We start from the raw sequence: 71388 nt of genomic DNA on the forward strand, positions 1-71388 counted from the left end.
CTCTACACATGGCTGGCTCATTCTCATTCTTCACGGTGTGGCTCAAACATTACCTCCTTGATTACTGTCTAAAGTGGGCCTCTCAGGCTTCCCTGGTGGCACAGTGGTTAAGGATCTGCCTGCCAGTGCAGGGGACACGGGTTCGAGCCCTGGTCCGGGAAGATCCCACACGCCCCGGAGCAACTAAGCCCATGCACCACAACTGCTGAGCCTGAACTCTAGAGCCTGCGAGCCACAACTACTGAGCCTGTGTGCCACAACTACTGAAGCCTGCGTGCCTAAGAGCCCATGCTTTGCAACAACAGAAGCCACCACAGCGAGAAGCCTGTGCACCGCAGTGAAGAGTAGCCCCTGCTCGCCTCAACTAGAGAAAGCGCGCGTGCAGCAGTGAAGACCCAACGCAGCCAAAAAAAAAAAAAAAAAAAAAAAAAAAAAAAAAAAAAAAAAAAAAAAAAAGGGGGCCCAGGCCTCTCCAAGTTACTCTCCATCATGGGATCTGCAAACCCAGTTGCCTATAAGAGTCAGGCAGATAATGTTTATGAGTAAAACAACTAAGAAACCTGTCCCATCTAAAGGGGCAGCTGCTACTTTGCTCTGGCCAGTTGTGGTCGTGTGGGAATTTAGGGCCAGTGTGGCCAGTTCTAATTTTTAACAGAAGTCAGAAATGTGGATTTTACATAGAATCTCCTGATTTTTAGATGTGGGTCCAAATTTTTTAAGCAATCACTCTGCAGGCTAAGTCCGGCCCTCTGGCCAGCAGTTTATAACTTCTGATCCATTGCATCAACTCTCCCACCCTATATCCTTCCCAGTACTTGTTATATTCTGTGAATATCTTGTTTGTTTATTTACCTGTTTATTGTCTGTGTTAGTCACTGTTGTATTCCTCGTGCCTAACACAGTGCCTGGCACAATCAGTTCCCAATAAATAATTATCTGATGTTGGATGAGAAGGGGAGTCTGGATTGGTGCCTTACTTGGGAGGTTTCTCTGTATTCTGAAATTATATATATAAATTATAAATATGAATATATGTATGTATGTGTGTGTTTATATAGAGGTGTGTGTATATATGTATATACGTAAATATATGTGTATATACACACACACACACACACAAACACCTGTATATGGCAAATATTTTCTCTTAGTCTCTCTTTTATTTATTTATTTATTTTGGCCGTGCCGCACGGCTTGTGGAATCTTAGTTCCCAGACCAGGGATCAAACCCGGGTCCTTGGCAATGATGGCACAGAGTCCTAACCCCTGGACTGCCAGGGAATTCGCCTCTTAAGTCTCTTTCTTGCCTTTTAACTTTATGATGTCTTTCGATACAGAATTATAACTTTTATTTAGGAAAAATTGTCAATCTTTTCTCTTAGGCTTCTGGGGCTATGTCCTATGAGGAAAGTTTTCCAAATTAATTTACAAAGTGTTTTCTTGTTTTTTAAATTTTATTTTTGGTTGCATTGGGGCTTCGTTGCTGTGTGTGGGCTTTCTCTAGTTGTGGCAAGCGGGTGCTACTGTTTGTTGAGGTGCGTGGGCTTCTCATTGCACTGGCTTCTCTTGTTGCGGAGCACGGGCTCTAGGGTGCACGGGCTTCAGCAGTTGTGGTGTACGGGTTTAGTTGCTCTGCAGCATGTGGGATCTTCCCGGACCAGAGATTGAACCCGTGTCCCCTGCATTGGCAGGAGGATTCTTAACCCCTGTGCCACAAGGGAAGTCCCTATACTTATTTATTTTAAATCTGCCTTGTAATCCAAACATTTACCAAAAAATCCTCTTTTCACTTACTTGATAGTGAATTTTTTTTTTTTTTTTTTTTTTTTTTTCCCGGTATGCGGGCCTCTCACCGTTGTGGCCTCTCCCGTTGCAGAGCACAGGCTCCGGACGCGCAGGCTCAGCGGCCATGGCTCACGGGTCCAGCCGCTCCGCGGCATGTGGGATCTTCCCGGAGCGGGGCACGAACCCGTGTTCCCTGCATCGGCAGGCGGACTCTCAACCACGGCGCCACCAGGGAAGCCCGATAGTGAACTTTGAAGCACAAAAGTTTTAAATTTTGATGAAATCCAATTTATCTGTCTTTCCTTCTGTCACTTATGCTTTTGTTGGCTTTTCTTAGAAACCACTGCCTAATCCCAAGATCATGAAGATTTTTCTCCTAAGAGTTTTAAAGTTTTAGCTCTTACATTTATGTCTATGGTCCATTTTGAGTAAATTTTTGTATATGGTGTGAGGTGGGGTCCAATTTCATTCTTTTGCATGTGATTATCCAGTTTTTGCCACACAATTTGTTGAAACGACTATTCTCTCCCATTGAATTGTCTTGGCATTCTTGTTGAAAATCAATTGACCATAAATTAAGGGTTTATTTCTGGACTCTCAATTCTATTTCACTGATCTATATGGCAATTCTTAAGCCAACATAACACGGTCTTGATTATAGCAGCTTTGTAGAAGATATGAAATTGGGAAGTATGTCCTCCAACATTGTTATTCTTCAAGATTGCTTTGGTTATTCTGGGTCCCATATATTTCCATATGAATTTTAGGATATCTTGTCAATTTCTACCAGATATCATTATCTTTGGGAGATATTTCTTTCTCAAAAAAAATTGATATATAGTTTACATAAAATATTATGTTAGTTTCATTTGGGTGATATTTCACTACAAGGAATTCTAAGCATCTAAAATGTGTCTGGAAAGGGATCTCACATTTATTCCCCCCCTGCATCCTAACTCACATACTGAATTTGGCAAATATTCAGGAATCTCCAACTTGGTCCAGGACACTTATCTATGTTTTTATCAGTAATCCTTTAAGGTACCCTAGTTTCTTTTTGTTTTTTTGGCCATACCGTGCAGCATGCGGGATCCTAGTTCCCCCACCAGGGATCAAACCCGTGCCCCCTGCGTTGGGAACGCTGAGTGTTAACCACTGGACCACCAGGGAAGTCCAAGGTGCCCTAGTTTCTTGATGTATTTTTTAGACTGTTAAGTGTGAATAGCTCAATATTATATATATAGTAGAAGCTCTTCTAAAGAAGCTCCATTGAGGGTACTTCCCTGGTGGTCCAGTGGGTAAGATTCTGGGCTCCCAATGCAGGGGACCCAGGTTCAATCCCTGGTTGGGGAACTAGATCCCACATGCATGCTGCAACTAAGAGCCTGCATGCCGCAATGAAGATCCCTCATGCCACAGTGAAGATCCTGCATGTTTGCAACTAAAGATCCCGCATGCCGCAAATAACATCCAGCGCAGCCTAAATAAGTAAATAAATAATAAATAAATAACTAATAAATATTAAATAAAAGAAACTCCATTGAATAGACTTGCTAGATTAATTAATGTTCTCCATTTCCTCTGAAACACATATTAAAAACTGCCTGCAACACTCCAGTTGCAGCCAAGAGCTGCTCTAGAGTATACCTGCACACTTATGCTCCCACTTGAGTTGCGTGCACACCAAGAGTCAGCTGTGGTTCTTCTCCCCATACAATTTATGCCAGGTTTATTCTGTAATTGCAATATTGCAGTTTAATGATATATTATTTCAACTAATAGAATATGGATTTTTAAAAAAAGAGCAGTGAGTGCCTCCATGAGATTTACCAGGGGCACCCAACGCAAACACTCCCAACCTTTCTACATAAAATGTAACAAGCAAGCATTAAATAAATTTATGAGATATTAAAAAAAAGAGCAGTGGTTTGTATAAAAATGAAATTGAATGCTTTGGAAAAACTCAAACTTCAAAAAATTACACTTTGAATTAAAATGGATGTGATTTAGAAAAGTATCATTTTGCAACTATCACAGAAATAATTGAACCATCACTATATACTAAAACTAGTAAGCGAAAGTTTGATGAAGAATAGGGTATTTACATTTTTTTTTTTTTTAATTAATTTAATTTTTGGCTTCATCGGGTCTTTGTTGCTGTGCGTGGGTTTTCTCTAGTTGCTGAGAGCGGGGGCTACTCTTTGTTGCGGAGCACAGGCTCTAGGCGTGCGGGTTTCAGTAGTTGCGGCACGTGGACTCAGTAGTTGTGGCGCGCGTGCTCTAGAGCACAGGCTCAGTAGTTGTGGCGCACGGGCTCAGTTGCTCCGCGGCATGTGGGATCTCCCCGGACCAGGGCTCGAACCCGTGCCCCCTGCATTGGCAGGCAGATTCTTAACCACTGTGCCACCAGGGAAGCCCAGGGTATTTACATTTTTTCAAAGTATCTTCCTGGAAATTATTACTAATTACAAAACAAAGATAGTAACTTGACAGTGGAGAAAACTGGAAAACACGACCTTAATCAAATGGTCAAAGTTAACATCACCAATAATGGGACAAAATGACATCACAAGCCTCCTGATGTGATGTATTGAAGACATGATATTGCTTAGTCCTGCCAAAAATATTTAAACCTAATCTAATCTTGAGAAACATCAGACAAACCCAAATTAAGAAAAATGCTATAAGATATCTTGCCTGTACTGTTAAAATTGTCAATGTCATGAAACAAAGCATCAGAGGAATTGTTCCGGATTAAAGGAGACTAAAGAGACCTGCCAACTAAATGCAATCCTTATTGGATTGATTGATTTATCAATAATTAATTAATCAATTTAATTGGTTAATTAACCAATCAAATAATTGATTAACCAATTCTTTCTATTTCTATGATCAGTCTTATCCTTAATGGTATCCTAGAAGGAAAAATTTTGTTCTAAAGGACATTAATGGGACGATTGGCAAAATTGGAATATAGACTATAGATAATTAAATAGTATTGTATTGGTGTTAAAATTGCTGAGTTTGATACCTATACTGTGGGTTGTTATCTAAGAAAATGTTCTTATTCTTAGGAAATACAAACTGAAATATTTGAGAGTAAAGGATATAATATGAGCAGCTTATTCTCAACTAGCTGAGAAAAAAATAGATGTTTATATATAGATATGTAAATATATAAATTATATATATATATGGAGAGAGAGAGAGCAAGCAAATATGGCCAAATATTAACAATTGACTAATTTGGGTAAAGGGTATACGGAATTTCTTTTGTACCAGTCTTACAACTTTTCTATAATTAAAAAAAATTAATTAATTTATTTTTGGCTGCATTGGGTCTTTCTCTAGTTGCCGTGGCTTCTCTTGTTGCAAAGCATGAGCTATAGGTGCATGGGCTTCAACAGTTGTGGCGGGCAAGCTCTAGAGCACAGGCTCAGTAGTTGTGGTGCACAGGCTTTGTTGCTCCGTGGCATGTGGGATCTTCCCGGACCAGGGCTCGAACCTATGTCCCCTGCAGTGGCAGGCGGATTCTCAACCACTGCACCACCAGGAAAGCCCTCTATAATTTTGAAATTATATCATGAAAATACATTATTTATTTATTTATTTTTGGCTGCGTTGGCTCTTCGTTGCTGCACGCGGGGTTTGTCTAGTTGCCTTGAGCAGGGGCTACTCTTCGTTGTGGTGTGCAGGCTTCTCATTGCAGTGGCTTCTCTTGTTGTGGATCACGGGCTTCAGGCTCATGGGCTTCAGTAGTTGTGGCTCGTGGGCTCTAGGGTGCAGACTCAGCAGTTGTGGCACACAGGCTTAGTTGCTCCGCAGCATGTGGGATCTTCCTGGACCGGGGCCCAAACCCCTGTCCCCCACATTGAAAGGCGGATTCTCAATGACTGCGCCATCAGGGAAGCACTCTATAATTTTGAAATTATATCATGAAAATACATGTTAAAGATGGTTAATTAACCGTAAAGTTTGTTTCCTTTCCCTCCTAAATTTGCTAAAATCACATCAAAATAACAACAACAATAATGGCATTAACCTTCAAGGTCAAAGAGAGAGCAAGGATACAATAGCAAGATGATATATTTCAGTGGAAATATCTTTTGAAAAATGGAAAGTAGAGAGAGGGGTAGTAACAAATTTATCAGAATAGGAAAAGTTTTAACTTAAGTTTCTGCAGTGAAGGATACATGTAGAATTGAGCTAATTCATTTGGGAGGCTCAAACCTTAGAACGTAGCAGGTACCACAGAAGGTAGAGGTAAAGACTAGGTCCGAGAACAGGAAGGTGGTCACTGAAACTCTGTCTACAGAGCATGTGGCACAACCAGGCCAACCACCACGCCCCAACAGGGAGATAGAAGATTTTCGGTCCAGCAATCCCACTTCTGGCTATATATCCAAAGGAAGTGAAAACAGGATCTTGAAGAGGTATTTCCACTCTGATGTTCATTGCAGCATTACTCACAATAGCCAAGATATGGAAACCTAAGTGTCTGTCAGTGGATGAATGGATAAAGAAGATGTGATGTATATATATATGTATATATGTGTATATATATATATATATGCCATGAAATATTATTCAGTCATGAGAAAGACGGAAATCCGGTCATTTGCAACAACATGGATGAACCTTGAGGGCATTATGCTAAGTAAGGTAAGTCAGACAGAAGAAGACAAATACTGTATGATCTCACTTAGACGTGCAATCTAAAAAAGCGGAACTCAGAAACAGAGTAGAATGGTGGTTGGGGGGTGAGGGGATGAGACGTTGGCCAAAGGGTATAAACTTCCAGTTATAAGATGAATAAGTTCTGGGGATCTGATGTACAGCATGGTGATTATAGGTAATTATACTGCATTATATACTTGAAAGGTACTGAGAGAGTAGACCTTGAATGTTCTTACCACAAAAAAGAAATGGCAATTACGTGACGTGATGGAGGTATTAGAGCTAATACTTTGGTAGTTATCATCTTGCAATATATTTTAAGCGTATCAAATCAACATATTGTACACCTTAAACTTACACAATGTTATACGTCAATTATATCTCAGTAAAACTGGGGAAAAAGAGAAAGATTTCTCTGGAGGAACTGAATCTTGGAGGCACTGCACTCCTGCACAAGATTTACTGTGAGGGACGGTATATGGTGCAAGACTAAAAATACGATGATTAAGTGAAAATCGAGATCGTCAAAGGTGAGACTCAGTGCCCCCTTCACCTGTCTTGATCCCAGTATGCTAGCAGACAAACATGTAACCAATCCCCAGAGAAGCAATTATAATGTTCTTCCCTGGAGAAAATGTAGAGATCCAGAGGAAAGCTCCCCGTGAAGCCCACAGTGGATAACTACCCCTGCGCTCCAGGCTTCTAGTCAGCTTTTTAGTTCCTCACTCTTAACTTATAATGGAGAGCCAAGGATCACCAGTTATTTGACAATAGTTATCAATGAGGAAGATAGAGATCAAAATAAACTCATAGGAAAAAGGGCGCAGAGGAAACAGAGCTAATGCAGAGAACAGAAGAGAATTTCAAATAAAGTATAATATCCCTAAAGAAAAAAGAAGATATGGAAAAGGAAAACCAGAGGACCAAAAACAGCCCTTGGAAATTAAAAATATAGTAACCAAAATAAAATGTTATTATACAAAGGTATGGTGATTTTCCTGTAGGTCCACAACTTCTATATTACCCGTCCCCTTGAGTGTGGGCTAGATTTAGTAATTCTCTTCTAACAAACAGAATAAGGTGGAAGTCACAGTCACTTCTGGGACTGTCATAAAAAGGCATTGCGGCTTCCTTCCTCCTCCCACTCTCTCTCACTCTCTGATCACCTGCTCTGAGGAAAGTTAGCTGCCAAGTGAGAACAGTCAGGCAGCTTATTGGAAGGCCCACGTGGTGAGAAACTGAGGTGTCTTGTCAATAGCCAGAGAGGAACTGAGGCCTCCAGCTATGAGATGACTGCAGCCCCTGCTGACATCCTGTCTGCAACCACAAGAGAAACCCTGAGCCAGAACCAACCAGCTAAACTGCTCCTGGATGCCTGATTCACAGAAACTATAAGGTAATAAATGTTCGTTGCTTTAAGCCTCTATGTTTTAGGGTAATTTGTTACACAGAAATAGATAATTAACACAGAAGGTTGGAAGATAAAAGTGAGGAACCTCCCAAAGAGTAAATGTTTTAAAACCCAAGGGAAGCATAGAGAAAGATTAATTAAGTTACAGGACCAGTTCAGGAGGTTTTAGAGCTGACAAATGGAAGTTCCAAAAAGAGAGGAGAGAAAATAGAGAATAAATTAATGAAGAAATAATAAAGGAAAATTTGTCAGAAATAGAGTGCACAAATTTCCAGATTGAAAAAGCTCAGGGAATGTCTATCACAGTGAAGGAAAAAAGATCTACAGCAAATTCCAACATTATGAAATTTCAGAACACTAGGGAACAAAAAGAAAATCAAAAGCTTCTGGAGACAAATACATCATACACAAAAGAATCCAACTGGAAGTTAGAGGACAATAAAGGTATAACTTCAAAATTCTCAGAAAATGATTTTCGACCTAGAATTCCATATCTGGAAAAACTGACAATCAAGTGTGAGGGTAGGGCTTCCCTGGTGGCACGGTGCTTATGAATCCTCCTGCCAATGCAGGGGACACGGGTTTGAGCCCTGGTCCAGGAAGATCCCACATGCCACGGAGCAACTAAGCCCGTGGCCACAACTACTGAGCCTGCGCTCTAGAGCCCGCATGCCACAACTACTGAAGCCTGTGCGCCTGAAGCCCGTGATCCGCAACAAGAGAAGCCACTGCAATAAGAAGCCCGCACACCGCAACTGGGGAAAGCGCACGCACAGCAACGGAGACCTGACGCAGCCAAAAATAAATAAATAAATAAATTCATTTAAAAAAATGTGTGAGGGTAGAATAAAATCATTCTTCACTCAAAAATATACCTCTTACACATTCTTAGAAAACTATTCAAGGATATATTCCAGGAAAGGGAGAGAGTAAACCAAGAAAGAAAACATGGGATCCAGGAAATAGGGAATAAAACTTTGGAGAGAGGCAAAAGCAAGTTTCAGGACAAGAGCTACGCGCCAGGAGTAGGAGACGGCAGAGTATAGGAGTAGGAGAGAGAAAGTTTGGGGAAAAAGGAATTGGTAGATTATTTGTTGTGTTTTGGTAGATTATTTGTTGTGTTTTGAGTGATTGGAAAAAATATCATCGGGCATTTAATAGAGCTGTTGAAGTAATTTGTGGAAAAAAGTAACAGTAGTTACCTGGAGAGCTAAGCGAGTGAAAAAATGGTGGCAATTCTTAACTCTAGGGATGAACAAAAAATTGAACAAAAAAGGAAAAGTTATTATAGTGACATTATTTGGCTTAGCAGTGAACAATTTTTACATATTTGTAAGACTACAAGACTATAGATTTAAACTTGTATGTTCTATTGTTACATCCCAAATCATCAAATTTAGTGGCTTAAAACAACATCCACAGGCTTCCCTGGTGGCGCAGTGGTTAAGAATCTGCCTGCCAATGCAGGGGACGTGGGTTCGGGCCCTGGTCCAGGAAGATCACATATGCCATGAAGCAGCTAAGCCTGTGCGCCACAACTACTGAGCCACAACTACTGAGCCCGCGAGCCACAGCTACTGAAGCCCGCATGCCTAGAGCCCGTGCTCTGCAACAAGAGAAGCCACTGCAATGAGAAGCCTGCGCACCGCAACAAAGAGTAGCCCCCGCTCGCCACAACTAGAGAAAGGCCGCGCGCAGCAACGAAGACCCAACGCGGCCAAAAATAGTAAAAAAAAAAAAACCCAAAAAACAAAAAAACAACATCCACTTACTATCTCACAGTTCTGTAAGTCTGGTAGTCTCTGCTTAGTCTCACAAGGCTGAAATCAAGGTGTTGGCTGGGCTGGGGTCTTAAGTGGAGACTCTAGGGAAGAATCCATTTTCAGGTTCATTCAGGTTATTGGCAGAATTCAGGTTTTTCTGGTTATAGGACTGATGTCTTGCTGACTGTCAGCTGGGACACTCTCAGCTCCTAACTGCCACCCACATTGGCATGGAGGCCCCCTGCATCTTCAAACCTGCACATGCTTCCAATCTCTGAATTCCTCTTTTGCTGTTAACTGGAAAAAACCACTCTGCTTTTAAAAGGCTTGTGTGATCAGATTAGGCCCACTCACATAATCTCCTTTTTTCCATGTAAAGTAACAATCACCAGAGTGTTATCCATCATATTCTGAGGTTCTGCCCACATTCAAAGGGGAGGGGATTATATAAGGGCAAAGTTCATTGAGGGTCATTCTTAGAATTTTGCTTACCACAAACCTAAAACTGTGACATAACTATACTGGAAAAACTAGGATGAGAGAGGGGAAGCACACAGTATAGTATAAGAAAGCTAAATTTTCAACTCTCGTAACAGGAGGGCAGTATGTAATAACCCAAAATGGAAGAAGGGAAATTTGTGGGCTAGGCCAAGTGTGTTTCTCTGAGAGAGGGTGAAGAACTCCTAATTTGGAGACAATAGCATCCCCGTGGCATAATGCCGGGACCCAGCTGGGTGGGGGCAAGCAGGGGAGGGCTGGTGTAGGGCTATTAAGGGATTCCTAGCGTCCATTAGTGGGAATGTGTGAAACAGAGCTGAATATGTGAAACAGAGCTTCTCTGATGGAATTAGAAAGAGAACACAGTGTGCCCAATGGAGGCCTGTACAAGATCAGTCCTTCTCAATCTTTTTTTTTTTTTTTTTTTTTTTTTTTTTTGAAAAATTCAAAAGAATGTTTTTCTCAATTTTTTTTTTTTTTTTTTTTTTTTTTTTTGCGGTACGCGGGCCTCTCACTGTTGTGGCCTCTCCCATTGCAGAGCACAGGCTCCGGACGCTCAGGCTCAGCGGCCATGGCTCACGGGCACAGCCGCTCCGCGGCATGTGGAATCCTCCCGGACCGGGTCATGAACCCGTGTCCCCTGCATCAGCAGGCAGACTCCCAACCACTGCGCCACCAGGGAAGCCCCAGTCCTTCTCAATCTTAACGTTGTACTTTATTTTTTCCCAGTTATCCCCTCCCTTTACCCCAACGCAACTTTTGCTTTAGTACCGGCCCACGCTTAGTTTCCTTCACATGGGTTCTCCATTCTGCCAGGAATACCCTTTCTCCTTCATTTCTGTGCTTTCAAGCAATTCATCTTTTAAGACCTTAATCTTGTCACATTTCCTGTAAACCCTCCCTTTAGAATTAGTTTAGTCACTCAGTATCACTTATTCATTCACTCACCCTACAAATATATTTGTCAAACCTCTATTATGTGAGGTACTGCTAGGTATTGTGGATATAATACAGGTCTGATATATACTCACTGCCTACTAAAACTCCTTCAGTGGTTCCCTATAAAGTTAAAAGGTTTAGCATGGCTAACTGTATACTCAGTTATCTGGCCCCTGCCTAGCTTTCGAGGCCTGCTTCTCACCCCCTGTCTATGCTTTATCTGTACCCAAGGACTTGGAGTTCACTTAATAAGGTTCTCTCAATTCTCTGTTCCTTTGTCTGTGCTGTATTCCCTTGTCTTCTACTTGGTTAACTCCGATCATCCTTTAATACTCAGTCCTGGAAGCATTTCCTGTGTGAGGTCTTCTCTAAAGGATCCCCCTATTCTCATTTCAAATCCAGTAGCATCAGGTACTTCCTCTTTTGTGGTTCCATAGCGTTCCATATTTAATTGAATCATACACCATATTGCAAATTTTTTTGTTTGCATGCTTATCTTCATCTGATGGTCAGCTACTTTATGGCAGAGAGAGGTCTAATCCTATCCATCTTTGTAACGCTAGTCACCAACATAAAGCCTGACACATAGTTGGTGCTTAATAAATGTTGACTAAATGAGCAAATGAATAAGAATACACTTATTCGGTTGAACAAATCTGGTGTCTTAATAAGGATATTAAATGACAGGAGAGGGAATGGATAGCTTCCGTATTCCATAATTTTAACTAGTATAATTGTTAATCTTGGGGGATAAAACTCTAACCCAAAGTAGGAAAAGAAATGGCTAAGAAGTGGCCCTTCTAACCCTCTATTCTATGTTCCCCTTACATGTTTCTTCAGTTGTGTCCCTTTTCTTGTTCCGAAAGGAATTTTGATATCCTAATAGATATAAGTTGAAGAAGGCCATCTTGGGTCCTCCCTGTCCTCTTCTGGAATGTGCAGGCGGGAGCACTGGAGTCTGTTTGGTAACCATGGTAATGTCCTGAAGAATCACTATGACTGACACTCCCTTTGTCTGAGGAGGCACAGGATTTATGAGTTCACAGTGGGGCTTGAGTGGCACAGAAAACAAGGGCCAGTTACCCTTTTGCTTGCCCTAGTCTTTTTTTATTTTTTAAAAAATTTATCTATTTATTTATTTATGGCTGTGTTGGGTCTTCGTTTCTGTGCAAGGGCTTTCTCTAGTTGTGGCAAGCGGGGGCCACTCTTCATCGCGGCGCGCGGGCCTCTCACTATTGCGGCCTCTCCTGTTGCGGAGCACAGGCTTCAGACGCGCAGGCTCAGCAGTTGTGGCTCACGGGCCCAGTTGCTCCGCAGCATGTGGGATCCTCCCAGACCAGGGCTCGAACCCGTGTCCCCTACATTGGCAGGCAGATTCTCAACCACTGCGCCACCAGGGAAGCCCTGCCCTAGTCTTATTTGCAGAAAGCAGTGAGTAGAAAGAGCAATGACCTGGGCTTAAATCTTAGTTTTGCCATACTCTAGGTGTCTGACTTTGAATTGATTAAACTTCAGTTTTTTAATTTAAAAAAAAGGGCTATGATATCTAGTTCATAGAGTTACGAGAATTAAATGAGATAATGTATGCAAATTTCCTCAGCACAGTGTTCTGCATATAATGGAAACTTATATATGTATATAATGCATATAATAAATCTGAATATGGTACTTTCAAAGTTATTTCAAACAGCAGGGTGCTGAGCCAGTTCATACTGACTTTTGAGAGCTACTTGCTAAATTTTCAGGCATTTTGCAAGCCGGTTGTTAAGCCATTATTATTATTATTTCAGATAATTTGTCTAAACTTACAATTGAATAAAATATATTTATTAAAAATAAAGGTAGTGAATACTAAAAACTCATCTTTTCCTAATTATTTTATTACATTTTACTATTATCTATGTTCATGAGGTTACTTACATCTTTGTATCTAGATATTCTGTTCTGCTGTATTCATTATTTTTCCTCTTTGCTTTTCAGTTTGGGAAGTTTCTATCGACATATCTTCAACCTCACTGATTCTTTCCTTCATCGTGTCCAGGGTACTGATAAGCCTGTCAGAGGCATTTTTCATTTCTGTTACAGTGTTTTTGATTTCTAGCCTTTCCTTTTGCTTCTTATTGAGTTTTTATCCCTCTGCTTACATCACTCATTTATTCTTGCATGTTATCCACTTTTTCCATTTGAGTCCTTAGCATATTAATTATAGTTTAATTCCTAGTTTTATAATCCCTAAGTTTTTGCCACATATGAGTCTGGTTCTAATGCTTACTTTGTCTCTTTAGACTGTGTTTTTTGCCTTTTAGCATGCCTTGTAATTTTTTTATAGAAAGTGAGACATGATATATTGGGTCAAAGGAACTGAGGTTCTATGTTTATCTGGCTGGGAGTTAAGCTGTGTTTCCTGTTTGTTATAGCTGTAGGTGTCAGAGGCTAAAATTTCCTCTGATGTCCTTGTCTTTGTCTTCCCTGTTGTCTTTGGGTTTCCCAAGAAACTCCTTCTTTTTTTTAAAAAAAATTAATTATATTTTTGGCTGCATTGGGTCTTCGTTGCTGCACGTGGGCTCTCTCTAGTTGCATCAAGTGGAGGCCACTCTTCGTTGTGGTGTGCAGTCTTCTCATTGCGGTGGCTTCTCTTGTTGCGGAGCACGGGCTCTAGGTGCGTGGGCTTCAGTAGTTGTAGCACGTGGGCTCAGTAGTTGTGGCATGCGGGCCCTAGAGTGCAGGCTCAGTAGTTGTGGTGCATGGGCTTAGTTGCTCCTCGGCATGTGGGATCTTCCCAGACCAGGGCTCAAACCTGTGTCCCTGCATTGGCAGGTGGATTCTCAACCACTGCACCACCAGGGAAACCCTAGAAACCCTTTTTTTTTTTTTTTTTTGTCTCTCACCATTTTTATTCAACATTGTATGGGTGATTCTACTCAGGGCGATTAGGTAAGAAAGAGAAAATTTTAAATTAGTGGTTGCTTAGGGTTTGGGGAGTGGGGGTAGGAGGGTGATAGCTAAAGTAGAAACTCCTTCTTAAATAGGGTCTGAGTTTATAGTTCTTTCATATGTAGTTACCTGTTACAGCAGCCCAACTGATGTGTTGGTGAAGTGCAGGGGAGGGGAAGTGTCCTATAATTCTATTCGGTCTGGGTCTTTTAGTGAACTTGTGTCCCTGGTCTGTGACCTTCACAGGTGCTTCTTGTCTTTTTTCCCTCTTAGATGAAACAAGACAGCTATAGGAAGCTGGAGTTGGTTATTTTCCTTCTCCCACGTTGGTTAGGCTCTGTTAAATAGTTTCCCTTGAGGGAAGGTCTTTGTTAAGGAGAATGGAATGCTGTGGTATATTTCAAAATGGCTACTTTTTCCCTCTCCCGGCTGGAAGGATGAAGGGATTTTTCTCCAATCTTCATAGTAAGACCTGTGGGGCTCCTAGAGGTAAAACTCATGAAAATGTGGGCAACCCGTTAGGCTGGGCCTCCAGGAGTTTTTAAAAAAATCTTTCAATCTAGTTCAGTCTCCACCAATTAGTCAATTGCCCTTTAAGTATTCCTGTCAGTTGCTGGTTCCAGTAGTAGTTTTTGCTCCTAGTAAGCCATGATTCTGTGTTCTGCCTGTTCTGATCTTGCCTGTCTCTCTAGTTTTTGTGGTGGAGATTTGCCCTGTCACTTCAATTCTCTGATGGATCTAAGAAGGGTTATTGATTTTCAGTTTGTTCAGTTTTTTTGTTGTTGTGAAAACAGGAGTGATAATTTCCAAGCTCTTTACATGTCAGATGGGAAACCAGCAGTCCCTGTCTATTGCACCTGTATGGAGGAAATACTATGTGATGGTATGTTCCTTCATCTCTTCCCAATTTCATGATCAGTGATGTCACATTGGTAGTTTGAAATTGACCATGGTGGGAGAGTTTACACTATAGAAATTGGCAAATACTACAAACAAGGTCTTAATTTGTTTTGTTGATTGTCAAGAAAGTGATCAAGAAAATGTTAATAATGTAGGTTAAGTTTAAAAGTGTATCATATCTGTAGCCATTACATTGTCAAAAGCACAAAAAATTGAAATATTTTTGCAGTATTCAAAAACTATTATCCAGTTCAGCAAAGATGTTGCTCAAGTCATTAACAAATAAGTGAAGTTCCAACATAAGTCTCATTGTTTCACTTTCATCTTATTAATGCAAATGAAAATGTCAACCAGAAATCAAAGCTATACAGGCATCCCTCATTTTACTGCACTTTGCCTTACTGCACTTTGCAGATACTATGCTTTTTACAAATTGAAGGTTTGTGACAACACTGCATTGAGCAAGTCTACTGGCTCAGACTTTTTTTCCAACAGCATTTGCTCACTTTGTGTTTCTGTGTCACGTTTTGGTAATTCTCGCAATATTTCTTTTTCATTATTATTATATTTGTTATAGAGATCTGTGGTCAGTGATGCTACTATTGCAAAAAGATTACAACTCACTGAAGGCTCAGATGGTGGTTAGCATTTTTTAGCAACAAAAAAATATATATATATATTTTAATGAAATCCTTTATTTATTTATTTTTGCTGTGTTGGGTCTCCGTTTCTGTGCAAGGGCTTTCTCTAGCTGCGGCAAGCGGGGGCCACTCTTCATCGCAGTGCACAGGCCTCTCCCTATCGCGGCCTCTCTCGTCGCGGAGCACAGGCTCCAGACGCGCAGGATCAGTAGCTGTGGCTCACAGGCCCAGTTGCTCCGCGGCATGTGGGATCCTCCCAGACCAGGGCTTGAACCCGTGTCCCCTGCACTAGCAGGCAGACCCTCAACCACTGTGCCACCAGGGAAGCCCCCAAAATATTTTTTAATTAAGATGGTAGTTAGCATTTTTTAGCAACAAACTATTTTTTAATTAAGGTATGTATATTGTTTTCTAGACATAATGCTATTGCACACTTAATAGACTACAGTATAGTGTAAACATAACTTTTATATGCACTGGGAAACCAAAAAAATTTCTGTGACTTGCTTTATTGCGATGTTCACTTTACTGTGGTGGTCTGGAACTGAACCCACAATATCTTCAAGGTATGCCTGTATTCATTTGTCAAATGCCATCATAGGTTGGTTCTTGATTCAAGAGTTTGGCAAAAGTCAATGAAAGCATTCTGTGAGAATCAGTTGGCTATGAGAAATTTACGATAAAGAATATTGTATATTGTAATTTTTGTAAATTGCATGCTATACATCCTTTCAATCAGTAGATTTTACAATAAACTTATGTAAATATACACATCACTGAACATGGAGTTGGGGATAGTTATGAATAGCACACCATCCTTTCATATTTTAGTTTGGAGACTCTATGAATGTTGGGGAGAAACTGTTTGAAAAGTAGTAAATGGTAATGTGTGACATGACTGAAATATGACATTCACAAGCACAAAACAAAAAAGATCAAACCATGAAATATCATCCTGTACCCAGAATAAGTAGCCTTACAAGTGTGAGTTACAGGGAATGGAGTCCTATTTAAAATTTTAAAAAAGGACAGGAAAATTCCTCTGGTCTAAGATTTTTGTCAATTGTTCTTTTTTTTTTTTTTTTTTTGCGGTACACGGGCCTCTCACTGTTGTGGCCTCTCCCGCCGCGGAGCACAGGCTCCGGACGCGCAGGCCCAGCGGCCACGGCTCACGGGCCCAGCCGCTCCGCGGCACGCGGGATCCCCCCGGACCCGGGCACGAACCCGCATCCCCCGCATCGGCAGGCGGACACTCAACCACTGCGCCACCAGGGAAGCCCTGTCAATTGTTCTTTAAGGGCAATGTATCTGAAAGCTAACATCTTTGACAATAAGCATGTATTGAACACCCACCATATGTCAGATGGTGTTCTGTTCAGGATGACCCTTATGATCACACAGCTAGTTAATACAGTAACTGGGAAATTTTAGGACATTATACTAAGTGAAATAATCCAGTCACAGAAAGACGAATACTGTATGATTCCACTTATACGAAATATCTAAAGTAGTCAAACTCAAAGAAACAGAAAGCAGAATGGGAGTTGTCAGGGCTGGGCGTAGGCGGAAATGGGGAGTTGTTCAATGGGTATAGAGTTTCAGTTTTGCAAAAAGAAAAAGTTGTAGATACCTGTTGCCTAACAATGTGAAATATAGTTGACACTACTGAACCGTACACTTAAAAGTGGTTGAGATAGTTTAAAAAAAAAAAAGAATAGCGGGGCTTTGAAACCAGGCCTGAATCAAAAACTCATGTTTAGCAATTATGTAATCACAGCTGCCTACTTTCAAATAATTTCATCTTCAGTCAAAGAATATTTCTGTTCTCTGATTTACACAGGTCCCCCTCTTCTGTATGGCAGGGTAGCAAGCCATTGGCTAGCAGCTGCATTGCCTGAAGCCTGTCAGATACCAGAACGTTTTCTTGGAAGATTGGTACACAGCCACCATTGCAAATTCAAAATGGGGTCATCAATCCAAGAGATTTAGTGGAGAAACAAACACAGGTCAGAGAAATAGGCAAAAGGAGTCTGGGAGAAATAATTTTGGCTGTTTAAAAGACAAAATTCATGATGACATAACTGAGAACGTGCTTTTCTATTAAAAGAAAAAAGTCTGTCATGGAAGAGGTTTGAAGTCATAATATTTTTAATGTTATAACTTGAAGTATTTTTTCCTGAATTCTTCCAGAGTAAAACAGAGCTAAAGCTAATTATAGGCAGTATATGGCAGAGGAGGGCCTGGAGTGGAAGAAAATACTTCTGAGAATGAATTAGAATCAAACTGAGTGGGAACAGCCATGTCTAGAAATGACAAAACACAAAATATTTATTATAAAAGACAAAAGATTCTAATATTACCGAAATTTAATCAAGGTGAATTGACTGTTCCAGAAAAGCAAGAGTACAGCTTGCTAGAATAGAAAGAACAATGGAATCAGACTTGATTTTAAAATCTACACTGATAAGTGGTGTAGTGTAGGACAAACTACTTAATCTTCCCAAGCCTGTTTCTCTACTGTAGGTTGTTGTGAGCAGTTGTTTGACACTTATTGACTACTAGGGCCAGGACTGACTGCGTAGGTGCTAGGGATACAAAAATGAAGATGGTATTATTCTTGCCGTCAACTTCAATATAATGTAATAAATATTATGAGAAAATCTACTGAATGTTTTGTACGTGCCCGGTACTAATATAAATGCTTTAAACTCATTAAATCTTCATTTAAACCTTTTCAGAAACTAAACCATATGTACTACACCATTTACAAGAGGCACAGAGAAGTTAAGTATCTTGCCTAGGATCAAACAGCCCTCAAACAGCTGGGATTCATCTTGACAGGTGGCAGGAATTTACAAATCTGTGCGTGCGCAGGGTGGGAGTGGAAGCTTTCCACCCGGAAGGAGTTCACCCGTTCGCAAAATAGGGATTAATATATCACTACCTCTTGGGGTTGTATCAATTAAATGAGATAGTATATTTAAGAGTCAGCATTGTGGTAAGCCCTAAATTATTTCCATTAATTCCATTTTATTCCTTTAAGTTGGCTCACCGTGGCGAAGGAATGTTTTCAAGGCTTTAGCTACATATTGCAACGCGGCTTTTCAAATGGGTAATTTATACTGCTACCAACAGTGCAAGAGCTTTCCAGTTGCTTTATGTTCTAATATACGGTAGGGCTACTCTCTTTGATTACTTTTTTCAGTTTTTGACAGTCTCACCCCTTTTCTCTGTTAAGTTCGCCATCTGCCCAGTTTTATACCGTCACCTACGTCACAAGCGAAGTTCTCCGAGGAACCGCCCAGCGGCGCGTGAGCGGACGCCGCATTCCGCTTTGCTCAGCGCGCGAAGGCAGAACCCAGTTCTCGCGGGAAGAGACGTGGTTTATTTTTGAACGAGAACTCCTAACCGCACCTTGCCTCTCAAGGGTCACATGACTGGCGCCTGTGTCCTCGACGCAAGGTGTTTCCTGCTGCCCGTTAACTCGGCTACAGAGCGACCCGAGGTCCGTTCCGGAAGTGGATTCTTTAACTTAGCAACCCGTCGGCGGAAGCGTGTCACAATCTAGCCGTCCTCCCCTGGCGGAAGTTTGTCACGTCGCAGTTGTCTCCGTACAGCGGATGTGTGTCGCCGCTTAGGTGACGCTGGGAAGTGCTTGCAGCCGCCGCCGCTGCCTTTTGGTTGAAGCACTATGGAGGGAGAGAGAAAGAACAACAATAAACGGTGGTATTTTACTCGAGAACAGCTGGAAAATAGCCCATCCCGTCGTTTTGGCCTGGACCCCGATAAAGAACTTTCTTATCGCCAGCAGGCGGCCAATCTGCTCCAGGACATGGGCCAACGTCTTAACGTGTATCCTTGCGGCCTAGGCCTTCGGCCTTGGAGTAGGTCCCGCCCTGTTTGGGCGTCCAGGCTTCAAGGTCTGTCAGACAGAAGGGAAGAGGGTGGGCAGGGACTGGATGTCTAGTTAGGAGAGCCTACGATGGGGCGAACTGAAGTTAGGCGTTCGCTGGAGGGAAGCGAGGCCGAGTTAATTTCCCGCTCGCTCACCCGTGCCATCAACCTTGCTGGGAACGCGTATCCTTTCCGCTTTGTGTTTTAACTCCTCTTCCTCGTAGTCTGTTTTCAGTGAGTTCTGATCTCCTACTCTGGTGACTTCGAGATTCTGCTTTTCTACTATGCCCTAGGGATCTGGTGGAGATTGCACTGTTGATGGCTGCCTCTTGAACTTAGTGTGTAAAGAGAGTTTTGAGAAATTTCGATACCTGAAGGTCTTATAAAGAGAGTGGTCTAGAATTAATGCCCCAGCTTTGGCTTAAAATCCGTTCCTTCCCCATACTAGTTGTTTAAGAAACCTGTCGAATTCTTGGTTTTCTTGTCTGTAAAATGGGGGTGATAACTCATGAATTTGATTTCTATGCCCAACACAATGCTTGGCACTCATATGTTAAAGTAGCTACTGTTAAGAGTTTTCTAGCATTTCAGAGGAAGGAAGGATGTCAGTGTAGATTTGTAGGGATGTAGACCTACAGATCTAATGTTCTAAAAAACCTTTTATAAAATACTGTGTTTTAAAGTTACTCAGAGTGCTAATGTATATTCGTTTTCCTCATATTTCAAAGATTTATTGATTTTTTTCCCCTTTAAGTGTTTTTGTTTGTCAGAAAACCTACTCACTTTGTAGCAGAGAAAGCTATATAAAGTTCTTTCCACTCAGGAAATGAAAATTTATTCTTGGGTGCAGCTTCCACTTAAATGTGTTGCTGGCTGTATGTTTGTGTCTTAAGGTTGTGCTCACTTCAAACGTGGTGTCCTCTTTGGTGCCTGTATCCAGTTTGTTTCCTAAGCATCCAGTCAATACTGAGTTAAACCTTTTTTTTTTTTTTTTTTTAATTCTGTTTCAGTGCATCCTAGCACTTTCCTTTTTACATGTGTGTTATTAAGGTTGTTGCCATTGTGGTACTGTCTTATCTCTGTATATCCCACATTGTTTTCTGAGGTCTTTATAATAAGACATTCAAAAGTTTCTCTTTTCAAGGGAACCCTTGTACACTGTTGGTGGGAGTGTAGCTTGGTGCAGTCACTGTGGAAAACAGTATGGAGGTTTCTCAAAAAGCTAAAAATAGAACTGCTGTTTGACCCAGCAATTCCACACCTGGGTATATATCTGAAAAAAACAAAAACACATATTTGAAAATATACATGCACCCCAGTGTTCATAGCAGCATTATTTATAATTGCCAAGGTATGGAAGCAACCTGAATGTTCATTGAAGGATGAATGGATAAGGAAGATGTGGTATATATACACAATGGAATACTACTCAGCCATAAAAAAGAATGAAATAATGCCATTTGCAGCAACATGGATGGACCTAGAGATTATCATACTAAGTGAAGTAGTCAGAGAAAGACAAATATGTGATATCATTTATATGTGGAACCTAAGAAATACAACAAACTAGTGAAAACAAAAAGGCATATTCACAGATACAGAGAACAGACTAGTGGTTACCGGTGGGGAGAGAAGGGAGGGGCAAACTACTGGCTGTAAGTTAGGCTATAAGGATTTATTGCACAACAAGGGACTGTAGCCAATATTTTGTAATAACTAGAAATGGAGCTCTTTAAAAATTAAAATCAGAAAAAATGTTTTTCTTTTTAGTGAGTATCAAATAACTCACTGAATGAATATCAAATCATAGTGTTTCTGGTCCCGGGGATCACCTTATGAGTGCCAGAGAGAAGTAGAACTGAAAAGGTAATTGCTGGAGCTTAGAAGGTGAGGAGATAAGTGGAGACATACCTAGGGGGCAGATCAGGGAGAGTGTTGTAAATCATTTGAAGAGATATCCTGTGCAAGTATATCACCTTGGCAGGATTTTCAGTAGGCAAGTAACAGGTTTAGGTCTTATATAGTTTTGTTCATATTCCTTCTTGATCCACATGCTGAGAAGCTTTGCTTGTTTATTAATTCAGCAACTTTATAGTGAATATCTGTTACATATAAGACAGTGTGTTAAGTGTCAATTGGAAGTTAATTGATGAAAGAACAGATTTGCTTTTTAATTCTTAGAGGAAAGTATGATTTTCTTTTTTTTTTTAAAGTTGAAGTATAGATGTACAACGTTATGTTAGTTTCAGGTGTACAGCAAAGTGATTCAGTTATACATATATATACATAGTTTTTTTTTAATATATATAGTCATTTGTATCTGCTAATCCCAAACTCCTAATTTATCCCTTTTCCCCCTTTGGTAACCTTAAGTTTGATTTTTGGGTCTGTGAGTTTGTTTCTGTTTCATAAATGAGTTCATTTGTGTCATATTTTAGATTCCACATTTAAGTGATATCATATGGTATTTGTCATTCTCTTTCTGACTGACTTAGTGTGATAATCTCTAGGTCCATCCATGTTGCTGCAAATGGCATTATTTCATTCTTTTTTTATGGCTGAGTAGTATTCCATTCTGTATATATACACTACATCTTCTTTATCCATTCATCTGTTGATGGACATTTAGGTTGTTTCCATGCCTTGGCTATTGTAAATAGTGCTGCTATGAACATTGGGGTGCATGCACCTTTTCTTTCTTTTTTTAAAAAAATTTATTTTATTTATTTATTTTTGGCTGTGTTGGGTCTTCGTTGCTGCGTGTGGGCTTTCTCTTGTTGTGGCGAGTGGGGGCTATTCTTCGTTGAGGTATGCAGGCTTCTCATTGCGCTGGCTTCTCTTGTTGCGGAGCACAGGCCCTAGGTGCGCGGGCTTCAGTAGTTGTGGTGCGTGGGCTCAGTAGCTGTGTCTCGTGGGCTCTAGAGCGCAGGCTCAGTAGTTGTGGCACACGGGCTTAATTGCTTCACGGCATGTGGGAATCTTCCTGGACCAGGGCTCGAACCAGTGTCCTCTGCATTGGGAGGCGGGTTCTTAACCACTGCTCCACCAGGGAAGTCCCTATTTTTAGTTTTTTAAGGAACCTCCATACTGTTTTTCATAGCGGCTGCATCAATTTGCGTTTCCACTAAGAATGCAGGAGGTGTCCCTTTCTCCACACCCCTGAGAGGTAAGTATGATTTTCATTTAGGGGCATCCACTGTGCTTGGCTGCATGGTCCTTTTGGGAGGATATAGAGGTTGTATTTTTGGGAATTGTACTGCCCATCTGTTTTGGGACCTTAACTTGAACACTTTAGCTCACAATTGACCATCAACACTGCTATAGTGTACATGCATCGATTCTACATGATTCAGTCCTTTACACAGTTCCATCGAAATGTAAGTATAATTTTTATATATGGTGTAATCCTTTTGTGATTAATCTCAACTTCATATTTCTTTTATGGTTGATCTTTGCTGCTGAACTGGGATTTGAAGTTTAAAGTTTATGATTGATCACTTTCATTATGTGTCACACTGCTGTTCTGAATCCAGCCTTCCAGTTTTCCTGTAAAGTGTCTAGCTAGTTGTTTAGCTTTAGTGCATCCTTAGAGTAGGTGGATTCTCTAATAAAATAGATTATTGAACATTTAAACTTAACATTTTTGGATTGGGAGAGTAGCATTAAAGTTGGGTAGCATTACACTTAATTTAAGTGTGATTTTTGAAATGTTTAATAATAATATGGGCACAGGAAAACAAGTGAATGTTAAGTCATTTACATTTTCTAAAAACCTTTGATAAAATTCCCATCAATGACCAGTTGGAAGGGGAAGGTGTGTTATGTGATAACTGGGGGATGACTTTTAAGACAGAAAAAAGAAAATAATAGTAATAAAGGGATTTTTTTTTTTCTGGACAGAATTGTAAATAGTGCTATTTTCAGTTTTGCTACCTGAAATGGTCCTATTTAACATTATTGTAAATGACTTGGAAGCGAGTGCATAGTGATATCCCAGTTGCAGGTAAGCTTATATTTGTTTAATAAAATCACAAGGTAATAGGGCTAAACTTGAACACTTCATATGGATTTGTGAGTCAAATATTTCATTATTTTTTTAAGAAAAGGTTACGTTTTGAGGAAAGGTGTTTCAGACTTTTCCTTAGGATGATAGTTTTTTTTTTTTTTTAATAAATTTATTTATTTTTGGCTGCATTGGGTCTTCATTGCTGCGCTCAGGCTTTCTCTAGTTGTGGCGAGCGGGGGTTACTCTTCGTTACGGTGTGTGGGCTTCTCGTTGCGATGGCTTCTCTTGTTGTGGAGCACGGGCTCTAGGTGCCCGGGCTTCAGTAGTTGTGGCTCGTGGGCTCTAGAGCACAGGCTCAGTAGTTGTGCACGGGCTTAGTTGCTCCACGGCATGCGGGATCTTCCCGGACCAGGGCTCAAGCCCATGACCCCTGCATTGGCAGGCAGATTCTTAACCACTGTGCCACCAGGGAAGTCCCAGGATGATAGGTTTTGAATTTTTATGCCATAGGAAGAGAAACTGGAAAGTTAGATATTGCTCTTGTAAGATATTGGTGGACTCAGTATTGGGAATAATTGCACAGGAAACCCTTTAGAGTGTGGATTAACTATTCCCAATTTTTGCTGATTATTCAATCAGTTGGGCTGTCTCCTACCCTTAACCTCCCTACCTCCTCTGATTGCAAGGAACACACTCTTAATAAGAGAGAGAGAAACATTTAATGAGGCTGTCTGATAGCTCTAGAATAGAAAGTAGTGGATAAAGAACAGAATTTGAAGAGGAAGTCCATAGTTGTCTTGCCCATTATGAAAGTTTTCTACATTTCTTTTATTATGGTAAAGGTTTGAAATCCAGGGTGAACTACATCTCAAATCAATTTGTCCACTCTATGCATATGTATGTGTGTGTGTATGTATATTTCCCCTATTTTTACCTTTTAAATTATATCTTGTTTTATTTTCTATGCGTTTATCTTAGCAAGGACAGAGACTCACTTTTCTGTGTATCCTCTAAAGCACTTTCAGTAAACTTGTTGAATGAATGAATGATCTGGTAATTATCCAATATAAAGAGATTCTTCTGGAGTTTATGACCTTTTCCAAAATCCAATTTTTTTTTTTTTTTTTTTTTTTTTGCGGTACGCGGGCCTCTCACTGTTGTGGCCTCTCCCGTTGCGGAGCACAGGCTCTGGACGCGCAGGCTCAGCGGCCATGGGGCATGGGCCCAGACGCTCCGCGGCATGTGGGATCTTCTTGGACCGGGGCACGAACCCGCGTCCCCTGCATCGGCAGGCGGACTCTAAACCACTGCGCCACCAGGGAAGCCCCAGTGATTCTTTTAGTTTGAGGTTATTGGTCCTCTTTAGAGAATTGGTTTTAGGCACATTCTGGAATTAACAGATGAAAAATATCACTCCTTTAGTATGTTAATTCTAGGAGTTTAGCTGTGATGAGTCCAAATTCAAATTTGAGGGGACTTAATACATTGTTGTGGCATTGAAATGTAGTATGTAGTGTGAAGTGCTCATACATTTTTCTTGTTATTTTTTCTTATTACAAAGGTAGTAAGTGCTCATGGTAAAAATTAAAACAGTACAGAAACGTGTAAGGCAGAAAGTGAAAGCTCTTCTGTAATCCCATCCTCCAGAAGTAACCTTTGATAAACATTTTGGTAATAGTGTCTCAGACATTTTTCTGTGCATATAGTACCAGCATTTATGTATTTCTATAAAAATCACTTCTTACTGTACCACTCTTACACAGTTGCCTTTATTGCTTAACAGTATGTATGTATTGGACATTTTCTTATTGGGTTCTCATTTTAAGTGGCCACATAGTATTTATTTGAGTAGTTACTATAATTTATTTTACCAGCTCTCTATTGGTGGATATTGGGGTTGTTTATAGTTTATTGTATTATAAATAATGTTACATAAGTTAGTCTGGTACATATATCATGCACTTATATGACTATTTTATAAATTCCTATAGGTGGAATTGCTGTGTCCAAGGGTATGCATTTAAACGTTTTTTTGTGTCAGTTTGCTCTACTGAAAGATTATATCAACATACATTGTTTCTAGCACTGTGGGGGAGGGTTCTTTCCTCTGCATCCTCACTAACAACAAATACTCATTACTTCAAGAAATATTAAGTTCTAACTACTTGTCAAGCACTAGGGCTAGAGTGGTGAGCAAGATAGTGGAAGCCCTAAGTTATTTTCTTAATTTACATTTCTTCAATTAGTGAAGTTGAACTTCTGATGCCTATTTTTTTTGGTCATTGTTCTTGTGAAATTGAAGAAATGACTTAAAAATTGTCTGTTGTTTCTTTTTGCCCCTGTTTTATTTTTTTTGATTTTCTCATTTAAATGAGCTCTTTATATATCAGAGCCGTATGTCATGTGCTGTGAATACTTTTTTCGTTTTGTTGTAACTCTTCGTTTATAGTGTTTTCAAGCCTAGAGTCCTTGCCTTTTTAAAAAAATTTTAAAATTTTTGTTGAGGCATAACATAAAGCACAAAAGTCTGAGGTGTGCAGCATGATTACTTTTTGCATTATATACACATAACCATCACTCAGAACAAGATATAGTATATTTCCAATACCTTGGAAGGTAGAGAAGCTGTCTTTTGATTGAAATAAACTTTATTTCTTAGCAGACATGATTAAATGACTGGTTTATTCTCACTTAAATCCTGCCATTGCATTTACTCTCTTTTTGAGAAGAAATTCAACCTCATTAATTGAATTTCTGTATGTACTGTCCTAAAAGTTTTCAAGTGGGGGAATGTAAAAGTAGTGGTGAGCAACTTGGTGTGTGTGTATTTATTCTGTATTTTATAATATTTGATATACAGGTGTTGTCTTTTAATAGCTGACAAATTTGGGTGTATATTATTCTCATTAGCTGACTCTTAAAAGGTCAAGTTTAGTGGTTAAGAGGATGGGCTCTGGAGTCAGACTTGTCTGGATGCGGATCCTTGCTGCACTGCCTACCAGCTATATGCCTTTGAGCAAGTTACCATACGCCTCAGTTTTCTCATCTCTTTGGGGTCAATAATAGTGCCTACCTAGTGCCTAGTAGGATATAGGTGAATTAATTTACAAAGTGTCTGCATATAGCAAACAAATAAGTATTAGCTAGAATTATTATTGTTCTTTTAAAATGGAGAAAATCTTATACTCTTACCTGGAATTCCTCTGGGAAACTGCCTTTGATGGGAAAATAGTTTGATAAGCTAGCTTGGTATATGATTCCATGAGGAGCTATGAGTATTTATATGGTTGATTGGACAAAAAGGAGGTTGAAATTTATCTCTTGTGGTCTTTCACTTAACAGATATTATCTTGCCTTGTAAGCCATTGTTTGTATATCATATTTTAGTTAGAGTCTTTCAAATATATTCTTAGCCTCTTGAAAGCAAAGTTGTAGGCTTAAAATCTTAAGTGTTGTCTCTGAGTTGTTCTTTTCCTTTTCCCCTGTGTCCAATCAGTTATAAAGTCCCGTTAATTTTTATAGTGGTACAATTTTTTCTTCCCCTATAAATATATATTGTCATCATAAAGTTAAAAGAGGACAGGGACTTCCCTGGTGGTGCAGTGGTTTAGAATCCACCTTCCAATGCAGGGGATGTGGGTTCGATCCCTGGCCTGGAAGATCCCACATTGCCACGGAGCAACTAAGCCTGTGCGCCACAACTAGTGAGCCTGCGTTCTAAAGCCCACGAGCCACAACTACTGGCCCGTGTGCCACAACTACTGAGCCCACGCACCACAACTACTGAAGCCCGCGCGCCTAGAGCCCATGCTCCACAACAAGAGAAGCCAGCGCAATGAGAGGCCTGTGCACCGCAACGAAGAGTAGCCCTTGCTCACCACAACTAGAGAAAAAAGCCCATGTGCAGCCACAAAGACCCAATGCAGCCAAAAAAAAAAAAAAAAAAAAATTGAAAGAGGACAGATTAAAGGAGAAAGTGATGGTTTCCCTATAACTCAGTGTTCAGAGATAATCCTGATAACGTTTTGGTGTATATTCCATTAGAATTTTTTTCTCTGTATACAAATACATATATTTACTGAAAACCTATTTGTTTTCCAAGGTGAAAGCTGGGTTTCTTTTTTACTTTATTTCTACTGCTAGTGCCTACTCTAAACTTTATTTCCTAATGCCTGTGTTATCATTATTGTTGTTTTAATATTTATTTGTTTATTTTATTCATTTATTTGGTTGTGCCGGGTCTTAGTTGTGGCAGGCGGCCTCCTTAGTTGGGGCAGGCGGCCTCCTTAGTTGGGGCATGCATGTGGGCTCTAGTTCTCCGACAAGGGATCGAACCTGGGCCCATTGCATTGGGAGCACGGAGTCTTAACTACTGTGCCACCTGGGAAGTCCCTGCCTGTATTATTAAAATTTTCTCTTTAATAAAATTAACTTTTAATGTATCTATCCTTTCCGTTTAGTACCACCTACCTCTGGATTAACCTTTCCAAATATTTCTTAAACTCTGCATTTTTTTTTCTAAAATCTGTAATGTCACTCTCTTCTTAAAAATCTTTTGTGTCCCACATCACTTTATTTATATCTTTTAACTAAACTACTCAGTTTAGTGTTCAAAATGTGCTTTATGCCCCGATTTCTCACACATTTGTTCGTGCCCATTTTCCTCTGGTTTTTATTTCTTTATCCTAAGGTCTAGTAGAATATATGTAGCAAGCTCCATATATAACTGCAACAAATATGAAGGAAGAGAATTGTTATTCTGAATTGAATTTGTGGAGAAAAATCTTTTCTAGCAAAGTATAACAGATAACTGCAGGGATACAAATAAGTGTTAGAATGCATGTCAGTTCTACTCAGTAAATAGATATTTCACTTTTATAAAATTATTTATTGCTTTCTTTAACTCCTGGTGAATTGTAGTTCATGCCATTGCCATCTTTGATTCATTGAAATATTCTTAAGGTTCTAGAGACGTTGTGCTTCCTGAGGTTTCCCAGATCACCAGGCTATGTTTATGTCCTATTGCTCTGATTTCTTGTTTAGTGTCTGAGTTTTCTGTCTGCTTGTGGATTGGCTTGACTTTTTTATTTTGGCTGTGCTTCGAGGCTTACAGTATCTTAGTTCCCCAACCAGGGATGGAACCCTGGTCCTGGCAGTGAGAGTGCCAAGTCCTAACCACTGGACTGCCAGGGAATTCCCTGGCTTGACTTTTTTTTTCCCCTCTAAGTACCTTCTACTTATAAGCCGTTGAATATAATACTATACTTTGAATTCTTTTTTAAAGATTTGTGCTCCTCTCCATATGTAAGTATAATTGAGGTAATTCGCATACAATAAATTTCCTCTTTTGGGTGTACAATTCACTGGTTCTTAGTATATTCAGAGTTGGGCAACCATCACCATGATCTAATTTCAGAGCATTTACATTACCCCAGAAAGAAACCCCTCATGCTTTAGCAGTCACTCCCATTCCTCTCTTCTCCCAGCCCCCGGCAACCACTAATCTACTTCTGTCTCCATGGATTTGCTGATTCTGGACATTTCAGTTTACTCTTTAAAAAAAGTATATAGAGTGCTTTGATAAAACTTAATAATCTCATTTTAAATAGAAAGCTGTCTATTTACATCTAGTGGTTTCTTGAATAGGTAGCTTTTAATGAGAGTTTGTTGAAGGATTGGTTTTCAGAAGTGGACGTGGTTAATGGATAGGAGAGGAGAAGATATTTAAGTAGAGGAGGAGAAAGCATAAGCAAGAGGTGACGAAGTTGAGGTAAGCAAAGAAGTTGGTTTAAGACTTAGTTCTTTTTTAGATCTACCTTACTCTAGAAATAAACAAATAATAAATGTGATTTATTTTCTCTTCATCCAGTCTGTGGCTCCAGCAGCCTTATTTTTAGCAGCCAAAGTAGAGGAGCAGCCCAAAAAATTGGAACACGTCATCAAGGTAGCACATGCTTGTCTCCATCCACAGGAATCACTTCCTGATACTAGGAGTGAGGTAGGGGATTAATTACACACATCTGTCTTTCTTAATTTATTTTGATCATAACTTAGTTTTTTAACTTTGATTTACTGAAGTCTGAATTGGGGCTGTTAAAGGAACTTTTAGTGTTTTTTCCTTAACAAAAACATCCCAGAAATTTATGGCAAAAGTTAATTGATTTCATTCTGGTAAAATTGGAAAATGCAGAAAAAGAAGAAAATATATTACCTAGATGTAATTTGTACCACAGATATATAAATGAACCAGTATTTCCAGCTTCTTTTCTATGAGTAGCTACACATGTATATATTTTATACCTGCTTTTTTCACTTACTGTATGACAAATATTTTCCCATCAATTCTCTGCTTCCTTTAAATATTGATATCGTATTTTGTCATAAACATACATATATTTTAACCATTTTCTCTTAAGATAATTTCCAGCTTTTAACCACTATAATATCACTATGAAGAAAATTCTTTTAGATTTTTTGTTAATGAATTTTTTTTAAGTGAATCTTGTCACTGGTGCATGTGTGCTTAACTTTTTAAGAAATTACAAGTATGCTCATTATAAAAGAACCCAAACACTAAAGAATCATTTAAAGTCAAAGGTAAAGCTCATCTCCCCTCCTTCTCCTAGGAGGATACTGCCGATTCCAGTTCAGATATATATTCTTCCACACCTTTATTCTATGTGTATACATATAGCTTTTTTTCCCTTTCCATCCTTCCTTGACCTTCTAAAGAAGGGAAACTCTCCCGGCTTTAGAAATCAGTGATTGGGGAATGATGAGTTTGGAGAAAAATTATGGATTTCTGTTACTAGATTATTTGTCTGTTACAGTGGGTGCATGAGTCATCCATTATCAGATTAAGTGGAATTGTGTGTTCTTCTGATCATATTGGGCAAAGTGGCTGTGGGGATGGTTTGTTTTGATAATAGCCCCTTATTATGTAAATTAAGTGTTTTGCATAGTAGTGTCTTGACTTACTTTGTTTTCTCTTTGGGCTGCACCAGTAGTTTTGTTGAATAGCTGTTGGTCTGGACTTTTATTTACGTTAGAGACTACTAACTGCCACTGGTCTATAGAATTGACCAAATAAAACTTTATTTTAACAAAATAAAACAAAAAATAAAATCCCTACTTTATTTTTTTTTCTTTCAAGTATATTTACATGACTTCTCACTTGAGCCTCTCTTATCAGGTGACTAGGAGAATATACTTTCTTCACTATATGGAAAGGGGAACTAGCATAGTTTAAGTCCTTACTGGACTTATTCAAGATCATAAGGTTCAGAGGAAAGTTAGCAGCAACATAAGTCTCTTAACTCCTAGCTCAAATCTCATTCTCCTAGAGTTCTAGACCAGTGCTGTCCAATAGAAATATAGGGGAAGTCACATACGTAATTAAATATTTTAAACTTTTCATTAAGCTTTATATAAAAATCTTTACTTAAAAAAATTAAGATTAATTTTAATATATTATATTTTATATATTATTTTCTTTAACCCCAAAATATAGTCATTTCAGCATATAATCAATTTTAAAACATTATTAATGAAGTGGTTTACATTATTATTTCTTAACTAAGTCTTCACAATTCAGTGTGTATTCTACACTCATAACACATTTCAAGTGCTCGATAGCCATGTGTGGATAGTGGCTACAGTAATGGCCAGTACAAATCTGAAAGAATTTTTTGTTTGTTCCCTTTTCCTTTGAACCCATTTATGAATTTTAAAAACCTAGCATTACTCCAAAAGGAAGGTTTAACAGGAGTCAAATGTTTGAGATTGCCTATTGCCTGTAGGATTCTGTGTACATCATATGAACTTTAGAACCTAAAATGTCAGTCTGAAAATGAACTAGCTCTCTGGTGCTTTTTCTGTAGCCATTTGTAAATAAAGTGACATCTCTCACTATACCACTTTTTTTTTTTTTTTTTTAAGGAGAATCTGTTAGGAATAAGGGTTAATTTCAGTTCCTACTCTCCCTCATAACCCCACCCTTGCCTTTTGAGGCTTTGATTCCCCTTGGAGGTTGTTAGAATTTGCCTACACTTTATATATTATATATTGTATCTTTTGGGGGAGTAATTTGACTTCTCACCTGCAGGCTTACCTGCAACAAGTTCAAGATCTGGTGATATTAGAAAGCATAATTCTGCAGACTTTAGGTAAGTTTATTTTCCTTTAAAACATTAAAGAAATATGTACATAATGTAATGATTTCAAAATTTGCAATATAGGAAATAGGAAGAGAATTTCTTGGGAAGGTTTTTGCACATTTTAGAGGTCATTTAACCCTGGCCTATACCAGAGAGAATGCAGGCACGGCTGACCTTTGAAATAGCGGTTAGCAGGGGTTTTTTGTTTGTTTGTTTTATATTCTAGGATTCATGATTTGCTTGTTAAGATTTGGCAGTTTTTTAACTTTCTGATAAATAATGACAGAAACTATCTAAACAACTTTTTTTCCTTCCATGGATTTTTATAGTCTGCTTGTCATTATATTTAGATAACAGCATTTGTTTTTAAAATTGATAGTCAGTGTTCAGAACAGTGGAGTGGAGGTGGAGGAATTCAAGCTATAGCAGTTGATGGGCTAAAGAACTGATGATGTTCTGCTATTATCTATTATTATTTTCATCAAAGAGACTGCCTTTAAAAGCTTAGCAAATATGGAAAATAAAGATTTTCTAGTTCTTTTGGGCTATCATTTTTCTCTTTAGGTAGGGGAGTATTTCATGAGTTATGTTGGAAAGTTACTGGTAGGGCTGTATTTTTGTATGTACAAACATACAGTGAATTCTTCAAAGTTTGTCTCTGAAGTTAGTGTCTGTGAATTTTTACTTTAAATTAGTTTTCTTCAAGGTAGCCATATTTTAGGGGACAATGATATTTTTCTGGTGGAGTAAATTTTTATTAATATTTTAATGTGGAAAGCAGTAAGATCTAATTAGCAAGAATCAATTATACTTTTAGAATAATTTGCATCAAGTAAATTTCTCAATAGAATTTTTTTTTCTTTTAATCAGTTTGTCTCAGACTTTATTTTTATTTTTAAAATTTTTTGGCTGCGGCACGCAACTTGTGGGATTTTAGTTCCCCGACCAGGGATTGAACCCAGGCCCTCTGTAGTGAAAGTGCCAAGTCCTAACCACTGGACCGCCAGGGAATTCCCTAGAATTTCCTTACTTGTACTGGAAAATTTTATTTGCATACTCAAAAAGAGAAATTTCATTGAAAATTTTAATTTATATACTCAAAAAGAGAAACTCCATTGAAAATTTTTGTAGACATACCGATCTTCCTTAAGTAATTTTGGTAAAGATCATTTAGAGTTAGATAAAATGATCAGTACTTACAGTAATTGAGATGATGAAAAGGGACAAAACGGAGGTAAGAGAGGAATAGGGTTCAAAATGTTTTCTCAAGGTTAAGCTTTCGAAGATAATTATTACATGAGTAATTGCTTCTTCCAACCATGTATTATATTCTATTGTCCCTAAGAAAATGTTTTGTGTTTAGAAGTTTTTGGTAGCTCAGGGATCTTGAGACTGCATTAGCTTTATTATCTGAGTGGTGCCTTCTAGCTCAAAACATAAGCACCTTTGAAGATAATCTTAAAGAAGAGTGTGCTCCATACTTTGACTCTCTTAGCCTCTAAACAGGCAGGTTTGGGACCAGAAAATGAGGGAGGCCTTCAATGATGACTCAGATAAAAGAAATATAAAATATTTTGAGTATCGTTAGCTTTTTAACCAGTTACCTTTTTTGTTTTTAGGCTTTGAACTAACAATTGATCACCCACATACACATGTGGTAAAGTGCACTCAACTTGTTCGAGGTAAGGAATCCCAACTTGAGATGCTGTCTTAAATTGTTTTACCATTTAGAGGCTAAGATTTGCTCTGGACAAATACAGAACACAGCTGCTTTGGCCAAAATTTAAATTAAAAAACCTACCTGGCTTAAATCAAAATGAGTGGTTGGAGTTTTTCTGTTGGGTTCTTATAATGTTTTTCGGTGATCTCCAGATAAAGAGAGTTAGTTTCTTATGGATGTTTGTCAAAGCTGGGGGCAGATTTTGAAAAGTCACCAAATCATAAGTATCTAACAGCAATTTTAAGGATGTCTTGGGGGTTAATTTGATTCTAGGGTTGATTGTCCTAGGCACTCTTAAGGCCACCCAGAGGATCATCTAGAATTTATTTGAACTTATTTTCATCTTTGTTAATTCCCTGGCAGGACTTGTTTTTTTTGTTTGTTTGTTTGTTTTGTGGTACGCGGGCCTCTCACTATTGTGGCCTCTCCCGTTGTGGAGCACAGGCTCCGGACGCGCAGGCTCAGCGGCCATGGCTCACAGGCCCAGCCGGTCCGCGGCATGTGGGATCTTCCCGGACCGGGGCACGAACCCGTGTCCCCTGCATCGGCAGGCGGACTCTCAACCACTGCGCCACCAGGGAAGCCCAGGACTTGGTTTTTATTCCGATTTAACTTTAGTAGCTGTAATTGCACAAAACCTAGTTCTTATTTATTTAAATAGTAGTATCAAGGCTATCTAGACACCACTGTGCGTTTAAATGCCATTTTTCATTTTGTAGAGTTAACTGATTGACAATTGGCCTTATTTGTGTGTTTCATCTGAAAACTCAGTTTTCCCTGAGTTCTTATATTTTGAAAGCATTAAAAGGTTTACACTAACAGAGATGGATAAATGCTAATATTTAATCTAAGGAAGGTTAAAATTTGCTTTGTTACCCAGAGCATTTTTTTTTTTGAAGGAGGAATTTTTATATTTGTTTATTTATTTTATTTTTTTGGCTGCATTGGGTCTTTGTTGCTGTGTGCGGGCTTTCTCTAGTTGCGGTGAGCGAGGGCTACTCTTCGTTGCGGTGTGTGGGCTTCTCATTGTGGTAGCTTCTCTTGTTGCAGAGCACGGGCTCTAGGTGGCCGGGCTTCAGGAATTGTGGCTCGCGGGCTCTGGACCGCAGGCTCAGTAGCTGTGGCGCGTGGGCTTAGTTGCTCCGCGGCATGTGGGAACTTCCCAGACCAGGGCTCGAATCCGTGTCCCCTGCATCGGCAGGCGATTCTTAACCACTGCGCCACCAGGGAAGCCTGAAGGAGGAATTTTAAAAATTGTAATATATATGAATAATTTGTGTTATTTGCTAATTTTTTCCAGATATAGCAAGGTCTTCTGGATTCTGATCTTGCCTCCAAATTAGTTCATCCCCTAGCTTAGAATTTCTCAGTGAACCCTTGTATCAGGATCTCTGAGTTACTAACAAGTAAAAATGTTTGTTACATTCTTCTCCAAATGTGTTGAGTCAAACTCTAGGGAGGATGCCCAGGAATTGCATTTTAAACATGTACCCCTTATACCTGATGTGCAGAATAAAGCTTAGGTCTCTAAGTCGGGAAGCAGCATAATTATTAATATTATAATTAAAAATCACTCAAACTGTTTTCTTTGACAGTAGAATGTAAACATCAGGTGGTCAGGGACCATGCCTGCCTCATTTACCACTATATTCTCTGCCTTGCAAATATTACATGCTTACTAAATAATTGTTTAGAATGAATGGAACTAATAACCTTCTCCTCCTCCCCCCTTTCTTTTTTTTAGCAAGCAAGGACTTAGCACAGACTTCTTACTTCATGGCAACCAACAGGTTTATATTTTAATATTTTTCTCTTCTGTTTTTGGGATAGTACTTTACTTGCATTAGAATTGTCACTTTTTGATGGGTATATGGAAAGATGACAGGTCTTGCACTTAGTAAACTAGAAGCCAAAGACCTAGGCAAGGATCTCTGATTCAATGTGTTATAGACAATTCTATGGTAAAGGTTGATTTTTCTGCAGTTTTCATGTGTACCTTAAAATTTCCATGCTGCTCTTTTAATTTGTTAAAGTGATATATTTATTTATTGCTGATCGTTTGATAGCCTACTTAATTCTGCATTTGTTACTTTGCTTTAACATATCCAAGAGCATAATTCTGAAAGTTTGTTTAAACTTGGGGTTCATTGACAGTGACTAAAATCTAATTTGGAGGATTCTGCTGTTACTATATTTTAAGACTCTTTTTTTCTTCACCCACGCCCAGATAAATGGGCATGTATATGTGCAAAGAGTTGTGATACTTCCTTTTTTAAAGAAAAAAATTAATACATAACTTGTATTACCAAATGACTTGCTTATTCTCATCTCCAGTCTACTGGTTGTTCATGGAAACCAAAGATACTCCTAATGACTGTCAGGGCTAAGAAGTTCATTTTGATAGCCTGGTGGGAGAAATTTTAAAAGTAAACTGTCAAGAATATTGACACTTGAGAGAATGGTTGTCTATTCATTATTTTAAAGAGACCAGACCTATGATTGGCATGAGACAAGATAATTTTTAGAATATTTCCTTAGGTATTTGATTTAGGGATTATACATATCAAAAATCTTATAATTTTCCTTAAGTTCTGAGCTTATTCTCAGGATAATTAATCCTTATTTTAAAAAACTGAATGCTCAGTCTTTTATTTTTGTTTTTATTTTTTCCAGTCCTTCATTAGTGTGTGGATTAAATGATATGTAGTCAGAAAAATTAGAAAAGTTGTTACCTGAGCCGGTGGGTTAATGGAAAAAAATCATGTTGGGTGCTGGGTCAGAGCACTGGATATTTCTTGCCCTTCTTGCTCTCCAGTGGGTTTCTTATTTTTTTAACTCTTTTTTTTTTTAACTTTTTTTTTAAAGTAATGGAGAGTTTTAACTTTGGGTTCAGAATTGAGAGCTCATGACACTCTCTTGTTTCCTTCCCTCTGATGTCAGCCTGCATTTGACCACATTTAGCCTGCAGTACACACCTCCTGTGGTGGCCTGTGTCTGCATTCATCTGGCTTGCAAGTGGTCCAACTGGGAGATCCCAGTCTCAACTGATGGGAAGCACTGGTGGGAGTATGTTGACGCCACTGTGACCTTGGAACTTTTAGATGGTAAGTTTTAGAGTAAGGGACCTTGAATAGCACTTGCTCTTGATCTGTCACATATCTGGCCAAAGGTGACTTGATTTCAGATGAATATAGTTAGTTGAGGTTATTCTTATTCCTTTACTTCTGCCTCTCTGAGTTTTTCTTAAATGTTCTAATTTCATTTGTAGAACTGACACATGAATTTCTACAGATTCTGGAGAAAACCCCCAACAGGCTCAAACGAATTCGGAATTGGAGGGTAAGAATTATTGCTGTCAGTTTGTGGAACAAACCATTTTCTTCCTTTGACCACACCAGTGAAAATACCAGATATGGATATGTACCCTCGGTCTGGAATTTCCCTTTTTGTAGTTATGCAATAGTCATAATTTCAACTTCATAGCTTGGCTTCTGGCCCAGAAATCCATTGCTGTAGGCGATGGTGAGATTTTTTTGGTGTTTTGCAACTCTTGTGATTTAGTCATTTGGTCAGCAACATTGGTTATTTTTTTGTGTGGAGAGTGTTAAGGGGAAAAATTTGGCTTTTCTGAGTCACAGAATGTTGGCTTCTGGTATAGGAAAGATTCAGAGTTAGGAGATTAGAACTGGTATTATAATTTTGTCTTTGACATTACCTGCTTTTAAATGGATTTTAGAATTTTGTTTTTATATAGATTGCAGTCTAAAGTTGTATTTCAGATATTTTTCAAAGTCTTATTTATGTATAGTGGAATTAGCACCATTTGTTGAGAAGACTGTCCTTTCCCCATTGAATGGTCTTGGCACCCTTGTCAAAAATCATTTGGCCATGTATGTGAAGGTTTATTTCTGGGCTTTCTATTCTGTTCCATTCATCTATATGTCTGTATGTCAGTACCCCACTGTTTTGATTACTGTGGCTTTGTAGTAAGTTTTGGAATCAGGAGGTGTGAGTCTTTCTGTTTTGTTCTTCATTTTCAAGATTGTTTTGACTATTCAGGGTCCTTTGAGATTCCATATGAATTCTAGGATTTTTTCTTTTTTTTAATTTATTTTGGCTGTGCAGGGTCTTAGTTGCAGCACACGGGATCTTTGTTGCGGCATGTAGGCTTCTTAGTTGCAGCATGTGGACTCTTAGTTGCGGCATGCAGACTCTTAGTTGTGGCATGTATGCGGGATCTAGTTCCCTGACCAGGGATCAAACCCGGGCCCCCTGCATTGGGAGTGCAGAGTCTTAACCACTGGACCACCAGGGAAGTCCCCCCACATTTTAACAGTATTAATGTTTGAATTAATCTTTGGATCCAGAACATAGGTGAGTTTCCAGTTATGTTTTATTTAATTTATTTCAGCAGTGTTTTGCAGTTTTCATTGTACAAGTTTTTTACTTCCTTGGTTAATTCCCAAGTAGTTTATTCTTTTTGGTGCTGTTGTAAATGGAATTGTTTTCATAATTTCCTTTTTAGATTGTTTATTCATGTAGAGAAATGTAACTGAATTTTATTTGTTGACTTTGTATCCTGTTACTTTGCCCAATTCATTTATTAATTCTAATAAAATCAGAAAGAATAAATTCTTTTTGGTTGAGTCTTTAGAGTTTTCTACATATAAGTTCATGTCATCTGCAAACAGAGATAATTTTACTTCTTCTTTTCCAATTTGATGCTGTTTCTTTTTCTTGCCTGATTGCTGTGGCTAGAACTTCCAGTACAGTGTTGAATGGAAGTGGTGAAAGTGAACATCTTTTCCTTATTCCTGATCTTAAAGAAAACTTTCAGTCTTTCACCATTGAATATGATGTTCACTGTGGGTTTTTTATATGTGACTTTTATTATGTTGAGGTAGTTTCCTCTTTATGTTCCTAGTTTGTTGAGTGTTTTTATCATGAAAGTGTGTTGAATTTTGTCAAACGCTTTCTCTGCACAAATTGAGATGATCATGTGATTTGTTTCCTTCATTCTGTTTGTGTGACATATTACATCAGTTGATTTCCATATGTTGAACCCTCCTTATATTCCAGGAATAAATTCCACTTGGTCATGCATGATATGTAATTTTTTTTAAATGCCACCAAATTCATCTTGCTAGTATTTTGTTGATGATTTTTGCATCCGTGGTTATAAGGGATATTGGCCTGTAGTTTTCCTTTCTTGTAGTGTTTTCTTCTAGCTTTGGTATCAGGGTAATGCTTGCCTCATAGAATGAGTTGAGAAGTGTTCCCTCCTCTTCAAATTTTTGGAAAGTTTGAAAAGGAGTGGCATTACTTCGTTAAATGATTGATAGGATTAACCAGTAAGTCTTTTTTTCCTTTGGAGATTTTTGATTACTGATTTAATTTTATTTATTTATTTTTAAAAATTTATTTATTTATTTTGGGCTGTGTTGGGTCTTCATTGCTGCACACAGGCTTTCTCTAGTTGCGGGGAGCGGGGGCTACTCTTTGTTGCAGTGGGCAGGCTTCTCATTGCAGTGGCTTCTCTTGTTGCGGAGCATGGGCTCTAGGCGCGTGTGGGCTCAGTAGTTGTGGCTCGCGGGTTCTAGAGTGCAGGCTCAGTAGTTGTGGCACATGGGCTTAGTTGCTCCGCAGCATGTGGGATCTTCCCGGACCAGGGCTCGAACCTGTGTCCCCTGCATTGGCAGGCGGATTCTTAACCACTGGGCCACCAGGGAAGTCCTGATTCAATTTTATTACTAGCTGTAAGTCTATTCAGATTTTCTGTTTCTTCATGATTTAGTCTTGATAGGTTTTGTGTTTCTAGGAATTTGTCCCTTTTGTCTGGGTTATTCAATTTGTTGATATACAGTTTGTTCTGTTAGAATGGTAGCAATGTCTCCACTTTTATTTCTGATTTTAGTAGTTTGAGTCTTCCCTCTTTTTTTCTTAGTCTGTCTAGCTAAAGATTTGTCAATTTTGTTGATGTTCTCAAGGAACCAATTTTTGTTTTGGTTTTTCTCTATTTTATCTCTGCTCTAATCTTTATTATATCTTTCCTTCTGCTAGCTAGCTTTGTGTTCAGTTCTTTTTCTAGTTCCTTAAGTTATAAAGTTAGTTTGTTATTTTGAGATGTTTCTTGGTTGTTTTTTTTTTTGGCCACATTGCACAGCTTGTGGGATTTTTAGTTCCCCGACCAGGGATTGAACCCAGGCCCCCCAGGCAGTGAGCTCACGGAGTCCTAACCACTGGGCTGCTAGGGAATTCCCAGTTTCTTGTTTTTTTATTAAGTATGTTTTACTTTTTAAATTTTTATTTTTTTGGCTACTCTGTGTGGCATACTGGATCTTAGTTCCTCAACCAGGGACTGAACTCATAGCTCCTGCATTGGGAGTGCAGAGTCTTAACCATTGGACCGCCAGGGAAGTCCCTGGTTTTTTTAATGTAGTGTTTATAGCTATAAATTTCTCCCTTAGCACCACTTTTGCTGCATACCTTACGTTTGATATGTTGTGTTTTGTTTTTCTTGGTCTCTAAGTATTTTCTAATTTCCCTTTTGATTTCTTTGATCCATTGGTTTAATTTCTACAATTTTGTGATTTTTTTTTTTTCCCCGATTTTCTTTCTGATACTGATTTCTAACTTTATCTTGTTGTGGTCAGAAAAAATACATGATGTGATATGTATCTTTTAAAATCTATTGACTAAGTTTGCAGCCTAACATATGGTCTGTTCTGGATAATGTCCCATATGCACTTGAAGAATGTATGTGCTGCTGTTTTTGGGGAGAGTGTTCTGTGTATGTCTGTAGATCTAGTTAGTTTATTAAGTCCTACTTCCTTATCTTCTGCTTGATCTATTATTGTGAGTGGGGTATTGAAGTCTCCAACTATTACTGTAAAGCTGTCTATTTCTCTTTAATTCTGTTAGGTTTTGGCCTCATATTTTGATGGCCTGTCATTAGGTGTGTAAATGTTTATAATTGCTGTGTCTAATTTCTGTAGCTAGCCTTTTAAAATATATAATGCTCTTTTTTGTCTCTTGAAATCTTTTTTTATTTCAAGTCTATTTTGTCTGCTATTAGTATAGCCATGCATGCTCTCTTTTGGTTACTGTTTGCATTTTATACCTTTTTCCATCCTTTCACTTTCAGCCCGTTTGGGTCTTTGGATCTCAGCCTCTTGTAGATAGCATATAGTTGGATCATATGTTTTTATCCATTCTACAAATCTCTGTCTTTTCCTTAAGAGTTTAATCCATTTACACTTAAAGTAATTACATATAAGGAGAGATTTACTTCTGTCACTTAATGCTATTTGATTTTTAGACAGGCATACCTTGTTTTATTGAACTTTGCAGATATTGCATTTTTTATATTGAAGGTTTGTGGCAGCCCTGCGTCAAGCAAGTCTGTTGACGCCATTTTCCCAACAGTATTTGCTTACTTTGTGTCTCTGTTACACATTGGTAATTATGGCAGTATGCTGAACTTTTTCATTATCATTGTATCTGTTATGGTGATATGTGATCAGTAATCTTTAGTATTACTACTACAGCTCACTGAAGGCTCAAATGATGGTTAGCATTTTTTAGCAATAAAGTATTTTAAATTAAGGTATGTCCATTTTTTTTTAGACATAATGCTATTGCACATTTAATAGACTGTAGTGTAAACACAATTTTTTTTTTTTTTTTTTTTTTGCGGTACGTGGGCCTCTCACTGCTGTGGCCTCTCCTGTTGCGGAGCACAGGCTCCGGACGCGCAGGCTTAGCGGCCGTGGCTCATGGGCCCAGCCGCTCTGAGGCATGTGGGATCTTCCCGGACCGGGTCACAAACCCGCATCCCCTGCATCGGCAGGCAGACTCTCAACCACTGCGCCACCAGGGAAGCCCTAAACACAATTTTTATATGCACTGGGAAACCAAAACATTTGTGTGGCTCACTTTATTGTGATATTTGCTTTATTGAGATGGTCTGAAACGGAACCCACAGTATCTCCAAGGTATGCCTACTGTATGCCTTACGGCTTTTTTGTCCCTCATTTCCTGCATTATACTGTCTTTTGTGCTTAGTTGATTTTTCATAGTGAAAAATTTTAGATTCCTTTTTCATTCATTTTTTGTATTAACATACAAAATTTGTCTCCTTTACAGCTGCATCCTCATCCCTTTTGGTTGTTGATGTTACAAAATTAAATAATTGTGTGCCCCCCGAAAACTAATAATTCTTTTAGATGCATTAGGCTCTTATACTATATAAAAAATAAGATTTGGAATTATAAGACAAAGTTATAGTAATACTAGGTTTTACACTAATTTTTTTTTTCCCTGAGAATGTGTTAGTCTCCTAAATCATGTAGAAAGCAAAATGTGCAATTACACACCATTGTTACAATACCAGCTTTTATAATTGCCCATGTATTTACTTTTATTGAGGTCTTTATTTCTCCATATGGCTTGAAGTTACTGTCTTGGAGGACTCCCTTGAGCCTTTCTTGTATAGCTGGTCTAGCGGTCACGAATCCCCTCAGCTTTTTTTTTTTTTTTTTTTTTGTTGGTAACCCATCGGCAGGTGGACTCTCAACCACTGCGCCACCAGGGAAGCCCCTCCTTCACTTTTTTGAAGGACATTCTTACTAGATATAGGATGCTTGGCCGACAGTTTTTTTCTTTTAGTACTTGGGATGTATCAGCTCACTATCTTGTGGCCTCCGAAGTTTCTGTTGAGAAATCTCATGATCTTATTGAGGATCCCTTGTATGTGACAGTTTGCTTCTTGCTGCTTTCAAAATTCTGTCTTTGGCTTTTGAAAGTTTGAGTATGATATGTCTTTTTTTTTTTTAATACCATGATTTTAAGAATTGAGGTGTAGTGGATGTACAATATTATATCAATTTCAGGTGTATAACAAAATGATTCACAGTTTTTAAAGGTTATATTCCATTTATACTTATTATAAAATATTGGCTATATTCCCTGTGTTGTACTATATATCCTCGTAGCTTATTTATTTTATACATAGTAGTTTGTACCTCTTAATCCCCTACCTTATCTTGCCCCTTCCCCCTTCCCTCTCCCCGCTGGTAACCACTGGTTTGTTGCCTATATCTGTGAGTCTGTATCTATTTTGTTATATTCATTAATTTTATTTTTTAAATTCCACATATAAGTGGTAACATACAGTATTTTAGCCTAATACCCTCCAAGTTCATCTATGTTGTTGCAAATGGCAAAATGTCCTTCCTTTCTATGACTGAGTTGTATTCCATCATATATATACCACATCTTCTTTACCCATTCATCTGTTTTTTTTTTTTTTTTTTTATTTGATAGGGAAGGGAGGCCTCCTTCCCAGCCCCTGAAATCAGACTGCTTATGTAACTGTCTCGTTTCTGGACTCTTGGGAAGCCCTTCTCAAAGGCCTTTGGCAAGTATAGTTGGGGAGTTAGCTGGTGGTCTAATGGTTAGGATTTGGCGCTTTCACTGCCACGGCTTGGGTTCAATCCCTGGTCGGGGAACAGATCCTGCAAGCTGTGTGGTGTGGCAAAAAAAGAAAAAAAAAATAGAAGTGTAGTTGATTTACAATGTTGTGTTAATTTCTGCTGTACATCAAAGTGGTTCATTTATACATATATATACATTCTTTTTCATATTCTTTTACATTATAGTTTATCAGAGGATATTGAATATAGTTCCTTGTGCTGTATAGTAGGACCTTGTTGTTTATCAATTCTATATATAATAGTTTGCATCTGCTAACCCCAAACTCCCACTCCATCCCTCCCTCATCCCCCTCCCCCTTGGCAACCCTAAGTCTGTTCTTTATGTCTGTGAGTCTGTTTCTGTTTTGTAGATAAGTTCATTTGTGTCATATTTTAGATTCCACATATAAATGATATCATATGATATTTGTCTTTGTCTGACTTTAACTTCACTTAGTATGATAATCTCTAGGTCCATCCATGTTGCTGCAAACGACATTATTTTGTTCTTTTTTAATGGCTGAGTAGTATTCCATTGTATATATGTACCACATCGTCTTATCGATTCATCTGTCAATGGACATTTAGGTTGTTTCCATGTTTTGGCTATTGTGAATAGTGCTGCTATGAACATTGGGGTGCATGTATCTTTTTGAACTATAGTTTTGTCCGGATGTATGCCCAGGAGTGGGATTGCTGCATGATATGGCAACTCTATTTTTAGCTTTTTGAGGAACCTCCATACTGCTTTCCATAGTGGCTGCACCATCTTACATTCCCACCAACAGTGTAGGAGGGTTCCCTTTTCTCCATACCCTTTCTAGCATTTGTTATTTGTAGACTTTAATGATGGCCATTCTGACTGGTATGAGGTGGTACCTCTTTGTAGTTTTATTTGCATTTCTCTGATAAGTAGTGATGTTGAGCATCTTTTCATGTGCCTGTTGGCCATCTGTATATCTTCTTTGGAGAAATGTGTATTTAGGTCTTCTTCCCATGTTTGGATTGGGTTGTTTGTTTTTTTGTTGTTGAGTTGTATGAGCTGTTTTTATATTTTGGAAATTAAGCCCTTATCAGTCACATGATTTGCAAATATTTTCTCCTTGTCCATAGGTTATCTTTTCGTTTTGTTTACTGTTTCCTTTGCTATGCAAAAGCTTGTATTTGATTAGGTCCATTTGTTTATTTTTGCTTTTATTTCTATTGCCTTGGGAGACTGACCTAAGAAAACCTTGGTACATTTTTGTCAGAGGATGTTTTGCTTATGTTCTTATCTAGGAGTTTTATGGTGTCATGTCTTATGTTTAAGTCTTTAAGCCATTTTGAGTTTATTTTTGTGTATGGTGTGAGGGTGTGTTCTAACTTCATTGAATTACATGTGGCTATCCAACTTTCCCAACACCACTTGTTGAAGAGACTGTATATTCTTGCCTCCTTTGCCAAAGATTAATTGACTGTAGGCATGTGTGTTTATTTATGGGCTCTCTATTCTGTTCCATTGATCCAGATGTCTGATTTTGTGCCAGTACCACACTGATTACTGATAGCTTTGTAGTACTCTCTGAAGTCTGGGAGGGTTAAGTATGATATGTCTTGATGTGAGTCTCTTTGAGTTCATCCTGGAGTTCACTGAGGTTCTTGGATATCTATGTTCATGTTTTTTCATCAGATTTGGAGAGTTCTGAGCTGCTGTATCTTCACATATTCTCTGCCTCTTTCTCTTTCTTTTCATTTTCTGGAATTCCCACAATGCATACATTGGTCTATTTGATGGTGTCCCATAGGTCCCTTAGGCTCTGTTCACTTGCTTCAGTCTTTTTTCTTTCTGTTCCTCAGACTTGATAATTTCCATTGTCCTATTTTAAAGTTTGCTGATTCTTCTGCCTGTTCAGATCTGCCTTTGAATCCCTCCAGTGCATTTTTCATTTCAGTTATTGTACTTTTCAGCTCCAGGATTTCTTTCTGGTTTCTTTTAAAGTTTTTAATCTCTTTTTTGATACTTTAATTTTGTTCACATGTTGTTTTCTTGACTTTTTGACATTTTCATTTCCTTGAGTATCTTTAAGGCAGTTAATGTCTTTGCCTAGTAGATCTGCCATTGGGTCTTTTTCAGTGACAATTTCTGTTGATTTTTTTTTTTCCTTTGAATGGACTATACTTTCGTGTTTCTTTATGTGCCTTGTGATTTTTTTGTTGAAGACTGGACATTTGAATCTAGTAACATGGTAACTCTGGAAATCAGATTCTCTCCCTTTCCTGGGGTTTGCTGGGATTTTTTTTTTTTTTTTTTTTTTTTTTTTTTTTTGTATATTTGGGGTGGGGGCTTGATTTTGAAGGATATTTCTGTGCTGAGGATCAGCTTGATGTATAAAATTAATGTCTTCTCAGTTCTTATCTGAGCCTTTTCCTGGACATTTCTGTAGGGACAGTGTTTTTTTTTAATGTTCTACTCTAATATCTGGCTCCCAAAGGGAGAAAAAGCAAAAAATGAAGTGGGGGAGGAAGGGGGCTGGCCCTTTATATCCAGGGAAGTCACTTCAGCCAGAGGGGGAGGGGATTACAACAATGGAGGGAGGTGCAACAACAATGGCTGCCTTTCTCTTTGTACCTCTGTGATTGAAAGCAGCAGTCAGCGATCAGACCACAGATCTCCAATATTTGGAAAATAGAGCTCTTTTTGCCTAACCAGGGTCCCCCAAGCTGTGTGCAAGCAACTCCAGGAACAGCTGCACAGCTGACTGGGGCTGAGAGCTGAAATTGAGGGAAATTAACTTCAGTTTATTGTCCAGGGCTTACCCTGGCAGCTGCAAGCCTTCAACAGACTGCAAAGTTCCAAAATAGTTATGTCAGACAGATTCTGCCTTTGCAGTTGTTGTCTAGGTGGGACAGATTCCTGGTGCTTCCTACTCTGCTGTCTTCACAGAATCTTCCTCCTTTTTTAAGGCTAAAGGTATTTCATTGTATATATAGACCACATTTTTTAAAATACATTCATTTATTGATGGACACTTGGGTTGCTTTCATACCTTAGGTATTGTGAAAAGTGCTGCAACGAACATGGGAGTTCAGATACCTCTTTGAGATCTTGTGATGCTTGATTGAAGGTTTAAAAAATCGTATCTCTCCTGATGGTAATAATTATCAGTCTCATGTTAGAGTAACCTCCTGGTTATGGGGTATCCCAAACTCCCAATGTCACAGCAAACACAGTCTACTCATTTCAGTGTTTTTTTTCCATTTGATAAATTACCTGAAGTGAAAAGATGCTATTTGCTTCATTCTAGGCATGCCAGGCTGCCAAGAAAACAAAAACGGATGACCGAGGAGCAGATGAAAACACTTCAGAGCAGACAATCCTTAATATGATTTCCCAGAGCTCTTCAGATACAACTATTGCAGGTTTAATGAGTATGTCAGCTTCTTCTACCACAAGTGCAGTGCCTTCCCTTCCAGCCACTGAAGAGTCAACCAGTAACTTAAGCAATGTGGAGATGTTGCCGAGTGAGCGTTGGCTGTCCTCCCACCCTCCTTTTAAGGTAGAACCTGCTCAGGGTCATCGGACTAGTGAGAATTTAGCACTTATAGGAGTTGATCATTCCTTGCAACAGGATGGTTCAAATGCCTTTGTTTCCCAGAAGCAGAATAGTAAGAGTGTGCCATCAGCTAAAGTATCACTGAAAGAATACCGTGCAAAGCATGCAGAAGAGTTGGCTGCCCAGAAGAGGCAACTGGAGAACATGGAGGCCAATGTGAAGTCACAGTATGCCTTCGCTGCCCAGAATCTTCTGGCTCACCATGATAGCCATTCTTCCATCCTTCTGAAAATGCCCATAGAGGGCTCAGAAAACCCTGAGCGGCCTTTTCTGGAAAAGACTGACAAAACAGCTCTCAAAATGAGAATCCCAATGACAAGTGGAGATAAAGCTGCCACTTCAAAACCAGAGGAGATAAAAATGCGCATCAAAGTTCACACTGCAGCTGACAAGCACAATTCTGTAGATGACAGTGTCACAAAGAGCCGTGAGCACAAAGAAAAGCACAAGACTCACCCATCTAATCATCATCATCATCATAATCACCACTCACACAAACACTCTCACTCCCAGCTTCCAGCTAGTACTGGGAACAAACGTCCAGGTGATCCAAAACATAGTAGCCAGACAAGCACCTTAGCACACAAGCCCTATAGCTTGTCCAGCTCTTTCTCCTCTTCCAGTTCTTCTCGTAAAAGGCCCTTCCCTGAAGAGACTGGAGGGGCAGTGTTTGATCATTCAGCTAAGACTGCCAAGAATACTAAATCCTCTTCCATAAATTTCTCCTTCCCTCCTCTTCCTACAATGGCCCAGTTGCCTGGGCATAGCTCAGACACAAGTGGCCTTACTTTTTCACAGCCCAGCTGTAAAACTCGAGTTCCTCACATGAAATTGGATAAAGGCTCCACTGGGGCCAATGGTCACAATGCAACCCAGACCATAGACTATCAAGATACTGTGAATATGCTTCACTCCCTTCTCCATGCCCAAGGTGTTCAGCCCACTCAGCCACCTGCGTTTGAATATGTTCATTCTTATGGAGAATATCTGAATCCACGGGCTGGTGGAATGTCCTCCAGACCTGGCAATACAGACAAACCCCGGCTACCACCTCTACCATCAGAACCTCCTCCACCACTTCCACCCCTTCCCAAGTAAAAAAGAAAAAGACGAGGAGAAAAAAACTTTAAAAACACATCTTTTTTTTTTTTTTTTAAACTACTGATTCTGGACTAAGAAAATTACTTCCCTTATGAAACATGTCACCCTTGTTGGACTAGAAATAAATTTATATTGAGACATGGGAAGGTGGTAGAGGGCCTTGGTTATTATATCGCCTGCCTCAGAAATTTAACTATTTTATTATAGTTTTTACTGAGAGGTGAGAATGTGTTAAAGCTGTGAAGGATTCAGAATACTTTCTCTGTTCTTGGCCTCTCCACCTCCTAATTAGGTCGATTAGAGTTGATATCTTCCCTCTTCTTGCCAGGACTGAAGTATGGAGGGTTTGTTTTATCAAACAGTTGTGGATCCTTTTGGTGTTTAATATATCAGAAGAGAGGAAGTATTTAAATGTCAAAATCTTTTAAGAGACTTTAAAAAAATAATTTAAAGAAAGTAAGTTATCTGTTTAGTTTTTTTATATAATTGGGGAAGGGATAGGGATTTTGCTGTGTGTATGAGATACACGGCAGTGAGTCCTGGGGGGTGGGATTGGAGGGTGGGGTGTGTGTGTGTAGTGGGAATGGGAGGATAGGATTTTGGCCGTGAGTTCTGAGATCAGCTCTGGCCACTTGAAGTGTTTCGACCTTTAAGTGTGTATGTAAGTGTGGGTATGTGTGTTTTTAGTGTGTGTGTTTAAAAATCATGTTTTATCTTTCCTTCCCTGTACTTCACCATTTTAACTTCCTAACAGTCTACTAGAGAGAACACGGTGTGGCCTTTAAAACATAAAGGAAGGAAGAGGCCTGTATTTGACATTTCTCTTTCTTTATGTTGTAATTGAGGGTAGCCTTCTAAATTCTAGTTTGGGCAGGTGCAGCCAATGGTCTGACTCTGGACTCCATTATAAAAACTTCCTTTTTACCCCCTTTTTCCTTTTGATACAGAACAAAGGTGGGGTTGAGGAAGAAGGCTGGAGAGCTAGGCTGGCTTTTGCCCTACAGAATTGGATGTCCTTTTTTTCATATTGGGCTTTGGGAAAGTGTTCAAGTAAGAGCAGTCTCAGGGTCTCTGAAGGGTAGGGGCATGTGCTATCCTTCCTGTGGAAGCCCAGACCATATGTGAGAATAGATCTGGGAGAAGCCATGGAGCTAAAGGATACTGAAAACAATGAAAACTGTGATTGGGAATTTTTAGGACATTGTATTTTAAATTATATTATGAATGTAAGACTTGACTTTTATCTGTATGTCTGAAGGGAGGCAGCTGCATCCTCAGTTTTTGCAGCCCATATGACTTCAGAGATTGGAGCTTATGAATTTAACAGTGCTGGCGCCATGAGGGTGAGCAAGTCTAGCCTTCAGATACTGTTATGTTTAGATTGTGCATCTTTGGTGGTTTTAGCTTCTAGGCAGAAGTTCTTCTGTAGATTTCTAAGAGTCCTTTAGAAAAATGGATCAGGAGTCCTATTCTAATGGGTGCTTAATTATCCCATATTTTAGGAGTGAACATTTTTGTTGAGGAAAGAAATCTTTCAAGGGGCCAGAAAGAATTCTAATCCAAGTTGTCCAGCTGAAAACGCCACCTAGCCACAGATTATTTAATGTGATATTTTTTCAGTCTTCATGGTGTTTTTTGCCATGGAAAAGATGATGCAATTTGAATTTGTCTTCTTGATTTTAACGCAGCGTCTTTCACACCAAATATTCTTTGTGGATAAATTGAATTTTTTCATTGGTAGTCATAGGGAGATAGGAGTTGTACATGTGCTGCTGCTTGCCAGGAACAGGTTGGGGAGAAAACTGAGACAGTTGGAATTGATGATGCACTGGCCTAATACAGGAGGGACTTCGTTCAGTAAGCCTAACTGAAGGTGAGTTAGTACCCTGTGCTTCTGCATATTTGAGCTGTCTGGAGTGCCTGCCATTGCTGTGTAAGGTGAGCTCTGTGCTGATCCATACGCCAGTAATACTTTTGACTTGGAATGTCACTTTACTTTTATGGATGACATTTTCCTCTTTCTCCTTGATATTTTCTGTGTTGTGCTAGGTAATTGGTAATTGGTAGATGCGTGGTGTGTTTACTAAATTTAGGCTGTTTAGATTTTGTTTGGCGGAGTCAGCTTTCCTTTCTGACCTTCCCAAAAGGTTATTTAGTTTGCATCTGTATCTTGTGGAATTGATGATCACTGATTTATGAAAATGCCTTTCACAGCTTTCAGTTTTTCTCATCAAATGTCACATATTTTCTAATCACATTCACTCTCTCACCACAGAGATACATATCCACTTGGCCTCAGCAGTTCTCCGTGGCAGTCTGTAGTTCCTTAGAACTTTGTCAGGAGTGACCTTGAAAAAAGTGCTTACTAGAGCCTAAGAGCTGCTTTACCCTGCATAGTCTGGCCTTTGCACTAGTAGATCATTGCTGATATAGGTCAATTTAGAGACTTTTTTATATTAGTGCCTCCTGATACTGTTTTAAGATACCTACAGTGTCCGCTTTTATATCTATGCATATGTCATGAAACTTCTTACGGGCTCTGCATGAAGCTGCTTACTGCATTGTCTTTGGGTTAGCAGATGTGCCTGTCAGCTAGCATGCATGTTGTCCAGATTCCATAAGCTTAGGCTTCAGAAGATGGTGTGGTTTCTAAATGCTGTGTCTTCTCTTACCCTCACCACTTCAAAGGGTGAGAAACAGGATTTATACATGCAAAGTTAGTCTAGTAAACAGGGCTTTTTCCCCCCTCCTTTTAACCTTATCAAGGGTAAGTGGTGGTAAGCAGGCCTGGAGCCTCAAGTTCTGTAAATTTCATTCCTATAACTTTGCTTGAATCTCATGTTGGCAAAAACAAATACCTGTGAATTGTCATTAGGGCTTTTAATCAGATACCTGTGTTGCTGTTAGCTGAACTCTAGTGAAGCATTAATCTAAAGCTACATTGGTCTTCTGAAGTATCAGTTATGCTTTTTGGGTTTAGAAAATACGTAGGAATTAGTCTAGTCTTTTCACTTGAATCAATGTGTTTCCATATCTGAGACCCTCAGCTTCCTCTTTTTTTTTTTTAAATGATTTTAGTGTTTTGATTTAATGTGTCCTTTTACATAGTTCTGTATTATTGGCTTCACCAATATTGATAGAAAAAATTTAAATCTCCAGTTGGAAACAGCAATGGATTAGAATATAGAAATAAAATCATGGTAACATCAGTGCTGGATTTACTTAAGCCTCTGCTACTTAATTCCCCATATTGAAAATCCATACCCCTTATGCCTTGTTTCTGGACAAAGGCAATTAGAGGAGTCTTATCCCAGTATGGTTGGATTTTAAACATATCTGTGTTTCCCCCGCAGAAACACAGGACTGTGGGAACTTGGGAACTGATTAAATTTTAAAAGGATTAGTCCTTTGTTGATGATCTATTTTGATACTTAATGCCAGGAAAAGGGATTCTAGGACATCTTGAAGTTGGAATACAAATATTATTCTCTTGGGTTTGGGAGAATTTAAGCAGTCTATGCAACCCTTCACATGGTGAGAAATAAGCCCTGTGCAGTCCCACGAAACTTTCAATGACTTTGATGCCTCCCCAAATTTCTTGTGTTGCTGCTTGTTAACACCCAGCTTTTAACTGAGTGTTTGTTCCTGGTGGTTTAAAAAATATTCATGTTTTATCACACTGTCAAGTTTTATCTTTTTATCCCTCTGTGGGATAAAAAGCATGGTACTATAATCCTGCCTGATAGAGTGGTCTGGAGTGAGAATTATTTTTTAAGTGGGAGACCATTCCATTTTAATGTTTCTAAAGTTTTTAGCATGAACTTGGCATTGGAAAAGGGAGGGCAAAAAAGGAACGTTTACTAAAAAGTGGTGTCTACTCTTCCCCTTTATGAGTGTGTATTCGTGGTGAATGAAAAGAAGAGAAAGACTTGAGAGCATGCTAATTGAAGCCAGAGCAAGTATGTCTTCATCAGGTTATCAGGAACTCTTCAGTTGAAAGCTGAGGCCTTAACCGATTAGTGGTTGATCACATTGGAATTGGTTATAAGATGGAAGTGCTGGCTGGGTTAAGCACCCAAAGAAAAGAATGCAGCCCACTAACTTAGTGTTAATCTAGGTTTCTGGATTTGAAACTGACCTCCCCACCCTACTCCACACACCTAAAACTGTTTTCTTATCAGACCAAAGAGCAAAGAAGGAAAAAAAAAAGTAAAACACTTTTCCAATCTATGTCACTCAGGTACAATTTTGTGGTGATATTTTTGTCTGTTTTCTTTGTATTGCTCTTAAGAGCCCTTTCTCGGCATATTATTCTATTCTTGCCTCTGTCCTCCTTGGGGCACCTCAGTTCTGGATGCTACCCCTGGGATCTCTACTGCTGTTATGTGAATGGTAAGATATAAGTGACCATTATAGTAAGGGCTCTTTGTAAAACATTAAAAAAATTTTTTTAAAAATTTAAAAAAGGATGTTGTATACATTTTATAGTCTGGCTATCAGTTTGATATCTTGCTGTCAAGTATGTTTCTCAATCTGTATTTATCCATCCCATCAATAAATGTTAATGATAAAACAATCATCTGATTATTGTTTATGTGTACTGAGTCTTCAAGTTAGTCTTTAACTGTCATTTGATTGATATGATAATAGTTTTAGTTTTGGTAATATAGTATGTACTTTCTTACTGCACAAGATCCTATGGGAATTGAGTTCATTGGAAATAGCTAACTAAGATTTGATCGTTACAGTGAACCTGATGGTATCTAAAGTATGATGTGGCAGAGGGGGAAAACCCCTCATTCTGTACTGTCGCATGGATACCTGGAAGGGTGACTGGTACACAGAAAAATATATAGCTCTAACAGATGATAGCAACATGTACTGCTTATCTAGCAAGCACTATCAGTGATTCATAATTGTATATTTGGTTCTTTGAAAACTGAAATGTTGGTATAGACAGCAGTGCTTTTGGAAGAAAAAATTAATAGCCTTCTTGGTGGTGCCTGGAAAAGCTGATAGGGAATACTCACCCTTTTCTTGGGACATAATAAAACCACACACACAAGGTAAATCTTGCAAATTACCCATTTAAATGGAAAGAATTTTTATGCTATAATGCTCAAATTATATAAAAAAATGTTAGGAGTAGCTATAGTTTAAAAACTCTAAAAGGAACAAAATATGAATTTAACAGAATGTTCAACACTTCTGGAAAAAAAATCACTTGAGTCTTGAGTTCTGTTCATTCCGTCCTTCCATTTTCTGAAATAAGACAACTTAAGATTTTTGTTTGCTGTGCCTCTCCTGAAACTTTTGTGGAAGCTGCCGATGTTTTAGGAATTTTGGTCTGGTTTGAATGGAAGAATAGAGAAGTAGTAAATGAACGATGTGAGAATGGATGATATTATAAATTTATTATAAAGTCATAAATAGTGATTTGCTTTTGTTAAAAGAGATATCAACTGTGTCATCCTTGGCAATAGATGAGGTATAAATCAATGTAAACTTCCAAACAGCTGGATCCCCAATTATAGAGGTTTGTTAAACTAACTGGGATAGAGCTACGTTTCATCTTACGATCAGTGCCTAAATCATCCTGGTCTCTCTGACACTTTTGAGAGCCAATAAGATTGGCTTGATCTCTGTCATTCAACTTTCTGTAGAAAGTTTGAAGCCCTTTCTATGACTTCTGTGGATTCCCTTAGAGACTTGTATTTATTGTAATCTCTAGCTCTGGCACCTACTTCTGCTGAATTGATTTGATTTGTGGATTGTCACATGTCTTACTTGTGCTACCTTTTTTGCATTGTGGAATCTTAACCCCTTTTCTTAACTTCACATAACACTCAAAACCAACGGGTAACCAAAAAATCACAGTGATGAAAACAAGTTAAAATTGAAAACTAGATCCATCTTTTCTGAAAAGTAGTTTCAGGCATTTCCCTGCTTTTCATTTATCCCTTCATTAGAAAATAATATCTACCAAGTACTATATACTGTTTACAGATGATAATATGGCAGTAAACAAAGCAAGCATCTTGCCCTCATAGAACTTACATTCTAGTTGTAGGGGAGACAAGTAAAACATAATATGCTAGATGATAAGTACTTTGGAGAATGTAAAGCAGGGAAGGAGGGACAGGGATTTTGTGTGTGCATGTAGGTCAGTAGGATTGTTGAAATTGGAAATAAGATGGCTAGGGAGGAAGGCCTTACGAAATCATAGTTCAGCAAAGACCTGAAAGAGGTGAGAGAGCAAGCCACAGGAATATTTGTGGGTAAGATCATTCCAGGAAACAAGTGCAAAGGTTCTGAGGTGAGAAGATACCGGCACGTTTGAGAAAGAGCAAGGAGGCCAGTGTAGCTAGTATAGAATTGAGTGAGGAGGAGAGGGTAAGTAGTAGGATAATGTGGTTAGAGAAGCAGCAAAAGGCCAGATACAGTAGGGCCTTGTAAGCCATTAGGAAGAGACAGTGAAATGGAGCACCATTGACAAGTGTTGAGTAGAGAAGTAACATGATCTAGCTTGGGTTTTAAAATGATCATTTGGCGGGGAATTCCCTGGCAGTCCAGTGGTTAGGACTTGGCGCTTTCACTGCCAGGGCCCGGGTTCAATCCCAGGTCGGGGAAATAAGATCCTGCACCATTGCAAGCAGCGAGGCATGGCCAAAAAAAAAAAGTGTTCATTTGGCTTCTGTGTTGAAAAATGGACTATATAGAGTCAAGGGTAAGGAGACTCTCACAATAATTAAGGGAACAGATGCGAGTGGCTTGGACCAGGTTGGAAGCGCTGAAGGTAATGAGAAGTTACGTATCTTGAAGTTGGAGCCAGTAGGATCTGCTATAAGATAGGAAGAGAAGTCGAGGATGACTCCCAGTGTCATGAGGATGACTATAGAAAGTGCAGGATTTTGGCATTTATTTATCTCCACTCTCTCTCTCTCACACACACAAACACACTTTTTCTCTGGGATTAGCCCCCAAAAGTCCGAATTAAAAATTCTCTTTCCCTTAAGAATTCATCTTTCCTAGCCGCTATTTACAAACAGCCTCAGGTCTACTTTAACCTATTCAGTAGCTAGCAAAGTGTTAATTGGATTAAAAACAGCCATCTACTTTGTTAAAAAGCACAAAGAATTTGCTAATATCTTGACCATTTAATATCTCTCCCCCACTTAGAAGGAAGTGGGGGTTTTTTTGGCTGCTTTGGGCCTTCGTTGCGCGCAGGCTTTCTCTAGTTGCGGCGAGCGCGGGCTACTCTTCGTTGTAGTGCGAGGGCTTCTCATTGCAGTGGCTTCTCTTGTTGTGGAGCACGGGCTCTAGGCGCATGGGCTTCAGTAGTTGTGGCTCATGGGCTCTAGAGCGCAGGCCCAGTAGTTGTGGCGCCTGGGCTTAGTTGCTCCGCGGCATATGGGATCAAACTCGTGTCCCCTGCATTGGCAGGCGGATTCTTAACCACTGCGCAACTAGGGGAGCCCGGAAGTGGTTCTAAATAGCATTTTTTGGTCTGTTTTGGGCTTAGCAGAAAGATTTTTTTTCCCCCCAAGACCTTCAGTAGACGCTCTAATTAAAGCCTTTGTTGCATCTCTATCTAGTCCCTAATGCCTCTTTACATTGTTCCCTATAGTAGCTTTAATATTCCTTTTTGATTTCACTGCATTTGGTTGAAAATTCCCATATTTTCTGTAATGTGGCTTCCTCTCCTAGTTTTGAGTTATAGAGTGTTTATAACAAATGTCTTTGTACCTCTTCTGAGGGTTGGAGTGTTTGCTTATGTATATAACTCATAGCTGCTATTTAATGGCTGTATTGCATCCACAATCCCAAACTACTCTAGAATATTTACTCCGAAAGAGCAGGTTTATTGTTCTTGTTCTCCCTGTATCCCCAGTGCCTGGCCTTTAGGTGCTCAATAAATGAATGAATCTCATGAAATGGCCTTCTAGGACTGCCCTAATCTCTGGGAAACGGGAGGTCTGAGCTCTCCTTTTCCCATTTCGGTTTTAATCACTTCTTATGCCTAAACTGCTGTTCTCCAGCTTTGTAGATTCTCTACGCTCACCACTGAACCACGCTCACCTGCTCATTGGTAATGGAGAAATAGCTTACTTAAATGAAACTGACAGCAGGTGAGAGCTTGGGAAGGATGGGATGCAAAAAAGATCCAGAAGGGTTATGGGGAGAAAATGTTGGTTCATGTCTACCAGAGGCATGGTGGAGATGAAAGAAGGGAGAGATGCTTTTAACTAAAGATGCTTAGAGGACGATAAAATTGGGATTGTGTCTGCCATTTCTATATACCTGCATTATTTAGCACGGAATTGTAGAGAACTCTAGAGAATCAAGGCCGCAACGAGAACTCATATTTCCTAATTCTCAATCCAATGCTCTTCACTATATGAGAGGGAATAAAAGGGATAAAAAATGAGGGCTGGGTTCAAATTCGCCTTCTTCCCCTAATTACCAGATATGGGCTCATTCTGTTCCTCTATTATCTGTAAAATGGAGATTATAGCTTCTTCCTCTTAGGATTGTTCTGAAAATTAAATGTTTATATATGTAATTTCCCAGACTTAAACATTCAAAAAATGTTTCCATCAGTGAACTGTTCACAAAACTAAAGCCTTTTCCTGTAAACACTGAGAGTCAAATGTACAGTGATCCTTTGGCCTCTATATGTCGATTTTGTACCTACTGTTTAGGGGTGGTGAGGTAGCCGCGGCCTAGGACCACAGACAGAGAGGCCAAATGCGGCCTGAACACCAGCGATGATGGGAGATGGAAAGTCATCGTTTTCAGCGAGCGCGTTCCATAGCCCGCGCTCTCCCCGCCTCACTCTCTCTGGAGCTGAGTTACCGACAGACAGCTCTTCTAGCCACCCAGCCGCGCCTTTTCTCAGCGCCCCGCCCTCCCAGGCTTGATAGGTAGCCAATGGTGACACAGAGTTGTAGGCGCAGTAGCCAATCAGCGGTTGGGAGCCCGGAAAGGAATGGTTAGAAGCGACTGGCGCTGCCAGACCGTAAGCAGCGCGGCGTGGCTGCAAAGGTAAGATGGCGGCGGCGCTTGCCCTTCGCATTTGCAGTTAAGCTGCTGCTTGCCTCGTCTGTCCGTTCCGAGCTGCTACTCTGCCTCAAGTCAGCGTCAGAGTCAGTCTCCTCTAGGCTCCCAGAACCCAGATTCTCCGGTGCCCGGAGCTTTAGGACAAAATGGCGCTTGCACGGGCCGCCGAGGATGGGCAGGGCCCAGCCGTGAGCTCTGAGGCGGGCCGGGACAAAGGCGGCGTGCGCGGAGGCGGGGGTGGCGGGTGGCCCTGCGGGTTTGCCGTGCCGCGTCGGGCCGGCGCTGGCGCTTCGCCCTCGTGCCGCGGCTGTGCGAGCCCTTGAGATGCTTTCAGCCTGGCGGTGGTCGGGGTGGGGGGTGGGCTTGGACTGGGAAGTAGAGGTGAGGCAAATTCACTAACGCCTGGGGGGACCTGGGCGGAGGGGAGTTAAGGAGCGTGACTTCCGCTTGTCTTTTAGAAGCCATGCGCAGTCTGCCCAGATATCGTGGAGCAGGAATTTTCGGGAAGGGTAAGGGCTTTTTGATCTTTTGTGTGACCCTGCAGGTTTTGGTATGAACAGGATTCGGATCCACGTCTTGCCGACCAGTCGGGGGAGGATCACCCCAGTGCCCAGGTCTCAGGAGCCCCTATCTTGTTCGTTTACTCATCGCCCATGCTCGCAACCTCGTCTGGAGGGGCAGGAGTTTTGCATTAAGCATATACTTGAAGACAAGAATGCCCCTTTCAAGCAGTGTAGTTATATATCTACGAAGAATGGAAAAAGATGTCCCAGTGCTGCCCCAAAGCCTGAGAAGAAAGATGGGTATATATGTATAGATATCTGTCGTTTGTACTTTCAGTTTTTAAGTGAGAGGAGGATGTGGCATGATGTGGGTTGGGAATAGCTGCCTAGTTTTTTATGTCACGTGCTTGTAAAATTGAGGTTATGGGTATATCCTTCGAAAATTTTAAAAAATGGTGAAAACTGTAAGGAGACAACTCCCAGTTGGGTCACTTTGTTATCTCTTTGGATCTTTTCCCTTATCTGTAAAATAAGGATTATTCTTAACCCTAGGTTCCACGACTCTTGGCTGTCCTTGAACCTTAGGTAATAATGCAAAATTGTATTAATATATATGTATTTTTCTGGGAAAAACTTCATAGCTTTCATCATTTAAGCAAAAGTATCTATGCAGAAACATAACTTGACTAGATAATTCTGCATATATCATTTGGTTTTAAAATTGTGTCCTACATCTTATTACCTACAGTGGATTGATACTGAAGTAAAATGTTGTCTTCCAGACCAATTTTGAAAGATGAAAGTGAATCTCTTTGATTTGTTGTGAAATGATGTCAGCATTTTTAGAGATGGAATGTTTTGTTTGATGGATAGAGCACTACTAGGTTATGCTACCTGCATTTCCCATTAGTAATACCAAATGAGTTGACCTTGGGCCAGTTATATTATTTAGCTTTACTGGCATTTTTAATTTATAAATGAAGATAATAGTCATTTTAATTTCCTGAAAATGATCTAAAGATCATTGTCTGTGAAAATAGTTGAACTCTTTTAAGAGAACCAGAGTATAAAATGTTAATATTTTGTCTCCTTAGGGTGTCCTTCTGTGCTGAACATGCCCGTAGGAATGCCCTTGCACTTCATGCTCAAGTGAAGAAGACCAATACAGGGCCTGTGGGTGAAACACTCTTATGCCAGCTGAGCTCATATGCCAAGTCAGAGCTGGGTTCTCAGACTCCAGAAAGTAGCCGCAGTGAAGCCAGCCGAATTCTGGGTAAGGGTCTTCTCTCCCAGAATGAAAAAGGAGGAAAAAAGTTAACAAAGAACTTAATTTGGTTTAGCACAGTGCCTTGAACATATGTGGCACTTGATAGTACAATATTATTGTTAATTCGTAGGCAATTTGGTGAGAATTCAGGATTGCCATGTTGTTCACCATTCTTTTTGGTTTTAAGTAGTGGGTGCTTAGGTTTACTACCCTGAGTTTGACTCTTTCCTTCAATGCTGTTTTTATACTTACCATCTTTGCTAGGTCAGGTAATTTCAGGAAACAGAATAATTTTGAGTTGGCCTTTCTGTCCCTTTGAGGGCATGGTTAACTCATTTGTATTATAAGTACTCATACTTGGGATGTATTTTCTTAAGCCGTTTTTGTTTGTCAGTGCCTCTGTACTAAGCTTTTTTAATTTTAAGATTTGGGTTGATGTGTTAAGTAATCTAGTTTTGTGTGGTGGAGTTACAGAGGTGGGAAGTCTTAATGGCTGCTCTCCCTTCCTTGCCTCAGATGAAGACAGCTGGAGTGATGGGGAGCAGGAACCCATTACTGTGGATCAGACATGGAGAGGTGACCCTGACAGTGAAGCTGATAGCATAGACAGTGATCAAGAAGATCCCCTAAAGTAAGTTGTAACTCCACATAGGGCTTTTAAATATTTTAGTAGTTAGTATGTGGAATGTAGTACTGCATGCTGTTTAGTAGATTAATAACCTAGGAGGGTTGAAGATAGCTATTTGTGAGCAGTAATAAATAGCTTCTGCATATTAAAGTGTCATTGTTCATCACCATCTTGCTTCAGGGTAGGATTTGATTCTTTTTTTAGAAGTCTTGTAATTTGGGAAAATTTTGGGACATCAGATTCTACACATGAGAAAGTGTAGGGGAGAAAATAGATTTCTTGGACATGGGAGTGGGAGGTGGGTGGAGATCAGTTAAGAGAAGAGAAAATTGATGTGAATTGGTTCTTGGCTTAAACCTCAGGAATAATAAAGTGATTATATTTGAATAACTACTTTTTTTTGCAAAGTTCTGTCTGATTCATTTATTTGTTTAAGAAAAAATTAAAAGGTGTTCAGGAGCTTCCTTTGGTTTCATGCCTAAGAAAGAGAAACTGATTTAGAAACCCAGAAGTGAGTAATCAACCTAATTATATCTTACTAAGGTTCTGCTCGTTACTTAACCCATGTTCGCTTTGGAGTTGTAGACATATTGCCACTCAGAAGTCTCATGTTTCTATGTCTCATGGTTTGGGTTGAGTTTTTCTTTTCTTTCTGATTTCTGTCTCATGACACTTCTCACTGACAGTTCAGGTGGAAGAACTCTGAATAGTGGGAGGGGTAATGAATTTCTAGATTGACTGTGTTTGACAAATTCTTAGAATAGCATTTTCTTCATTCCTTGGATTCTGAAGTTTATAAGAGGTCATTTACGATTACACTTTCTGAGTAGAATAATTTCATCTATTTAAGTAATCTCGATGTAGTAAGCTATTCAGGAAGTACTTGTTTGGAGAGTCCATCTAAGTAGTTTGAGAAGGAATGTTTGTTTCAGGGTTCTTTTACAGTAGAAGCTTTATACCAAGCAACATACATGTTGTTTTTTTTTCCCACCCCTCCTCCATTGTGCTTCTAGAAATGCCAAACTTGCTTCTTTGAGGAGGTGTACACACTGTAGGGTCACAGAGTGACTGTCTTTTGGTGTGGTAAACGCTCAGTTTTGAAGGTCCAGAAACTCGATTTTGTCAGTAGTAATCTACAGTGGATCAGTCTCTAGCAGACACATTCATTCTAATCTGACTTAACAAGAGATTGCTATATAAACCGAAATACCAGTTAATTTTATGAGAAGTATAAATGTTAAGAGGACTAGGTACTTGATGTTAGTTTCCTTTAAAAGAAACATTCAAAGGGGAAAATAAAGCCCCAGATGTGCTCAACTATTAGGTAACTAAATATAAGGCTTTCCTTAATTCTCTCAGTGATACTATTTAAAAAAATTTTTGACCAACGAAAATCCAGTTGTCCCTCATAATTTGAGGGGGATTGGTTCCAGGATCTGACCCGGGTACCAAAATGCAAGGATGCTCAAGTCCCATAGTTGGTCCTCCATACCTGGAGATACCCACCAGCGGGAGTAAATAGTACTATACGTATATGCATTTTTAGAGGTGTGAATACAGTTGTTAATTGTCTGCTTACAATATTTAATTCATTAATGTGGTTACATATTATATTTAATATAAGTAATGAAATTCTTTTAATTAAGAATTTTCATCTTTGGTGCTAATTTTTATTTATTTATTTTTGGCTGCGTTGGGTCTTTGTTACTGCATGCGGGGCTTTCTCTACTTGTGTCAGGTGGGGGTTACTTTCGTTGCGGTGTGTGGGCTTCTCATTGCGGTGGCTTCTCTTATTGCGCAGCCCGGGCTCTAGGCACACGGGTTTCAGTAGTTGTGGCTGGCGGGCTCTAGAGCACAGGCTCAGTAGTTGTAGTGCATGGGCTTAATTGCTCCGTGGCATGTAGGATCTTCCCAGACTAGGGCTCGAACTCGTGTCCCCTGCATTGGCAGGTGGATTCTTAACCACGGTGCCACCAGGGAAGTCCCGGTGCCAATGTTTTTGTCATCATTTTTGAATCATTAACAGTGTATAGCATATATCTTCACTTGCTTGTTTCAGAAAGGGTTCTTTTTGAATTGTTTATGATGATGTCATTAGAGATTTTATCCTAACTAGAATTATTATTGGCATATTTTTTCCCCATTGTAGGTACATATATGTGATTTCTCTCAAAATAATCATTTACTTAATTGCTTTGTAAAAAGTAATCTTTAAAAGCTTGTTTCCAGGATCATCCAACACTGGTGAAATTTTAGCTTAAGAGTAATTGTTAAATCTTTCCCTATTTAAAAAGTAAGTTTTATCATGTGACCTCTACACGCATCCAGAACTTGTTTTGGTAAAGGTCATTTCAGGTTATTGAGTCTTCATCATTGTTATCAAAATGAAGAAATTTGAGAGAATGCACTTTTAAGAAGAGGCACTATTTAATAGAATATAAGGTGACTCTCTTTTTTGAAGTTGAATTCTAATAATAAATCCTAGATTTATATTTGTGTGTATCAGAGCAAGAAGAATTAGTACATGACTTTAATAACTAGCTGTGAATGTCTGGGACATCCATCTTTAAATAAATGATCCATTTTTCACATGAACTAGGCATTCATATTAGTTAGGGTGCTCATCCTCTCCCACCCCCACCCCAAATGATTTGTAGTAAATCCTAATTGTAGTGGCTTCCCATTTATAAATTATAGTCCCCAGATCATTGGTTAAATTCTCTTCTGACAGGGTACAATGAAATTAATTTCATTTTAACAAACTTGGTACTAGGTTAAGGCCTCAGTATTTTAGGGGGTACAGACATATTAATGCAGACATGCCCCATTTTCCTGAATATGAATAACCTAGTCACCTTTTTTAGACCTTAGATATTTTTAAAACCTTTTCACATTTTCTGATAGTCTTAGATTTTGTCATTTCTGTAATTTTCTGGGTTTTTTTTTCATGTTTTGGTTCTTAATTTCTTTTCACTTATTTTTATCAGAGTACTTTGTGGTTGTAGTTCTCTTATACACAGGTAATTTTGTCTCCTATTTATATTTAGGAAAAGTTTTTGGCAGAGATTACTTGCTTTCAGTCCTAAAGTTAATTTTATTCTGTGTATTTCAGTGATTTAAGAGTTAAATTTTAAAGAGCACATATTTTTGGATTCAAAATTAGTATGTAATTTGTGTGTATTGCCTTTTAAATAACAGAAATAATTTTTACTCAGTCAAAATATGAAAATAGCAAGTCAGGGTATATATCTAGCTTGTTCTTTCTGTTTATATAATGATCATATAAGACAAATGGAACCAAAAATCTTTTAAATTTGCAGTTAATCCCTTAAACTTTGAGTTAAATCAGAGGCAGGAATCAGTCTTTAATTAAACTGACATTTAAACTGATTTGCTTATGTGACCTCATTAATCACTAGAATAAGTTTTTTTTTTAAGTTCTGTTGATTCATATAGTTGGTGGCAAAACTTAATAAAGTTGGGCTTCCCTGGTGGCACAGTGGTTGGGAATCCACCTGCCAAGGCGGGGGACACGGGTTCAAGCCCTGGTCGGGGAATATCCCGCGTGCCGCAGACCAACTAAGCCTGTGAGCCACAACTACTGAAGCCCGTGCGCCTAGAGCCCGTGCTCCGCAACAAAGAGAGGCCACCGGGATGAGAAGCCCGTGCACTGCAACGAAGAGTGGCCCCCGCTCACCGCAACCAGAGAAAGCCCGCGCGTAACAAGGAAGACCCAACGCAGCCAAAAATAAATAATAAATAAATTTATTTAAAAAAAAAACTTAATAAAGTTGATGTGGATCTAGATCTTTGGCAAAGGGTTACTCCAGGGTACGATATTTTGAGAATATTGTCAAAATGAGCTGAGGACATTGACTAGCCATTGTGACCAGTGTTTTGAGGGCCTGTGTAAACTCCAAAATACAAGTGTATTTTTATTTCTATTTAATTTTAATTTAATTTATTTTTGGCTGTGTGGCTTGTGGGATCTTAGTTCCTGGACCAGGGGTTGAACCCGGGCCCTCAGCAGTGAGAGCACGGAGTCCTGACCACTGGACCGCCAGTGTTATTTCCCTACGAGTATATTTTTAAATTAGAAGTCATAATTGTTTGTTATCTTTTGTGCTTTAATTAAAATGTATTGAGATACATGCTGCTAAATTAAACACTTTTAAGCTGTCCTGACTGTGATTTTTCTGTATTAAATTATTAAATGGAACAAGAATGTAGATTAATAAAAATTTTGAGTATTCTATATCTTTACTCCTATTTAAACATAATGCAAATAACTGGGGAAAATAATGAAACATTTCCCCTTTCCCATATTGTGATGTCATACATTAGTATCCATTCTTGGGAATTTTCTTTTTTGTTTTGTTTTTGAGTAACAACTTGAATGGTAAAATGCTGTGTGAAAACATTCCTGTTTAATAAGGTGATTGTCTCAGCACTGACTGTTGAATAGCAAATCTAAGTCTCACCTTCACTCCTTTTTCCTTCTAAGCTTGGGTTTTATAGTGCTTTCTTATCCTTTTTGAATTGTCTCTTTTATTTTAGGCATGCTGGTGTCTACACAGCGGAAGAAGTGGCCCTGATTATGCGTGAGAAGCTTATTCGTTTGCAGTCTTTGTACATTGACCAGTTTAAACGACTTCAGCATCTACTCAAAGAGAAGAAGCGACGTTACTTACACAATCGCAAAGTGGAACATGAAGCTCTAGGCAAGTTTTATGCCAGCTCCGATAAGCTGTTGTGGGTTCAACTTGTGAATTTCGTAGTAGTTGGACTTCTGTCTTGTTACCTGGACTGGAGAAGGATTTGCTTTTGAAACTGTTGTATGGGCAGATTTCTCTGTTTTCTTCTTGTTAGTTTGGGGACGCATCCTTGATTGGTTGCTTGGCAGATAACATCTTGACTGTTGTGACGTTCTAGGTAGTAGTCTCCTGACTGGCCCAGAGGGACTTCTTGCCAAAGAACGAGAGAACTTAAAGCGTCTAAAATGTCTTCGGCGGTACCGTCAGCGCTATGGAGTGGAAGCCTTACTACATAGGCAGCTGAAGGAGCGCAGAATGCTGGCCACAGATGGTGCCGCCCAACAGGTAATTTTTGTATATACCTCTTAAGGTGTTACATTTGTTTTATTTACAGAGTTAGGGTAATTGTCAAAACACTGTTGTACAGTCTTGGTTCTGAAATCTAACTTACTGGACGTGGGGTATATTGAAAAGAGCACTTATCTGGAAGTGCAGAGACATGGGTTTTGGTTCCCTTCTGATCAATTCTATGCCTGCACTGATAACTGAACTCTGTTTTCATCTGCATATTGAAGGGTTGCCGTAGATTTCTAAGTTATTTGGTTCAGAAATTCTTCAGAAACAGGCACAGAATGCCTAATAGATTGGGACTCTTGTTTTAGAAGGCAGGAAGATAGGAGCAGTGAAGGTCAGGAAGTAGGGTTGACAAGCAGAGTTAAGCGATTATTCTTAAATTTGTTCTTCAAGCCCCTGGTCTCTGCATCAGTAAGAGTAAGTCCATTTTTGGGCTTCTCTGGTGGCATAGTGGTTGAGAATCCGCCTGCCAATGCAGGGGACACAGGTTCAAAACCTGGTCCCGGAAGATCCCACATGCTGTGGAGCAACCAAGCCTGTGTGCCTCAACTACTGAGCCTGCACTCTAGAGCCCTTGAGACACTACTACTGAGCCCGTGCACCACAACTACTGAAGCCCATGAGCCTAGAGCCCGTACTCCGCAACAAGAGGAGCCACTGCAATGAGAAGCCTGCACACGGCAACAAAGAGTAGCCCACTCTCGATGCAACTATAGAAAGCCAGCAACATAGACCAAATGCAGCCAAAAATAAAATAAAATTAATAAACAAATTAAAAAAAAAGAAAGAATTCCATTTTTTTTTTTTTTTTTTTGCGGTACGTGGGCCTCTCACTGTTGTGGCCTCTCCCGTCGTGGAGCACAGGCCCCGGAGGCGCAGGCTCAGCGGCCATGGCTCACGGGCCCAGCCGCTCTGCGGCATGTGGGATCTTCCCGGACTGGGGCACGAACCCGTGTCCCCTGCATCTGCAGGCGGACTCTCAACCACTGCGCCACCAGGGAAGCCCTACCTTTTCTATTTCTTGAGGCTCGACGTAAAATTATGATTTAAAAAGGGTTCTGCTAAAAGACAAAATAGTTTGAAAACCATTAGGCTGTGTATCACACACTTTTGTAATACGGAGGAATTGTATTTCGAATTATGGTTGATTCATTATTTGGACTTGAGGTTTACATTTTTTTTTCCTTTTGCATAGTATTGGTGAATAAATTTGTTAAATGTTCAAGTTTCTAGGCTTTAAGGATACAGTTTTCTTATATAAGTAAGTGTTTTCATAGATAATTTGTTTTGACTGACCTGTTTTCTCCATTTTAGGCCCATACCACTCGTTCCAGTCAGAGGTGCTTGGCCTTTGTGGATGATGTTCGTTGTTCCAATCAGTCTCTTCCAATGACCAGACACTGCCTTACCCGTATCTTTTTGCTCTGTTCAGTTTGCTAGCTAGACTGAAGGCTAGTGGGGATCTGTGATAGTTTAGTTAATTGAAGGTCTTTGTTTTCCTTTGGCCCTGAATCAAGGCCAGCAGTTTGCTGAAGCTGTTGGTTTCAAGCAGGAGCCTAAAGAAGTCTCTTTCTATGGTCTGTTGGCCATTTCAGAACTTTGGAAATGTAATGGTCAATTCATTAGAAAGAAACATCTCAGTCATTGGTGATAGATATGGGCTAATACTTACTTGTAGTTGATTAATATTGGGATTCCAAAATTTAGAGATCCCTGATTTATTAACTCATTCATTAGAATTATAATACTGTTAAATCCAATTACTACAAAAAAATTGCTGAGGATCCAGAAACAGTCGGATGATTCTGAAATGTGATCTTTCTTTGAATATTATCCTTTTATGGTCAGGGCCCTGACTTGTGTACGTTAGACTTCATTCAAATAGGAAACTTACATTTACTACTGGGCTGTAAAATTTTTTGAGCTGTATATTGAATTGTGAAAGTGCATCTATATGGTGGACATTGAGAAAGTTACTTTCACAGTAAATGCACTATTTAAATATGGTGATCTTCATTATATGAAAGGCATAAATCTTGCTGGATTTCATTTGCCTGGCAAGGTATACAAATATTTGGAAAGTAAAATGTATTTTTTTAATAAGGGAAGGAAGACTTTCTTGCTCTTTTGAAAGGAAAACTGATTTTTTCTCTATTCTGCTTATTAAATATCTTACCAATTTATTAATTATTGTAACAAATGTCTGGTAAAGGATTACTGTCCTTAATATATAAAATTCTTGTGCAGAGTAATTAAAAACTAAAGATAAATGCTCAAAACATAATTGGGCAAAAGCTATCTGTGGACAGATTAAAAGTAGAAGTGGCTGATAGTTGAAAAGTATTTACCTTTACAATAAATAAGTGAAATAGGAAATAAAACAAGTTTTTTTAATCCATACTTTTTTTTTTTTTTGGCTGTGCCGCACGGCTTGTGGGATCTTAGTTTCCGGACCAGGGGTTAAACTTGGGCCCTGGCAGTGAGAGCCCTGAGTCCTAACCACTGCACTGCCAGGGAATTCCCTAATCTATAAATTTGAGACTTATCTATGTATGAGATTTAATGAGAAAGTTTCAGAAGTTTGTGAGGGAATGGTGAAACGGGCCCTTCTAAACTCTGCCAGTGGGACTGTAAAGTGGCACAGGCTTTTAGAAAGCAGTTTGAGAATATTCATATTCTTTGATATGATAACGTCACCTCTGAGAATTTATTTTAAGACGATAATCAAATACAGACGATTATTGTTACACAGAATTCCTCCAACCGGAGAGAGCCTTAAAATTTTCAGAGATGGGGAATAGAGAGGAAAATTGTGACACAGCATAGTATGGAATATGTTCAGGAATTAAACATTATATTTAACAAAATTTATGAATGACATAGGAAAATGTTTGATAGTGACAAAAATAGAGTATGGAATTCGGTAGAGTATGTTTTAACTACATGGAACTAATACTAGGAGGGAATGTAACAGAAATGTGACTATTTTTGGATGGTGGGGTTATGAATGCCCTTTTTCCCTCTGCTTTGTACTTATCAGGTTTTCTTCAGTGACCTTGAATTACTTTATAAAGCAAAAAACCCAGTTTATGGATATTGAGTATTTTAGACTTACAGCACTATACTAAGATAGTTTATTAGAATATTAATATTTTAAAAAGCAAAGTTGAAAATGTATGTGAAAAGAGAAGGGAAGTGTTATTTTTCTCTTTTATGCTCTTTTCCTTTCCACTCTGTAGTTGCCTAAGTCACTTACCCTTCCTTAAGTCCTTATCCCAGAGAAAGATGCGACTGCCATTGGTGACCTGTTAACTCTTTACTCTGGTCTAATGGAGACACCACTGGACTGAAAGTGAAGGACCCAGACTCTAGTTGTAGGTCAACCATTCCCTTCTTTGTCTGTTGTCCCTATCTGAAAGGAAAGGGGGTGGAGGAGGATGGGGGAGGGCTTTTCAAGGATACTGTGATATTAAATAAATAAGAGACTTGTGAAAATCCTTCGAATTACATGAAAAAGGTTCCAATTGAAACAATTTAATGGATTCACATTTAAAATTTTAATAATTTAAATAAGATTGAGCTTCTTAAGCACATAGAGATTGCAAATCTGATTGTTCCCATCAGATTCATGTTTGTTCATTTGAGCGCTGATTTTCATTGAATAATTATTTGTTTACTTTGAGCTATATACTGTTCCTTTAGAGTAGTGGTTCTCAGCCGGGGCCACTTTGTACCCCATTTGGCAGTGTGTGGAGACATTTTTGTTTTGTCTTAATTCTGATGGGGGTGCTACTGACATCTAGTGGCCAGAGGCCAGGAATGCTGCTAATAAGCATTCTGCAGTGCACAGATAGATAGATAGCCGTAATGCCAGTGGTGGCAATGCTATGAAACTCTACTTTAGAGTTTATGAAGTTCTAAGGAATGGATTGAAAAAAATGGCTTTTCTTCGAGAGGGTTTATTAGGTTTAAAATCTATAATGTACATTAGATTTTTTAACTTCAAAAAATTACCTTAAAATTTGGGGGATAAAAATTACCCATTCTTCCATAATCCTGGGTACAGTTTACAGAAAATTTTGCTTTCTGGTTTAAAAAATAGGCCCAAGTTTGAAATAATAGTTGTCTATTAATCTAGGGAAAATAACCATGTAGTTAGGATTTCAGGAAATGATAAAACTTGAGTAAAATATTTTGTAGAGTGACTCAAATCAGAATTTTGTTATCTAATCATGATTTCAATGTTGATTCATCCTACAGAACTTCTTTGCCAACTTGGAAATATAGCCTTTTTCTGCTTCTACCCTTAAGAGAAGTTGTTAGCGCTCCTGGAGCATTCCTGGAGTACTTCTTTCCATGCGCCATAAGCAGTTATTTTCTTCTTCCCTTTCTTTTTTTAAAATTTTTTTTTTTTTTTTTTGGCTGCATTGGGTCTTTGTTGCTGTGCGCGGGCTTTCTCTGGTTGCGGCGAGCGGGGGCTACTCTTCCTTGCGGTGCGGTGGCTTCTCTTGTTGCAAAGCATGGGCTCTAGGCACGCGGGCTCCAGTAGTTGTGGCACGTGAGCTCTAGAGCGCAGGCTCAGTAGTTGTGGTGCACGAGCTTAGTTGCTCTGCAGCATGTGGGATCTTCCCGGGTCAGGGCTTGAATCCGTGTCCCCTGAATTGGCAGGCGGATTCTTAGCCACTGCGCCACCAGGGAAGTGCTCTTCTTCCCTTTGTTTTTGGGATCATAACAGGACTCCAGTGATACCACCCCCCTGAAAAAGGGTGTGTGTGTGGAAATTTAATTTTATTTCCTGTCAGGGTAGGATACCTAGTTATTATTACTGGAGCTTCTATTTAACAAACAATTGTTTGTTAAATAGAATTGTTTGCTTCTTTAAACAAACGTATCATGTAAACATTTTGGAAACAAGGTTCAAAAAGTTTTGAGGAAGTTTTTGCTCCTCTGCTTAACAGCAGAAACAACATTGTATCTCTTGACTCTTGGAAGGGGTTGCTAGGGGCCTCTGCAAGCTATTTGCATGTACCATGACATGTTTCTTCTGAATAGGTACAGATTTCTAGGATTGTTAACTGCTGTTTGCTTAGCACTATGTTTTGAAATGTTTTGCATTTGACCCTCATAGGGAGAACAAGATTAGTGTCTCTACTTTAAATGGAGGTTGGGGACTAGTTTTACATTACTGGTAGAGCTAGAGTTATGCTAGTAAATGACAATTTGAGAAGTAACTTTAAAAATTGCTACCTGCATTTGGTTCTGTATCAGATGTAACCAAATATCATGTGTTGTCCAGGCCTTGAATTTTACATGGCAGACACCTTTTTTGTGCCTCCGATAGATCCATTTTATTTCCCTTGACCGTTTTTCTACAGATATTTGTCAGGACACGAATCAGGTTCTCTTCAAATGCTGCCAGGGGTCTGAAGAGGTACCCTGCAACAAACCAGTTCCTGTAAGCCTCTCTGAGGATCCCTGCTGCCCACTGCATTTCCAGTTGCCTCCTCAGATGTATAAGCCCGAGCAGGTACTGTCTGTGCCAGACGATCTGGAAGCCGGCCCCATGGATCTGTACTTGAGTGCTGCTGAGCTTCAGCCCACTGAGAGTTTACCTCTGGAGTTCAGTGATGTAAGTTAGAGAAGCTCTGCTCTGGTTGGCCCTTGAGGCAAGGCCTTATTTATTAATGGTGAGAATAGGTTAGTCTTTTGTGGTTTGAAAAAAAAGAAAACAACTTTGATAAGTTTTTTGAAATGATACGTGTATGGTTGTATTTGTATGTTAACATATTCATTTAGAGACAGTTTAAATTTACAGAAGTTTTTTTTCCTGAGGGAATGATAAGGGAAATTTTAAACTAAGGGAAATTGGAAAGTCAAGATTATGGTTGGATTTGTGTAGCTGGGAAATTCGGTGCCCATACACAAGGTAAGTAATTCACTTGAATCTAAATAATACAAATGAATTCTGATATCTACTTGACAATGTAAATTTGTGTTTTGGCCCTATAAGAGTTCTCATTTTCAGATTAATGTGTCCCCCCCTAAAAATGACTCTAAACTTAGCTCTGCATACTGTTTTTCATTTTTGATATGGTATTAAAGATTCTGTTGTGAATGGACCAGAACAACAGTGATCTCCCTAAATATTTACTTTTATAGCCTTCTAAGTGTGTGCACTACTCTACCTTTTTCAGTCTGCTCCTTGATTGGTCCCAGCGCATAAACCCATCTCTGATTGCATTCGTTTCCTTAATTAGCACTACCCTACTATATCATTCACTTCAGGGATCAGTTGACATTCCATCTCTTTTTTGGCACTTTGCTTAATCTTTAGCCTTTTGGATAAAGGTCTTCATTATTTATTCTGAAGATAATTCTTCTGAATTTCATAATAAAGGTGTCTTGTATCAATATATAACTGTGACATATTTAAAGTGACAAATCTAAATGGAAAATTCAGTATAGGTTGCAAGATTGTTTGCCTAGGGGTAGAAGCAGGATTTGGGTGGCCTCGAGTGTTGCTCACTAAAGAAGATATATCAGGACAGGCTAATATCTGAAAAAGTGGCACTAAGAGTAAACTGATTCCAGGGAATTCCCTGGTGGTCCAGTGGTTAGGACCCGGCACTTTCACTGCTGTGGCCTGGGTTCAGTCCCTGGTGGGGGAACTAAGATCCCACAAGCTGTGCAGAGTGGCCCCCAAAAAGAGTAAACTGATGCCAATTAACTACGCCCCCTCCTTTTTTGGTTGTATACTGTTTGTAGGATTAGTGAACTTGATTTTTGTCACTTCATTTATAACAAACTTATAATTTTTGTTATAATCCTGATTATAATTGCTTTTTAAAAAGTTTCTTTCAAACAGATTCATAGAATATGAGAACCTTAGAGATTATATACTCCAGTGCTTCCCAGAGTTTTCCAATGAGATTATGTTGAAGAGAGTAAATGAATAGATAGCCCTAGATTGATACAGATTTTTGTCCACTTCCCTTCATTTTATGTGTGAAGAAAACCCAAAGAGGTGCTATCTTTCCTTTTTTTTTTAACTTAGTAACGAGCAGATTTATAGGGTCTAAAAAATAACCTAATCACTACATTGCCAAATTCCCTTCAAATATTAATGTACATATGTAGTAACTAACTAGCACATGGGTTTTACATGGATGTACTAGGTTATTAACTTTTATTTCATCTGATGGTTAATTTCTAGAGCCATTGCTGTTTTGACCTTTTTGCTTTTCCCCTTTCACCTGTTTTTGCGTTAGTTTTTAATAGTGTTTTCTTAAACTTTTGATGATCTAGAGCTAAGAAAATATGACTGTTCCAGT

General features: G+C 39.1%; 3 protein-coding genes and 1 non-coding gene across 10 annotated transcripts in view; 3 read left to right on the forward strand and 1 right to left on the reverse strand.

Moving 5' to 3' along the window:
- Positions 1 to 12003, reverse strand: part of SPMIP11 (sperm microtubule inner protein 11) — a 25452-nt gene extending 13449 nt beyond the window's left edge. Inside the window, exon 1 of the mRNA XM_024736983.1 lies at positions 11902 to 12003. Coding sequence (XP_024592751.1) covers positions 11902 to 11980 — 79 coding nt within the window. The 5' untranslated portion in view covers positions 11981 to 12003. The remainder of the gene's footprint in view (positions 1 to 11901) is intronic.
- Positions 12004 to 19069: 7066 nt separating this feature from the next.
- CCNT1 (cyclin T1) lies at positions 19070 to 47987 on the forward strand. 2 transcript variants are annotated; one of them, XM_024737034.1, is made up of 9 exons: positions 19074 to 19400; positions 22738 to 22819; positions 29318 to 29446; positions 31553 to 31613; positions 33224 to 33286; positions 35069 to 35114; positions 36265 to 36428; positions 36593 to 36663; positions 46082 to 47987. In XM_024737034.1, exons 1-9 carry the CDS (start codon positions 19240 to 19242, stop codon positions 47486 to 47488), a joined length of 2184 nt encoding a protein of 727 aa, XP_024592802.1. In that variant the 5' UTR covers positions 19074 to 19239; the 3' UTR covers positions 47489 to 47987. The 2 variants fall into 2 exon arrangements, with proteins under 2 accessions (XP_024592803.1, XP_024592802.1); XM_024737035.1 differs by lacking the exon at positions 36265 to 36428 and having other exon boundaries at positions 19070 to 19400; positions 46082 to 46218.
- An 8483-nt stretch (positions 47988 to 56470) lies between these two features.
- KANSL2 (KAT8 regulatory NSL complex subunit 2) overlaps positions 56471 to 71388 on the forward strand; it is a 19459-nt gene continuing 4541 nt past the window's right edge. Inside the window, exons 1-8 of one of the 6 annotated variants that reach the window (XM_024736957.1) lie at positions 56471 to 56536; positions 57096 to 57354; positions 58149 to 58327; positions 58838 to 58952; positions 63507 to 63670; positions 63882 to 64048; positions 65372 to 65468; positions 69433 to 69686. In XM_024736957.1, the coding sequence (XP_024592725.1) occupies positions 57104 to 57354; positions 58149 to 58327; positions 58838 to 58952; positions 63507 to 63670; positions 63882 to 64048; positions 65372 to 65468; positions 69433 to 69686 (1227 nt within the window). In that variant the 5' untranslated portion in view covers positions 56471 to 56536; positions 57096 to 57103. The other 5 variants (XM_024736960.1, XM_024736963.1, XM_024736958.1 and 2 more) reach the window with 5 other exon arrangements.
- LOC112394448 (small nucleolar RNA SNORA2/SNORA34 family) lies at positions 65559 to 65695 on the forward strand. The gene has a single exon (XR_003002139.1). It is a non-coding gene; the product is annotated as a small nucleolar RNA SNORA2/SNORA34 family (small nucleolar RNA).

Source organism: Neophocaena asiaeorientalis, unplaced genomic scaffold (assembly GCF_003031525.2).
Source record: "Neophocaena asiaeorientalis asiaeorientalis breed wild unplaced genomic scaffold, Neophocaena_asiaeorientalis_V1.1 scaffold134, whole genome shotgun sequence".
Lineage (NCBI taxonomy): Eukaryota > Metazoa > Chordata > Mammalia > Artiodactyla > Phocoenidae > Neophocaena > Neophocaena asiaeorientalis.

What these genes read in the sequence shown, in the direction of transcription:
- CCNT1 (XM_024737034.1), top strand. Translation starts at nt 19,240, where the DNA reads ATGGAGGGAGAGAGAAAGAACAACAATAAACGGTGGTATTTTACTCGA. An exon ending in CATAATTCTGCAGACTTTAG is followed by an intron (nt 31,614 to 33,223) that starts GTAAGTTTATTT and finishes TTTTGTTTTTAG; the next exon opens with GCTTTGAACTAACAATTGAT. An exon ending in TACTTCATGGCAACCAACAG is followed by an intron (nt 35,115 to 36,264) that starts GTTTATATTTTA and finishes CTCTGATGTCAG; the next exon opens with CCTGCATTTGACCACATTTA.